The following is a 60,948-nucleotide window of genomic DNA, read 5'->3' as shown; positions in this document are numbered from 1 at the left end:
ACTTGGCATGTTTGTGAAGATAAAATTACTAATTGAGATGAAGCCCAAAATACGTATGGGATTAGCAACGACGACCTTTCCGCCCCGAAACCGTGCATTCAGATGACTTTCAGACGGCCATTACGGCCGAATCGTTTGTTGCAGGAGGTTCCGGATGGTGTCAAACGATTCGTAGCGTTGTGGTGCACACTTTTATAAAATTTATTAACTGATTATAATGAGAAAATATACCGGATATAGCAAAGGAGGCTGTAAATCGCGATAGTAGTGCAAAATTCATGAGCTAGATGGCGCTGCTTGAGTCTTCGGAGGGAGGTTTCCGGAAAGGAAAAATCTGCAGATGTTTGGATTTGGTCTTCTGCACGTTTGCCGAGCACATATAAATACTTGAAACTCCCGTAGCTAACTTTCTTGAGTCGAACAGTGAGGCAGTGTTGGCGAAGAATTCTTTACTTTAGTGGCCTGTATTTATCAAAGCAACTGTCACACGATGCAGCTTCTGAAGAGGGCTACTGTTCGTCCATTCAGTGCGGTTCACAACAGCAAATGTCAACAGTGAAACAACTTCACACACATCTTTTGTTTTCTTATGTATATATAATATACGCATTCATCTCCACTTTATTATGGTGTCAACAGAATCAGCAACAATGCTGATCTTACAAAGCTCGGGAAGCTCTGACAGCCAGGGCAGAAAAAATAATTTTTAAAAATGACAGATGGCCTAACGTCAGAAAAGCCGACAAACGACACTGGCCTAGCTATTTGACAGCCTGTAACACACACGCACGGCCTGCAACAATTATATAAAAAAGAAAAATGCACAGGGATTTTGAATTGCAAGGGGAAGCTGGAAGTATGTGTAGACATTGTTTATGAGTCTGCCAGCCATGAAAATATTGCAACTACTTTGATAGGCAAACAACTGCCGAGAAAAATGAGGCGTGGAATCCAACAACTTCAAAGCTGCATGAGGAGATGGCGAAGCTCGCGCAGCCAACAAATGCCAGTACGAAACAAAGCGAAAGGGCCAAAGAAACGTAGGCTACTTTTCTCACTTTGTCTGGGCCTAGCTTTGTGAATCATTTCATCAACCCATGCAACGTTTCTCTAATCAATGGCTAACAACAAACAATAACTCCTTCAAAACTGCTATGCAGAAAAAAAGAATGGTACAAAGTGTAAGTTTCGCAATGAACTTCAAGCAAATGCAATTTCACTTCTCCCTCATCCTTGGGGTTCTGGAGATATCTAGGCATTGGACACTAGTGAAAAAAAAATTTGGTCGAACAAGAAGTGCTACGCACATTTGGTTGTTTCATAATATAACAGGTTAATAAGGCTCCACCATATCTGAATCGCAGGCTTGTGCCAAAGGAGAAGAGTATTTGTGTGCTCTCTTATAATGCCTGAAGACGCTCGTAAGCTTTCAGAGCAGCACTGTCGAGACTTCATTCAATGCAGCACAGTTCGGACAGCAAAGATCTGCTTGGGGTTTCTCACAGTTCATGTCACCTTTGGCAGGGATGAAATGTGCCTAGTATTTTTTTTGTTTTGTTTTCGTACAGGAGTGGAAAAAACAGCAAAAAGTACTTCAAAATGTAAAACATTGGTCTGCACTCCCCCCCCCAACCAAGGCCTCCCTGAAACATAAAGCACTTTGTAAGACATCAAACTGTAGCCGCCTGTGGAGGAAATCAAATGAAAACAAAAAAAAAAAAAGCTGGCACACAATCACGCAACAAACAAGTTATAGTGCAAGGCAAAGGGAGCTGCACAATTTGGGCCACAAATGTTTGTCACATTGAAAACTGACAGCACCAAATCTGTCCACTCTTGAAACGCGGTGCAAGGCATGCATGTTTTCCAGGTTATAACAAGCCGGCCACAAACAATGGAGAGCACGTGGACAGCTTCTCAGCCGCCAACCTTCGCACACCCAATTGCACTAATTCGACGAGCAACCTTGTACCGCACCGCCGGGCACAGTTTGATAAGCACAAACTAAAAAATTGACTTCGTTTCCAGCCGCGACGACTTTCAAACCACCCCTGATATGTCCCGTCTTGTCTCTCCTCTTCACTTCTTTTTTCGCATCATGTACCATTGCGCTGTTCCGTTATTCCTTGAGCCAGTGCGTAATGCATCCACTGTTTTGGCTTCAAAAAAAAAGGCACATGCACCATTCCTTGTAGATGTAGAGCCTGCAAATGTTTTAAGGTGTTGCTGCTGCGACTCAAAGGTTTTCATGGATTTTTTTTTTTTGTGTGTGTGTCTATGAAAAGTACACAAGTAATATGAGAGTTAATGGTACGTGTTATCAACTTTGCTTGCCACGCAGCACAAGGAAAAGTAACCTTTCTCCTTCTCTCTCTAAGTCTCTTGTCATCAGCACAAGCCCGCTAAATATAACAAGGTTGCCCATTCGAGCCAACGGCAAATGTTGACCCAGCTTTGCAAGACCTCTGCCAAACAAATCCAAGCAATGTAGAACCACTGCACACACCGTCGCATGGGTCTCTCAAGAGTGAAAGCACTAACTTCGTTAATGGTGCCGAGATCTGCCAAATAAAGGTGACGACGGGGTTCGTGCAAATATTGCTCGCTCAACAGATCTGAGGAAACTACGACAGCAGCAGCGATGTACACATCGGCCATTTCTGCCCAAACATAACAAACATGCGTGGACATTGAACCTGCGATTTCTGGGACGCAAGAATGAAGAGTTCGAACCGACTTGAAAGTGCTTTCACGAAACTCTCAACTGGTCTTTCAGTAGAGCTGCACGGACTAGAACTGCCAACCATAGGTGAACAGCACCGCATCAGATTGCATTCAGTGGAGAGACTCTGCACCGGTTGAGAAACTTCGACCAAGCCGCCTCCTGTCCTCCTGAGATTTGCACACCTCGTTTTGCGTACCAGACAGACTTTCTAAGGCTAGCACAAGCACAAGGTGAAGAATAGAAGTGAAATACTGTGATGTGGATAGGAAATAAACATTTTTTTTTTACGTTTTTGTAGAATACCGCACATGAGCAGGTTGCATAAACAACCTTGGACCCTTAGTATGTATCTGCGTTGACACCAAGTCAAAGCCAGTGCTCGGCAGCTAGGCTGACTGAGATAACAAGCGATTCGCGCAGATAGAAAAATTTTGGCATGTAAAAGTTGGCACATTCAGAGCAAAGGCCGATAGCTAATAAAATGGGAGGCGGGCCTTCTCCTAATCAGCTTGCCAAACATTAATAAAGCTCAACTTCAGAATACAGAAAGGGAAGCATAATAAAACAGAAAAAAGCGAGCGTTTGATGTTATATGTGCCAGAAAGAGCCTGTCAGGTTCGTGAAAAAATTAGAAAAATGGAAACGCCATTTATGCAAGGAACATCTTATGCAATGTGTTCAACACCGGGGGAAGCTAACTAAATTAGTCCACCCATTCATCTGCCAGCTACCAGGTTTAACAGCAGCAAGGGTCAAGTGGCTACACTGCAACACACAATTTTGCTCTAACTTCCAAAGAACAACACGCTTAACCAACACAACGATGCACCATACACAGATGCACGGTAACCTGACACAAATAATACAAAACAGAGGAAGCAAAACCAGGCTACTCGGAAATACAAAGATGTTGCACCTCACCCTCTTTCTCAGCAATCACAAAGTGACCACTTGCCTTTGGATGCTCGGTCAAAAGATACGAAGTCCTCATTCAAGCAACCATATGCCACAAACTTGCAAAGCCAGCTGGGAAGAGAGAATAGCATCACATCTCCATGTTTACTAGCAGGCAAAAGGCCGTCGTAACTTGCCCTGCCCCGACAAATGCCCTGTGCTGCACGGTTACAGGCGAACTAAGAACCGAGAGGCCACGCCCGGCAGGAACCACCGTTGCTGAGACCAGCGACAAACCACTGCGCACGCTTCAACGTTAAAACCAGCTCCGCCCCCTAGTGTTGACGAGCAACAGTTATCCCCAACGAGAGGGACAGCGTGGCCACAAATCCCCACTGGCACGGCCAGGCCAAGTGCTGTCACGTAGACAGGGCTCTCACTTTCCGAAGACTTGCACACACACACCACAGTCCCGAGTTCGCTGTCCATTCACACACCACCGCACTGACGGCGAAGTCATGGCGCCATCAGTCGGCCTTGGTGCTGATGCGCTGGTACCCCCGAGAGCCCGACGACGATGACGACTCCAGCGGCTCCCACCCGTTGTCGTCGTCCCATCCGGACTCCCAGTCGTTGTGCGATGACGAACCGCCCTTGCCCGACGACTCCTCACCAAAGTCGATGAGCAGCTTCTCGTCGCCAGCCTTTTTCTTCGAGGAGAGTGACTTTGTTGGCGAGAGCTTCGCTGGTGGCGACTTTGCCGACGAGCTTTTGCTCGAGCCCTGTTTTGTCGATGACGAGCTCTTGGATGCGGACGCCTTCGCCTTGGATGACTTCTGAGGCGGTGACGACGTCACCGACTCCCACGCATCTCCGGCCTCCCATTCATTCCAGTTGTCGTTGTTCTCCTGGCTTGTGGGCTTTGCAGGGGAGCTGGGAGAAAGACATGAAGGCACAGAACGTAAGCACAGAGTTCTATGAGCCACTGACATCAGAGCCAACACCATCATGTCCTTGCAGCACAACCTGCTTGTGACTGTGCTTGCAGTAAAGCACACCAACTTTTATATGACACCCGAGAAAATAATTCTGAAGGCACCAACATAGCAGTTACAGAAATACCTGGGACAACAGTTCTCTGTTCTAGACAAGAGCACAACTACCTTCGTAACAAACACTTCTTCCGGCAAATATGGACCCTTTGCAAGAATGTCCAAAATAGCAGTGTGGCCCAATCCCGACAAACAAGTCAGGTGCTGAGCTGGAGACTTCTGGTGCAAGTATCGATGCAAGTTGCCAGCATCCACCTGCCTTCACTGACAGCAAGTGTTACCAAGGAGGCACTTTGCAGGGCTGCAATTTATCCCTCCCTCAGTGAGCCTTGAGACACAAGTCTGCACGTAACATCTTCCTTGAAGGTGGGCTCTGCTGCCATGATGGAGTGGTCTTTCACTGTGCAGGAAAGCTTACTTGACATAAGAGTTTTCTGTTGGACTAGTTGGTACATTAACATTCCATTCACGCATTTAGTGCAATGGCCAGGACAACAGAAAGGAAGATTAATACGAGCACTATCTTGCTATCTGTCGTCCAGTTCGTTTCGCTCAAGTAGATGAATGGAAGGTCTTCAGGATGTCAACCTGCCCCTGACACGTTGTAGCAGCAACATGGAGTGCTATAGTGCCTGTGTTTGTCTTCCTTTCTGTTGTCCTGTCCATTGCACTAGATAGACGAATGACTCCACAGTGCTGTTATGTAACTTTGCAAAAGGCCCATACTCTAGTCTCCACCAGTCTCTGTGGGGCTTAAAGTCAGGCACATTCACTGACACACAGCTAAGCGTGCATATACAAAGGTAAGCATACACGACACTTCCATGCAACAAAAGCACACTGGCCATGTGTTCAATAGCAGTTCAACAGTGACAATAAGTTGCTACCAGGCACTGAAGCACCTGTTCTGTACAGAAACCGGCCCAACCGTAACAAAAATTGTAATAAGGGAGCAATTACTCGTTTGCATCCACCCACAAATCTACTGAACCTTGGTGGTTTCCCTGAACATAACAAAAATTGTGGCCCCACAAGTGAGAGAGAGAGAGAAATCATTTCCAACATCAGGTGTGTTGAATGCGGTCGCAATGAAGACAAGTGATCAGCCACTGTTCTCCTGGTTGCGGGGAGAACAGGCCTTTCAAAAGTGCACACCCACTGTGCCATGGGGAGTGTCGCTAACTAAAAGGAATGGCCATTGTTGATGAGAAAGACAGGAGGGAACAAATGAAAACATGGTTCTCATGGAACGTGCAGCACATGTCATGCAGGGCTCTGCTGCCTACTTGTGAATCACTGCAAACACCAGCAGCCAGAGACACTTTCACCACCAAGGTTTCAAACTCCAATAGAGGCACGTTCTCGAGTTGCAAGTCACCACTATGTACCGCTCGTACCACGCAGGCAAATACACAACTTAAAGGTGCACTGAAGAGGAATCTGAACTCGTCTTTTTGCCGCGGGAACTCGATCTACACGTTCTTAGCATTCTTAGAAACCGCGACTTATTGCCTGGTGTGGCCGATTTCCCTAATTAAATCGAATTAACGTCCGGCTCCCGCCTTTATTTTTTGAATTCTCCCTCGTACGGTGGGCGGAGTCGACCAACGCGTGGAGTGCCTTTCAGCCAGCTCCGTGGAGGCTTTGCTTTCGCTTCATTTTGTTTTTTAGGTTTCCGTGAATAAATAGTTCATTTGCAGATAATATAACCGCAAAATAAGCCCGCAGAAATAAAAATACGTGCGGACTATTTGCTTCTACGGACTACTACGTATTACTCCGCCGATGGCAGAGCGGCAAGCCGCCACGGGACTGGGTGAAAGGCACTCCCCGCGTCGGTCGACCCGGCCCACCGTACGAGGCAGAATTAAAAAAAAAAAGGCGGGAGCCGGACGTTAATTCGATTTAATTAGGGAAATCGGCCACACAGGGCAATAAATCGAAGTTTCTAAGAATGCTCGGAACGTGTAGATTGAGTTCCCGCGGCAAAAAGACGAGTTCAGATTCCTCTTCAGTGCACCTTTAAAGCCAATGCAGTCAGCTCCGACATGCACGATTAGCCCATCCACCTAATTCCAAGACTGGCACACAACAACAAAACACAGAAAAAAAATGTATTTTTTCTTTTTAATCTATAACAAACGCACGTTGCATTCCCCATGCCAAGTGCACGAATGGCAGACAATGAAACTAGACTCTCATGATATGCAGCAAAAAAAAAAAAAAAGTGTTACTTCACTTTGGCAGGCAAGACATTAGTGCACGTTTTACATTACATTCAACTGTACGAAAAAAAAGAAAAGCATTCCTGGCTTAGCGTCATATTGATACTGCCTGTGAGGCATCGATGCCACAGCGGGAAGTTTCTGATGCTGACCAATCAAGATCACAACTCGGCAAGTGTTCGACAACACACATTTCAATGGCCTTTTGAAATATGTTCACTTCCCCTATGTACCGTATTTCCCGGTGTATAAGACGCGGCTTTTTTTTGAAAATCTTGCTGGTGCGTCCTATACAAGGGTGCGTCTTATATGCGAATTTTTCATCTTTTTTTTTGCGAGTTCATCGATTACTCCGGTTCATGCTCAAGCTTTTTTCACCTAAAAAATATCACTACCAATAACGCGGTTGTAACACGGTTAATACTTCAATACCGGGGACCGCCATGCGCGACATTCTAGGTGATCTTTATCATGAAACGGCGGGGATGACGACTTCCGCGACCACAAACGCGCGGCTGTTTCGGAGGCCCCAAGCAAAAGTAATGAGAAGCGCCAAAAGATGGTGACAATCGCGCTTCTCGCCATTGTCAAGACAAGCCGGCATTCTTTTTTAGTCATCCTTTGCAACTTTTTTTGCTCCGTGTACGTAGTGCATGTTTCAGCCGAGTTGCTTCCAGAAATGGGTGAACCTTTTGATAGCGCATCTCAAGATGAAGACTTCGAAGGTTTCAAGTAGAAATAAAATGCTGTTATGGACATATGGGGAGCTGTATCGTTTTTTCTTTCTTTTTTGCTAAAGCGTGGACGGGTATGGCGTGAGTGTTGCCTTTTTCGATCACTTAGCGTTGCTTAAGAATTGCTCACAGGTACGGTGCATTTCGTGATAGTCACGCAAGCGTGTTTAATTAAGACTCACTAGCCTAACTGGGTATACTGGGGTGCGTCTTATATACGAACTTTTTCAGTGACAGCTTGTATATATGGCAGGTGCGTCTTATACACCGGAAAATACGGTAGTCATTTCATTTTTTTTTTTTTTAGTCTGATATTACTGTCATGTCACCATGCCGCCTCTGTCTACAACCACCTCAGCTGCCAACAGACTGAACGTCGAGGCCACATCCAGAGTTGACCAGTTTAAAGTCGCCCCATCTGCTATCGGCCACAGAAGACCGCCCACATTTGAGATACGACCCAAGCTGAGATACGGCGGGCAAAAGTGTGCTAACACCCTGCCTTGGTGCCCTTGATTCTTAAGACAGGGCCTTCGAGAGCTTCGACGCAGACATCTGTGTTGTGGCAAGAAGTGCAGAGCTTATCTCGTCTACACAGTCACATCGACGTCCTGCTCATTAACCTTTGCTGTTTTCCACCAAAGGCCGGTTTGAAAGCGTTCTTCAGTCAGCTTTCCACACACCCAAGCCTTTTCAGGGCAAGCCACTTCAGAGGCCGTTCGGCCGGGGCAAAGTGCACCGAACAATGACGTCTGTGGGCCTTTTGTTTTAGAGCCTTTTCTCTTAGGCAACGAGATAAGAACAGCAAAGCAGTTCAAAGTGAAACAAACAGTCAGTGTACCAGGAGCCATCAGCCCACCACGCAAAGGAGGCTTGCTGAACTGACAAGTACAAAGCCCCATTGCTGGCACTTTTCCAAAACAAGGACGAAAAACGAGCTTACCAACTACCACCACACCGGCATAAAATGCTCAGTTCGATATAAGAAGTGCTGCTGCGCTCGTAACCTCCACCGACATGTTTCGTCAAAATAACTGTGTGCAGACATTAACCCTTTCAGGCGCTTTGTACACAATTGTGTAAGCGGCAAACTTGCAGCTTTTTCTGAGAAACTGGAGCACTGAACAGTGATTTCATTATTTCAGTGAAATTGAGCACCCTTCTTGTTGAAATAAGTAGCTTTTTTGTACCATGTAGCGAATGCAGTAAATAATATTTCACATAAGAGTGAGCTAGGTAGCACTTTGTGCGCCATTTTTATGCAGAGAGATTTTGCCACGAGTGAAAACATCGATTGTTTTTGTCCAATTTTGAGCGTAATGTGAATCTTCGCAACACAAAGCGATTCCACGATCCCCAGGGTGTCTACCTGACACACGAGAATATTTCGATTTCACTATTTCTAACAAATATGACACTTTGTACGGGATTCTCCACATCGTTGTAAAAACTTACCTGCTGGTATTTCACGTTCAAAAACTAACAAATTCCCTTTCTTGAGGCCTAAATATACTACTTAGGTGAAAAAATAATTGATTTCAGTCAAAACAAAAAATGGCGCCTGAAAGGGTTAAAAATCTAAATAGGCCCTTCATGGTGCAACTTGCCAGCACATAAGAGAGATCTATCTACATCTTGGCAGACCAATACTACTACTCAGCACCATGGAAAATGGATACGAGAAGTAGAACAAGAACCAGCAGAGTAGAGATTACGCCAGTCTCGGGATGGCCTTGCTACAGCGACTTGATCAATCCATGCAAGACCACACAAGTTAAACCAACTGCCATTTTGTAAAATGGCTCAACCGTGCACCTTCAGAGAGGGACCCATGGAACCTAAGGAACAATGCCACTTCACGGTAGAGAGCATTCCATCTTCTTCTCTCACACCTAAGCTGACAAGCAAAGCTACAGCTTTTGAAGCACGGGGCAGAATTAACGAAAGAAATGGTAAAACCAAAGGCATTTGATTGATGACTGTCGCTGCTCAGAATCAACACTAGAGGGAGATTGAGGACAAATTTAAGTTGGCCTGTGTCGATTGTGTACTGCGTTCCAATCACGAAGAGAAAAGACCAAGAAACGAAATACTGGTGTTGCCATCATCGGCCAATTTTGCAAGTAAACTGCGTGCGTCGACACCTGATTTTTGAGTGCGGATCCCAGAAGTAAGGCTACACTGCCATTCATTACAAAACGATGGAAACCAGTTCTTTTTGGTACAGAGACCACGGGTCTGATTTGAGTGGCAGGAAAATTTTGAAATTCCGTTTTTCCAGCCACAGAGTGTGCCAAAGAACCAAATTTATAGGAGTGGAGACACAAATTTGTGGTTGGCGCGTTATTTATTTTAAATGTTTCTTATTGCTCTAGGAAGCATGATACACACTCGAAGATTAATATGTTCACAGTGAATAATTTAATATCTCATTTTCAGGTGAACGATTTTCGGTTTCGGTTTCAGAACGCCGAGTTGGACAGTAACGTCACTTTCTAGGATGCTCAACTACTTTGCATGGTCATGTGGGCCCACAAAGTTGTGGGCCTCGCGTGGGTTCGCGTGAGGATGCGAAGCACTTTGCAAAATTCCAGTAAGTATGGCTAGTTCAGCAATGCGTTCACAAAAACTAGCCGAGCGAGTGGTGGCTCGCAGCAAATGAAGCTTGCTGGTGCGTCAACTGCGCTCACATGGCTCGTCACTCGTGCCTCATGGCTGCAGCTGTGCCCCGCTCATCGTACGTCACTGTATTTTGGTATCACGTCACTAAATCTTTGGTTACTCTACCAGTGTAGTGACGTCAGCGCTGATGGCACTAGCGATGGGTCTAGATTGTAAGAGTGAGCATTTAGGTAATCTTTTGAACCGAATTAAAATATTTTTTAAACATTTGCCGTGTCCAACACCCGGCTGTGAGTGCCCCTGCGTACAGAGGAATCCCATAGCAGGCTTTTTATAGCCTCAAAATTTGGTGTCTCCACCCCTTTAACTAGAAAAACAATCGGGCAGAGTTCTTCTCAGTGTCCATTTCACTACCAAAACAACATCGAGTTAAACAGAGTGAGCCACACAATATGGATACAAACAGGCAAGCACAAACAGTGAGAGGCAGGGGTGGTGGCAGTGTGAGTGGTGTTGAACATTCAAGCGGGGAAACGTGCAGAAAATGCACTGCACAGACAAGAATCGACTTAGAGGAGAGAGAGAGAGAGAACATGACGAGCAGCAGCGCACCTAGTGCCGCCGTTGCCGCCCGACCAGTTCCAGCCGTCCTCTTCGCGCTCGGGGCTGAACGGCCGGTCGTGCTGCTGCAGCAACGGGGTGTCGCTGCAGTCGGGATTCTGGTTCCTGCGGTGAGACGTGCACAGAGACACACACATGCAGACACACACAGACGGACAGAAACAGAGGATGTGCGCGCGGCAGCAGCAGCGAAAGCAGCGGCGGAAATGTGGTAGCAACATAGGGAACACGGCAAGTGAGCCAGCCCAGCATCGCAGTGAAACAGGCATCTCTGCCACTTCACAACAAACACCCGCTGGGGCGCCAACGCTTGGTTTCGGTGCATCACGTAACGCAGATTAACAGTGCTGCCTCCAGTTCACGGGAGGCCATCCCTACGGCCGGATGACACATCTTTTGCTGCGCAGTGCCGTTTATGGCTAGCCCCGTATAGAGAGCTGCCTCACAAACGAGACCGCGGGCACAGAAACAATCAGATGTACGATTGCTTTTGTCACAATTTCAACGAAACAGGCTAGTAAGACGCCCTTCTATTCGCTCTGCTGAAACCAAACTCATTTCAGTGCGTTTACAATGAAAAGATTCCAGGGCAGGCGTATGCTTCTATTCTTTGAACATTATTAATCCACATTGAGCATATTAATCCGAGTGTTTATTATTACGTTAACTACAGCAGTTAGTAAACACTGTTCGAGTCTGTGGTATGACATAAGGATGTACGTCGAGTCTGCCACCTTTTCAAAAAAAAAAAAAGCAGTGCTTTAAGTATACAACACTTAACTGAACAACAACAAGCACTACTGTGCTATAGATGAATCCTCTATGGCAGGGGTTCTCAAACTTTTTTGCTTGGAGGAACCCCAAAAGCCTTCAATAAGTTCAAGTTCTCGCGGAACACAAGAAGACAGCTCGCGGAACCCCTGTGTTCCGCGGAACCCAGTTTGAGAACCCCTGCTCTATGGGTTCACAGCTGACGAAAATGCTAGAGAGATGTCAAGAAAAATGTTGCAGTATCTGCACAAATGTCAAACAAGGGCCAAAAACCTCTGACAAATAGTGTTATACAAGCTTTCTTCACTATGCCAAGAAAATATATGTCTGAATCTTGCGACCACAGACATTCTCTAAGTTTCCCTTGTAAGTCCTAGCCTCCCTTAGCCTCTCTGATAGTTAACATTCTTCACTGCCTTAAAGCAAATTTTGTTAGACAGCAAAGCATAAGTACCAAAAAACTGAGGAACACTGCTTCTTCTGAAGCACACAAGAAATTAAGTAACACTCTGATAGTTTTGATGAGAGCCCGTACCTAATGCACTACAGTATGACCCCCGTCACAGGCACACCCTCAGATGCATGCTGGTTTTGGAGGCTGCCAGAAATCAGTCACATGTCCCAACTGTTACTTCCCCTCCACACTGCACTTTACTATGCAATTTCATGTAAAATGGTGCCTTCATTTACTTGTACAAACATTGCGATTCTGTCTTATGCAGTTCCTCAAAGAACCGGCAGTGAAAACCAGTACCCAGATGGTAATTAATAAAACTGAAAGCCTGGCAAGCTGTTTCAGATTCATTTTTGAAAGATCTACAGCATTTAAAGACAAGGGACGATGAATAAGAACACAATGGACCACGTGCTGCTCTCACAACTGGGTTACTGCATTAGAGAGAAAAGGAATCTGTACACATACATTCGTTACGTCACTAAGAGCAAAAAAAATATAAAATAAAGCAAATGCAAAGAACATAAAAATGCCAGTCACCGCTAACCTGCAAAAGGGGAATGCAAGAGCAAAATATTTTTCTTTTTTGCTGACCCATATGGTGGCTGTCATTTTTCTATTCTCAACATTTCTTCTGGTTTATTTGTGGCTATGGAACAGCAGTGTGTGCATTTACACCTCTTACATTATGAACATTATTTTACTTCATTACTTACGTATCCTTTACTAAGCCAAGGTTTGTGGCAACTACCCCAGCAAGCACAATCGAGGTATGATTATGTGAGGAGACACTGAACTGTGACTCATACCACATGTCTTTTGTCACAAAGGACCCAGCCAGCCACTCCATTATCTAAGCCACAATGGCACACAAAAACAATTATGCCTGCAGCGGACGCTGGATAGAAAACACAACAGAGGTGGCGGCAAGCGTGCGACTGCTGCTAGGAGTTCTCTCCCAGACACAAGAGTGGAAGATCGGACGGAAATTGCGACACATCAGTTCTAATGGAAAGGTGAAAGGCTGAATGCCTAAAGTCCCAAATTCTATTACACCGCCTTGGGTGGGAACAGCAGCCCAACTCCACTTTCTTCTCCATCTACGCGTTCATCCATGTTTCAACAGTAATGCAGCACTAAGCAGTGGTTAAAAATGCTAAGCCAAGCCACAAGAGGGCTCAAGGCCACGAGTGTTACAAACCAATTTCAATCTTGTCTAGGATGCTTACGGCGTGAATGACTGTGCAAGTACCCCTTTATAATTTGAGGAACACCAGTACACGTCACATGTCCGGAAAAAAAAAAGCCTTTCCCAACTTGTGTTCAAGCTTGCTACTTTTCAAACACCCTTGAGCAGATGTAGATGGAATATGTACTCCCAGGCCACTTACTGCCTCAACAGATGCCACATTTGCACAAAACAAACTATTGGAAGATGCCACAAGTTAAATCTTCCATAGTCATGGTTGTAAGTGCTTACGTCGGCTTTGTAAGATCCAGATTATCCTGGGGTTCGTCAATTGCCGCATGAAAACATCCATACCAATATAACTCGCCCAATAGCACACTCACAACATTTGACACATCATATGTTGGCACCTATCTGACCAAACAACACCCCAGTGCAAAAGTAACAATGAATTTTTCATGCGAAAACTGCCAAAGGAATTTCAAGGAGGGTTGCATCGGTAACATAAATTGCCGCAATAAAAACCTAGTCCCATGTTGCCAACTGTTGGTAACGTCAGTTACACAACTTGTTGAGGCAGAGTGCAAAAACAAGTTGCTGGGGTTAAAGGAAACTCCATGGATTTGCTCATTACAAATTTACAATGTCCACGCAGGCCCCATGAAATCTAAGTAGTGATATTCACTGCAGGTTTCCGTATCAACAAGCCATCCCAGGCAAAAACTTCCAGCTATGAATCTGCTTGTTTGTGCGGATATTTGTTGGTTTCGGTCGGTCCCATAATAGTTTTGTACTGAGCTAGCTGGTTTGAGCAGCAAAAGTTGCTGTTCTGTACTATGCCAACTGGTCTCAGTAGCAAAACTTGCCCTTTTTGTGCTGTTCCAACTGGTTTAAACAGGAACCAGTAGAGCCATTTTACAGGACCAACTTGTTCCAGTAGGAACCCTGCTGGTTTTTTACTGAGCCAACTGGCTCCAGCATTAAAACTCGCTGTTCTCTACAGTGCAAACTGGTTTCAGCAGCAACACTTGCTGTTTATGTACTGTGCCAACTGTTTACAGCAGCAAAACTTGCTCTTTTAGTACTGTGGTAACTGGTTTCCAATAGGAACCAGTAGAGCCATTTTATATGGCCAACTGGTCCCAACTGGGATCCACTGGTTCCACCTGAAAACGTTTTGCTGTTCAACTTAAGACAGCTGTTTCCACTGTTTGGATGGTAACAAGGTTCCTCAACTAATCGAACTTTTCAGCTAATTCTCTTGGATTGTGTCTTTTAAAAATTGCATACAGAGTGCCAAAATATAAGAAAACTGCTCATTAACCATTCCTCACTAACACTAGCAGTATGTTAGTTAGTTAGTTAGTAACATAACATCATCTAACCTTGTGTTTGGCGCATGATAGCCATAGTTGCTTATGCGCCATAAAACCCCATATAACTAACTAACTAACTAGCAGTATGGTACACCAACCCATGGTATTAGTTTGAATGTGAGTGTATGAGCTGCATGTAAGTTGTGTGCATTGTAATACTCTATTAAGGCGGAAGCCTTTAATGCCTCATCGTTGTAAGCAAGAGTTGTCGACAGAAATGTCCCGCTTTTCAATTGGTCGAAACGGTCGTTACGTCACACTGCGCGAATTTCAAACGGGGCCAATTGTACTTTAGCTAGTAACCATGCAACCATTTAAAGGGATTGTATAGTGATGCTCCAAGTAAGTGGGACGAAGTTTAGTTAATTGATTAATTACCCAATTAGCCTAATTAACCTTTCTAGTCAGGCCAGATAAATAAATAAAACCGAGTAGGAAACTAGTCGAGCTCGGGAATCGAACCCTGGTCTCAGGAGTGCGAGACGAGCATGCTAACCACTCCGCCATGCCAGCTCGATGGTTTGGAATGAACAAAGGCGCGTCTAGTAAATAGGGTGTCTTCGCTCACTCCCACCTTCCTCCCTTCCTGTTACGGCCCACCGAGATAGGAGAGACAGATACATTTCCTTTCCTCAAAAACCAATTTACCGACATGCAAGGGGTAGAACTGAATGGGCGATGGCGTTCTATGGACTCCCTGGCAGCGTTGCAAGACGCTGTCGTGTTCCACTCTTAGAGGCGAAGCTTAACATCTTAACCACACATCAGTGACACAAGAAGCAACACCGCGCTTAAGGCTTTCGCCTCCCTGCACTTTAGGTCAACAAAGCGCCCCCCTGAATATTTTGCTCTTGTCACCGGATGCAGAGTGAGGTTTGAAGCTTCACATGTGCTCTTACTATAGGCAGACCTGCAGGTCCTTAAGGGTGATTAATACTTTTGCAAAGGTCGAGTGTTTGCCTTCATTTTTTTTTTTTGACGCTTAGAAAATGTTACGTTGGCACTTCACTGTAATATTTCAGAAAGGTTAAAAAACAAGAGGTCAGTGTAGGAATGGTTTATTCAAACAGAAGTTATTTTAAAGGTGCACAGAAGAGGAATCTGAACTCTTATTTTTACCGCTGGAACTCGATCAACACATTCCGAGCGTACTTGGAAACTTCGAATTATTGCGCTGTGCAGCTGATTTCCCTAATTTAAATCGGATTAACGTCTGGCTCCCGCCTTTTTTTTTAATTCCCCGCAAATGGTGGGAGGAGTCGACCAACCTTTCACCCAGTCCCGTAGCAGCTTGCCGCTCTGCCATCAGCGGAGTGATGCGTAGCGATCGGTGAAAGCAGAGTCCACACGTATTTTTAGTTCCGTGGGCCTAATTTGCAGCTACGTAGTCTCTAACTAGACCTATTTATTCACGGAAACCTAAAACAAACAAAAGCAAAAGCAAAGTCGCCAAGCGACTGCCTGAAAGGCACTGGATGAGTTGGTCGACTCCTCCCACCGTATGCGGGGAATTAAAAAAAAAAAAAAAGGCGGGAGCCAGACGTTAATCCGATTTAAATTAGGGAAATCGGCTGCACAGGGCAATAAATCGCAGTTTCTAGGAATGCTGGGAACATGCAGATCGAGTTCCCGCGGCAAAAAGACGAGTTCAGATTCCTCTTCAGTGCACCTTTAATGCTTTGGTGCTACTAGGGCAACTACTGGTTCCCAGTTGAACATTTAGACTCGGGACATTGTCTCAGCAGCAGCGTAACAGTCGTCACACACTGTGTGCCACTCCATACGATAAACCTTGTCCCACATAAGCTGCAACCAGTGGTGCCTAAAGAAAAGGGATTTAGGGCACTGAGGCCGAGGTATTCTGCACTTGGAAGACAACATTAAGATGAACGACTTCGACTTTCTTTTTCTGAAAGTCACTTTGCGAAAACAAGTGCTGTAATGCACCTGTCTGTAGCGAAAGCCAATGATCTGCACTGTTTACACAGAAAGATGAAGTGTCACCCCGCGATATCGTGTACCTGTCCATCAGGAGCGTAAAACATGTGGTACACTGTCCATAAGGATTTCATTTTCCGAACGGACCTCAGTCATTCCTGCTTTTTCCTGTCTTCTGATAATTAATAGCCGTCAAAAATTATTCGACACTGGGTTGTCCCTGCTGACGACAACTCTGAATACAACAGAAAAAAAAAAAGGATGGTTTTCATACACGAGTGACCTTCTTCACTGAGGCTTCTCACTCATTCCTTTTTTTCGCACTTTTGTCTGCTTTTTCTCACTTTTTTTTATTTTCCTCCTTTCTCCTCTACTGATCCGTCTACTGGCCCTGAGAAACAAGGTTTTTTTTAGCGACCTGCACGGTAAAGAGTCCAAGACCCCTGGACCTAACTAATCAACGTTTACGGAGTACTGTTATAAAAAACAACTTGGCTCTCAAAAGCCGTAGCAAGAGGGCAAAATTATAGTTCGCTTTAACGAAATCATTTCAACGACACCATGACGCGACTTCATCATTTTCAGAGGTTCAGTCGTACAAACGCGCCTTTCTTTACGTCCTTTTTCACAGCTTTGGCCAGTGGTACGCCGTCGCGATGTCAGTGCACGTTAAGGAACCCGGGTAAATTGATACCTCGCATTCCACAACGATCTCTCTATCCCCCCCCCCCCCCTTTCCTTCCCCCCGTCTCAATTAACCTTTCTTTGGTCTTTCGCGGGGGTCTGGTGTTCAGCCGGAGCAAGTGAGTTACTACGCCATTCATTCCCCCCCCCCCCCCCTCTGTCGCTCTAACGCGCGCGCGCGCGCGCGCGCACGCACGCACGCACGCACACACACACACACACAAACACACACACAGACGCGCACGCGCGCACGAGTACCGTCACCCTCATTACTCGAGAGACAGTGACAACCGCCTATCCGTACCCCAGACCACAGCAAGCAGGCACACACGTCACTGTCATCCCCCTCCAGCAATACTGCGCCCGGTTTCAGACCGCCATATGCGTGCCAGCGAAAGAAAACGAAAAAAGAAAAACGGAGCAAAGGCAGCAGCGGCGGCAAACAGAACGACGCATGCCCTATGCGCGGCGACGACTCACTTGGCCTGCCGAGCCACCCGGCAACCCTTCTTCGCGGCAGCGCCTTTGTTGGGCTCCTGGAGCAGCAGCGAGTGCTGGCCGATGCCGGCGTTCTTGTACAGCCACTCCATGGCGCGACAACGCGGACCAGCTGTGCGCTCCGGTACAACCACCACCGCCGACTGACTGACTGCGTGCGTCCTCCCAGCGACAGGCCGCGCCGGGGGAATGCGCAGCCGCAGCGACGACGACGACAACAAGCGGAGCTGACGCGTATATCACAACAAGCGTGCGCGCACCCTGGACGCGCGCCTTTTATCGGCGCGACCGCAAGAGCGCGACAACGACCACCGATTAGAGTCGCCGCCGCGAGGCTCACGAGAGCGACGGATGGAGACGCGCAGAGGAGCAGACGAGCACCGCCCGAGGACCGACGCAGTTGTCGCGGGGATGAGGAGCGACGGAGGCCAGCGTGGATCGATGATGGGCGATTATCCCGACGTCCGCCGCGACTGCGGCGGCGGCTCCCGCAACGAGCATCCCACGCAGATCCGACTCTCTCTCCGACGCAGCACTAAAAATAGCCGTGCACGATCATATGCCGCACAAGGAGGGGACGTGATACGACGGCGACGCCGCGCACTGGTGTTTCACCAAGAGGGAGAGACAGGTGCTTTCGGGCACAGCTTGACACAGTCTGGTGCAAATAAAATGATATATCGCAGCACTCCGGCACAACACCGACTCGAGGTATCGGTACTCGCACCACGCGCACACCACCGCAAGAAGCCAGGTACACCACGAGCTCGCGCGCGCGCGCACCACCAACGTCGAAACCACCACGGTGGTCGAAAGGAGAACCGCGATGCTCGCAGGATCGACGAAAGCACGAGCGTCAAAACCAGCGCCACCCGGCCAACATGGCCGCGCCCTGCCGGCGAAAAAAAAAAGATCGCTCGTCGTCTGCAACCCGGCGGCCCTGCGCCGACGATCAGCGAGTCCAGCAGGAGACTGGGTTGCTCCTAGACTACGAGCCGCCGCTGCGCGGGTTGGGGCGAGCCGCTCGCGTTGCCGCCGTCGCAGACGCCGAGCTTTGTGTGCGTCAGCCGGAGCGCCGAAGGAAACCGAACAGTTGGGACAAAAGCACGGTGGCAGCAGAAGGGCGAGCACGCTTAGCAGAGAGGGGGTGCGTGGAAGAGAGGCAACGGCAAACGACGTCGCACGCACGCGGACCTCCTTCCTACCTTGGCCAACGCCCGCCTACGCCGCCGCGACTGAAGGGGGGAGAAGAACGTGCAGCGCCGGGCGGAGAAAAGCAAGAGACGCGGCGGCCAGCACACGCGGAGGGGCGGGAGAGAAGCTGAGAAACATAAGAGAGAAAAAAAAAAATGTACGACCGGGAAGGAACGAAAAGCAACAGCGTGCTCGAGAAATGCGCAAGAGAAACAAGAAGCGAGCGCCCGGCGGCAGACCGGCGGCGCAGTTCCGCGACCGGTCGCCAGAGGTCAAAGCGAAACAAGTGGAAAGACGCGGCCAGTCGGCGAAACGAACGCGAGAAGACGAAGAAAAGAAAAGCGAGTAGGCTATAAGCTAACCCCACCACCGCGAAAACCCGTTCGCGCGCTCATTCGCTCGCGTTCCGAAAATATAGCCGCATTTTCTCTCCCCTAATGCCGTTTTCTCTTTCACGTCTACCCCCTTCCTCGGCGGCGGGGTTATTGCGTGCTCCTTTTTCCTGACAGAATCGTGGCACGGGACGTGCTCGATCCATCCCCTGTCAGAGAAAGTACGGGGGAAAAAAAAGCGCAGCGCTACGCAGGCTTCACTAGCACCACAGCTAGTAACTAGAGAAAGAAAAAATTCAGTACAATAGACGTTCCCTTCCCCACCACAGGATAGCCTCTTTTGTTTTGTTCATTAAACAGAAGACGGCAGCGGCTCACAGCAGAGGACGTCGACTGGTTTTGTTCAAGTCGGCTGCGGAAGCGAACACCCCGTCGTCTACTAATGATCACACGACGTCGAGCAGACGACCAAAAAAAAGGCGGCGGCCATAATGCGCTCGTCCAATCCATCTCACTTTATGACAGCGGCCGCCTTAATTAACTAATGCGGCCCGCCAATTAAAAATACACGCCGCGCGAGGACCGTCGCCTCCACTTATTCGTTCCGTTTTCGACGCGGACACGTCAAGTGACGCTCAGGCGAGCGACCCGAGCTGTCGGAAGCGCCCGCCTCGCTGCCAACAACAGCCCCCGGGAGAACGAGGTGCCAAAAGGGGAGAAACGCAGCGGGCGACCCTTCGAAAGAGCAAACACGGATGACAGATACGGATCGGAGTCCTTCACCCGGCGGAGGCGCTGCTCTTCGAAATGCGAGCGGGCTGCTTCCTGCTTGCCGCGGACGGACAGGAATTCCTGCGGCGAGGCAAGGCGCGCAGCGATTGCGCAGTGGACGACCGATATCCAGGCCGAATCCGGATGACGTCAACAGGCATCCGCCTTTCCTTTTGTTCTCTTCCACGCCCCCGATGTAAACTTCGGCTTTTTTTTTTTGCATCGAAATACGGAACACAGCTCAAAAGGATGTCAACCACCAAATGACACTGATCCTTAAGTTCCCTCGCCTTCGTCTAGGCTACAAGCGCAACGCGGGCAGTGCAGTTCCCAAAATACACTGTGTCGGTCTTCTCCGCTGGATGTCTTATTAGCAAAAGAAAAAGAAAACGATGAGCTGTTCCACATAACCCCCTCCTCCTCAAAGAAGAGAATGTACGCTCGCTACAAGATGTCGACGGATTCGAGCTGGCCAAATAAAAAGAAAGAGTCGCCTTGTCCAACAAATGGAGCAGAGGCTCCAGCGCGGTCCGCTCAGTAGGAAAGAGAAACAAATAAACAAACAAAAACTGCAGCGGCAGCACACAGCGTGCGAGCACCAGGGAATCCACGATCCGCATTCTACCCCCCCCCCCCCCCCCCCTCGTCCTCCGCCGGCTTGCGAGCGCGGGCGCTGCCCGTCCTTCAGATCTGGTTACGCCCACGTCGCCTGATGACTTCACCGGTCCCCATCTCTCTCCCCCCTCACACACCGCAACAACAAAGGCAGAAAAGAAACCCGCGGCGCCGACACGCACGAACGGCCTCTTATAAGGAAACCGGCGCCGACTCTCCCCCCTCCTCCACACGATCCACAAGCCGCCGCTTGCTCCGATCGTGCGGCTCCGTACGACGTACTACGCAAATCCGAGACGGCGGGCGACAAATCAGTTACCGCGATTCGTCCTTCGCCGAATGTGCAAGCACGTCGGAACGGGAACACGCGCCGGACCACTCTCGCTGCTGTCGAAGGCGTACTCCATTAGGGTCGATTACATGCGGTCGCGAGCGCGTACAGTAGCAGAGCAGACCGCCCGCCAAAGCGTTTCAGGAGCAGACGACGCGCTTCCGCGGTGGACGCAGACGACCGCGAGTGTCGGGGATTCTCGGTCCCCGTCTGCTCCGATTATACGCGAACACACATCGAGAAACGGCAGAAGCGTATCGTACATGCAAACGCTCGCACCTGTTAAGCCGGTTTCGCACGTGGAGCGCGTTTAGGGGACGTGCGATAACCGGCAGCAGCGCGAATTTCGCATTCCGGTTCCGCACTGACTGCGCAACGGCCAAAGCACGTGGCGGACAAAATCGCTTCTCGTTCAAAGCAGGCGAATTCGAATCATTTTCTTCCGCCTCCCACACGCACTCACACGTGAATAAACAATTTATCCATCAGTCACTACATCATCATCATCATGTCACTACGATCATCAGTCATTACATTCACATTATGGTGAACTAGAATAATTCACATGGCCAGCGGAAATCGCCATGAACAAATATGGCCACATGGCCATATCGACGCCGAAGTCGCGTTCGCAGCGACATCATCGGGCACCCATGACTGTGGGCTCCGGTCCGTGCTTCAGGTGGTTTCAGCAAAACTAGGGCGCGAACGTGCAGGTTGAGCTATGATGACGACAGGCGCCATATTCGAAATAACTTGTCTTGGCTATATGGGGCACTGAATATTCGAAGCAACAGCATGAACGGTTCACGGACTTGCAGAAGGAATGGGACTGCACGTAGTTCAGTAATGAGCAAATCAGAGAGGACAATCTTTTTGCATATAATTTCAAATTTTCCAGTTATTTAACCGCTAAATTTAAGGATGTTTCTTGGATGTTAACGCCAAGAGTAAAACTAGGTAGAAAACAGAAAAAAAACTGTGCTTGTCACACATAATTATGGAGAAAAAATTTCTCAAACTGTGTTCCCTCTTATACTGCTCAAGACTGTATATGCTGCCTAGCAGCTGAAGCGACGGCCCCTGAGCCCATAAGATACAGCGGAGAACAGAACTTTCAGCCGCCAGTCAGCAAACGTCGTACCCTAGATTTTCTTCAAGACCTTGTCGATGCGTTTATAGCGCCCGGTGACGCTATAAAGCGCTGGCGCTGAGATCGGCGTTCCCGCGATAGAAGTAAATAAAGATGGACAGCGCGTGCTCGGAGCGCACGCCCGGCACGGGCTGTCCATCTTCGTATAGCGTCACCGGGCGCTGTGCGTTCTTTAGACCTGTTCCTGTCTCTAAACACGGGCGAGATGCTCGTGTGAAACAGACTGTACTGAAACAGCGACGTTACAATGAAACGTATCTGGGACTGTTGCGCATCGATATCAGGTCAGCAGCAGTCGCCTGCGTGAAAAAAAGACACGCACCTCAAGAGGATGGTTTCGACCACCTAGAATGCTTGCAGACATGCGCCTCATTCGAAGCAAGCCGACATTTATTTTCTTCTGAGCGGAAACGCCGGCCGTCAGAATTCAGGATACGAACCTCCGGCCTACGGGCGACCAAACGAAGTATTCTTTTTCCAGAGCCGACTGCGGGACGTAGCTTACAGAGGACCACAACCGATGAAACGATAGAGCCAAGAAAGAATTATTTTTTTTCCTTGCAAGTGAGCATTCCTATCGGACAAGCTGACCAAACAGCTGTTCACAAATAGAGCCTCGCGTGCGAAGACTGTCGGCACAAAATACACGGGACAGATAATCATCGGCAGGCTTATGGCGAACAAAACCGTTTAGAGAGAAAACGGTTAAGAGCGGAGTTTTCATTATACAAGAGTCGGCAATCGCGCACCACCGCCGACAAAGTTCTAAGCTTCCTTAAAGCTGCGGATTCTGTTTTAGCATAAACCGCAAACATGGGTAAAACAAGAGGTTCACACCATTTATAAAATATTCCTGGACTCTAAGCAAATATACTGTTCACGTTCTGGAAAGAAGTTTCGGTCGTTCCAAACAACTGGCCCAGTCTACCCTCTTTCTAAAGCAAGATGTCGCCGAATTCCAGTCCAGGCCACAGAATCTAGAAGTTGCGGCCTCCGCGGGGAAAATGTCTTCTGCGACCAGACTCCTCACATATAAAGTGCACTTCGCCCCAGGAATGGACCGTTCCTTTTATACGGGCACCTCCAGATAGCACTCTACCAGCCCCTAACGACAAAGATTATTTGTGGACACAAGGCAGTTCGCGACTACCGCTTCAGAGAAGCCGCCCATTCCGTCAATGGCCGGGCCCGGCACCATAAGCCGAAGGTGCTTCATCGCGCACATCGCGGAGTCGGGGGCGTCCGTGCGCCATTGTTGGGTACCATTATTCCTACAGCCCAGTGGTCTCGAGAAGACTATTTAGGCCGTGGTCTCTAACCCGCTAGAGCGCGGGGGTCGCTGCCGTCTGCTCCCAATGGTTTGCCGTAGACACATCAGTGTATGCATATGTGCATGCGGCCGTTGCGGGCGATGCAGACGACACGGCGCACACGGGAAGCAGACGTGACGCACGCACACACACACCGCCGTCTGCGGCAAACCGTCGTCTGCAGCCCGGAAGGACGTGCAGACGACGTCGCCATCTACGGCTAGGCCTAACACGGCGGCGACGGAAGACAAATTCTATTGTTACTCGCGTCGTTGCCGCCGCCTCGTAGTGACGCATACGCGGGGGCCCGAGGCTACGTCCACCGTATACGCTATTATTAACTCGGCGCACAAACAGAAAACAAAAGACGGACGGAGTCGAAGGGTCTTCTCCGACGGCCTCCGGACGGGCCCGCTGAAGCGACGGACGTACTACATACGCAGCGAAGGAAAGCTTCCACGGGGAAACCAAACCACCGCACGGTATACATATAGGGGAAAAGCGCGCCCGTACGTTATATTCGCCGCGAAATTCGGCCGGCGAAGACGGAGGAGGGGGTGAGGAACAAAATGAGAAAGAGCTAAAAGACAGATGCGCGGTATAACGGACGCCGGAGCCCGCGAATAGTAAGACGAATGGGGCCGCCACTATACATCTTTTCCCGGCAAAACGGAAGAAAGAAAAAAAAAAGCTCTCGCGCGCACACACATAAAAACCAGGCAAGCAAAACAGAACCGCAGAAAGACGGAAAAACGATCCGACGAGAAACCGAAACCAAAGGCGAAGAAGGACCCCCGCCGCACGACGCTTATGTACAGGCATGGATGCAGACGCGGCATACATTTTTCTTGATTTCGCGAAGCTCGGACTCTGCTTTCCTCACTGATCACGCGATGCAACATCAAAAGACAGAGAGGAAAAAAAAAAAAGAACAGCAGCGGGTGGAATAAGAGAACAAAGAAGTAAACTACATATCCCGCGCGACGTTTCCTCCACGACTGACCGCTTAGAAGCGGTTCTGCTCGCAGTTCGACGAAACACACGGGCATACATGTGCACGAAACGGCGAAACAAAGAGCCGTTGCGCAAATGGCCGTCGTCTAAACGCTACACGCAAACATTTCTCGCACCCTATAAGCCGTTCGCATTCGAGGCATAAGCCGTTCGCGAGCGCCACGAACACGATTAGCTTTGGCTCGAGCACAGGCGTTTCATCACGGCGGCTGTTATGACCCGGTCTTCGAACCAATAGTCTTTCACCACGCTTGTGACGCAATGCGGCGGTCTCCTGCATACAGTCGGCCTGTATTTTCTCGTTTGCTTTTTCCTGTTCAAACGGAGTCCAACAACGAAGTCAACAAGTGAAGCAGGAACAAAAGACGGCGCATTTGTTTTGACGCCTGCCTACTGTGCAAATAAAAACAAACGCGTGGCATGATGAAGCGCTCCCGCCTTTCACAACATGGCTGGGAAGCACGCCATACACTCCTGAACCCCCCCCACCCTCTCCCCCCCTTCCTACTACAAACACACAACGCTTATCTTGAGCTTTCCGACGGGACTAAACACCGACAACAGTGGACAATGTCCAATCTGTGTACCCGCATGTAAGTCGCACTAAAAGCCAGACGTTAAGTGTCCCCAATGTGATGCCATAATGCCTTCTGCCAAATACCATGTCGCGTTCCGAGAATAGGCCACTATGAATAGGCGGCTTCTAATCGCTCCGTGCACCCTGCCGGCGAGACAAAGCTAACTGATCACGTGGGTCGTGAAACTCCCCACCATAGAGTTTCTTACTATTACCTAGAGGGAAAGCTGGCAGCCCGTCTATGGGAGTTTGCATGGAGACCCCACGTGACCACCTCAGCCACCATGGGCGCTCAAAGCATCATGGGGCGGTGAGCTACTTGTTGCGGAACTGCAACTTTTGGCCAAAAAATAATAAAAAAATAAAGCTGTTTCATAGCTACAAACGTCCTAACATTCAATATCTTGTCTAATGATTGCAACAACCGAGCAGAAAAGCATTTAAGTGCAAAGTTTGCCTAAAATAAGAGATGACTAGCTTTCCTATTGGCCAAGTGATGAACACTAAAAAAACTAATATTTCGTAATTAACAGGCGCACTTTTAAAAGTAAATATTTTTTCAAAAAAAATTTTGTTGTTTAGATACTTTAAGAGGTTTTTTAATGGCATTTCGGAAGAGTAAAACCTTTTATTGGCATCGTGTGTCGTCGCGTTTTCACTACTATGGCTTTTGCACACTGAGTTCGCGCGAAAGTCGTCTGCGCACACACAAACTACGTTTTCGGAATGAAACGCCTTAGTACTGCCACTCTGTGTTCCCGAAAAACTAAGACTGTGCCGCAACAAGTAGCTCACCGCCCCATGATGCTTTGGGCGTCCATGTTGGCTGAAGTGCAGCGCCGCCAGCTTTCCCTCTAGGTAGTAGTAAGAAACTCTATGCTCCCCACAGAGCCCATGTGTCAAAATATGCCACTCTGCTCGGTTCAAAACTCTGTCGTTTGCCGATTGTCCCGCCACTGCGCGGCATTCAGACTAACTACTCGGGGCTGGTCGTGACATGTTAATCGCGGAGATCCCAGATGATCCCTCGGCTCATAGACGGCACCACCATCGCTATCCCCCCCCCCCCCCCCCCCTCTAATACATGGGCACAAGTCCTGTCCAGATTTTGACTGGGAGCTTCCTAACTATTAGTACGGTTAAAGAATCAGCGGCAAGCAGCTGCGTCGTGTCACGCGCCGTAAGCACGCACTGGAAACTATAACGAACGCATGGAGCGTGTGGTTGTCTGTGTATTCGCACGTGTTTGTGAACAGAAGGCCAACACGAATACGCCAATACAGTTCTCCAAACGTTACGCGCTGAGGAGCAGATGTAAAACCACATTCGCCTCGCCTATCTGCGCGTGCGGGCAGCTTGCGCATTCAATTGACCGCGGGCGTTCCGAGAATCTGTTCAAAAAGAAATTGAGGTGGCCACTATATACGAGCACTGCAGCTGCTCCAGTCTAACTCCTCGCCGCGCGTGCAGCGTTTATATTTTTTACCTACATTCTCTTGGTCAGGCTACCAATGGCTTATGCATATAGTATTTCAACGAGTCTCCTTCCCAACCGCAAATGTCTGTCACCCGAAGAACGCGCTGTGTAAATCACAGCGATATAGCCTCGCTTGCCGATGGCATTAGAAAGCAACGAAGAAACACACAAAACAGACCGCGTTCAGTGCTGTACGCACAATATATGCGCGAACCCGAAGTAGGCTTCACACTAGGACCCCACAATGGACACTCGGAGACTATTTATTTTTGCAGAGCCCCGCCGCGGAGGCTCAGGGGTTACGGCGCTCGGCTGTTGACCCGAAAGACGCGGGTTCGCTCCCGGCCGCGGCGGCCGAACTTCGATGAAGGCGAAATTCTAGAGGCTGTGCGATGTCAGTGCACGTTAAAGAACCCCAGGTGGTCGAAATGTCCGGGGCCCTGCACTACGGCGTCCCTCGTAGCCCGAGTTGCTTTGGGACGTTAGACCCCAATAAACCTAATCCAATAAACCTATTTTTGCAGCGCATTTTTAATTTTTTTTTCGTCCACGCAGTTGACTGAAACAACTGAATTTCGGATTTTCCCGTTTCGTGGTCTCAGACGGGACGATTTCTATGGGCAACCTCGCGTGACGCCACGAGCCGCACGTCCCGGTCGATATTCGCTCTGCGTTCACGAAGGCAAAAAAAAAATAGAAAAAAATTGCAGCTTGCTGCTGGTCATTTCAGATTAATATAACGAGCGAAACTGCCAATTGCAGTCTAGCGAGCCGACGCGCACGCGAAAAGTTTCGTGACAGTATCCGTGACGTCACACTTTGGTCGAAACCCAGTATCGGTTTCCTGGTTCTTGCGTTTTGATAACTGTGTTCCCCAATATAATGAATCACTTTATCGAAGCTAAAAGGCAGGGAGGCCCAATAAATATAATGTGATAGTGAACTCAAGATGTTCAGAAAATCCTCAGGAGTTGCCTTGCAAGCTTTCCCTTCGAGGGACACTAAAATGAAATACGCTTACTGCTCTACGTTTGCAAGCGACCTCAGTGGACCACTATTTAACGTTTCGGTTTGGTTTATGGGGGTTTAACGTCCCAAAGCGACTCAGACCATGAGAGACGCCATAGTGCAGGGCTCCGGAAATTTCGACCACCTTGGGCTCTTTAACGTGCACCGACATCGCGGGCCTCTAGAATTTCACCTCCACAGAAATTCGACCGCCGCGGCCGGGATCGAACCCGCGTCTTCCGGGTCACTCCGAGACCCAGCTACAAGGCTCGGCGACGACGACAACGTCCCCGCGACGCATTTTCCCCGGGGACGACTTTGCACCGCGCTCGGCGGCGTCTGCGGGGAGCACGAGGTTGCTTATGTTCCTAGGCGGTCAGGGCTTCGATACTATGAACCGCGCCATAGAAGCGCGTGACTGCTTTCGTTTAGCGACCGGGGATGAGACAACACGCTTTTCGAATGTAATACGTTTCCTCTGCGCGGTCGGGGCCGCGTGCTTAGCTGGAAAACGTTCGGTGACGCCCGGTATAAACTGTAGAGTTATGCTGCACTTTTGTGTCCCCCGGTCGGCGAGTCCAGTTTCGCACTCACCTAACTAAAGTGGGGATACAATTTAAGTCTGCAGTGAAACTCCACTCGTGCACATTCAGGACAACTTAACAGAATTCCTCCAGGACAAGAAAGTAGTTAGTCGTTAAAACCTTCCTTGCTGCCTCCAAACAACAAGCTAATCACGATAAACAGTATAAGCTGTAAAATTTTGATACTTCTGGCTTGTTTAATACAGTCATAGATTATAAAGCTGATTTCTCTCACTGTTGTGACTGGAGAGCGGAGCAATACAGAGCGCGGCCGACCGCGGCCCATTGTTACTAACTGGAGATTTTTTTACGTTGTATCCTACGATAGAAAGCAAATATCCTTCATTGAAAACGACGCTCTTATGCAAGTGAAGTGCTGAACGTGAAAGCAGGCTACGGCGCCATTCGCTTCCAAACGGTGATCACGGAGTCCTTCCCAATCTTGACGTCACGATGGTCACGATTTAAAATCGAGAGGTGGAGGGGAATTTTGAAACTCTGAAATTAATTTTCCTCGGCAAAGAGAAAAGCGCCGAACCAGACAGAAAAAGACACAGAATTGGTTTTAACTGAGAAGCACGTTAGATGGAGTTTGTCCACTTACCGCTTGGCTATCCAATTCCCTCGTACTGAATCTGTCTCCTGCACATTACGTTCCGACGAGCGTCCACCAATGACAATGATCGCTGACGATAATGGATTAGTGATCGTCTAATTAGTCTATAATGAGGCTCAGAACGAACACTTCCGCTGTTACCAGTTTGGTTTAGTTTATGGGGGTTTAGCGTCACAAAGCGACTCAGGCTATGAGATACGCCGTAGTGAGGGGCTCCGGAAACTTCCGACCATCTGGAGTTCTTTAATGTGAAATGGCAGGGTACAGTACACGGGCCTCTAGAATTACGCCTCCATCGAAAAGCGACCGCCGCGGCCGGGATCGATCCCGCGTTTTCGGGACAGCAGACGAGTGCCATAACCACTGAGCTACCGCGGCGGCTATTTCCACTGCTACCCCTTCTCTTTAATCAGCGTATCATCGTCGGATAGTCATGGATTTAATGTTTACAGAGAAATAACACCCGTCCAGGTGCATTTCTTCCATTCATCAGGAGCCCTTAAATACATTCTGCCTCAAAATGTTTCCGCGAAATTAGATTCCATTCCAGCGCCCTTCAACTGAAGGCCAAAGGCTTGCGAACCTGCTAACCATCACGCCGTGCGCCAAGCAAAGGAATGCGCAGCCACTTTCCGCACGGGTCACACTCTCTCCAGACGCCCGATGCATCCGGCGCGCTGCTCGTTCCAGGCAATTAACTAACAGGAACAGGCCGAACGCAGGGAGGGGGGGGGGGGGGGGGGGGGGGGCAAGGTAACATACGCATGGAGATCTCTGGTCTCACGCACACGCATAACTACACCCGGGTAACATACAAGTATACACGGCGGGAGGATCGGGCGGGGGACGGCGCCTCAGCACGCGACGCGCCGAGGGTCGACGGTTTGGTTATTGCCGTCGCCGCCGGCCATACCTTCCTCCACTTTGGGCGCCAAAGATCGGCGGCTGCGTGTTTTCAGCCCGGGCCCCCGTTTCTTCCGCGTCGGAAAATAAACAGCGAAGACACATTCCGCGTGTGCGCTCTCCTCGACACCGTATGTCCAATGGCACCGAAAAACCTTTTGCGCATGTGCTGTTGGCGGCATACGGTAACGCCTTGCGAAAACCTAACAGAGACGTTTAGCGCCGCGCGATCCGCTTCCACGCCGCCGCCAGCGCGCATACGCCGATTGGTTTCGACGCGGCAGGAGTGCGCACAGCTGGCCGGCCATCTGGCGCCATTAGGGCGGACTGCGCATGCGCGGTGGCTCCCCGAGGAATCTGACCACGGTAGCGGCCGTGGATCATGCTAAATCTCTCTGTTAGAGAGGTTATAGCATAGCGTTTATCGTCAGCGCTAACCGTGGCCGCCAGCCGACAATGCGTATGAGCGGTTGGAGCCCCGATTCCGTGAAGCGCATATGCGCTTGCACGCACGCGAAGCCTTCTTCGTATGCGCACATATCACCCCGATGGGCCTGGTGCGGGCGCACACATGCCGCCGTGCGAGCGTAGGTGTGCTCATGTACACAAAAGCTATCTTAATAGAGAGATATGGCATAGCGCGATCCACTTCCGCGGAGCACCACTGCGCACGCGCTGATTGGTAACGACGTAGCAGGTGTGCACGCAGCTGACGGGTACGTGGTGCCATCTGGCGCCTTCAGGGCAAACTGCGCACGCGCAGTGGCGCCTCGAGGAAGCGGATCACGCTATGCTATAACTCTCTAATGGAGACCTTTGGCATAGCGCGTACCGCTACCGTCATTGCGGTACAGTCATAGCGGCGCGGTATCGCTACCATACCGTGCCGTCACTGAACATGACCAGAACGTCTTGCAGGCGCCAGATGGCGCCAATGTGCTGCCGCGCCGGCACCAATCAGCGCGCGTGCACTGCCGGAGTGCAGTACACGCTACGCTAAGAGTGTCTAATGACTGCTAAAACTACTTCACATTTAACGCGGCTCTGCACGGTCGCCAAGATCGTCTTGCCATGGGTGCACTGAGCGCACCCGTCTCAAACATGTGCAGTCCAGGCGACGCGGCGGTTGTTCAGTGCGAGGGTATTGGACTGCAAGTTTTTCATGCAGGAACTGATTGCTGACCGAAACACATTGCAAGAATATGGTGGAAATTAAGACCCCACGCTCTTTGGCAGAATAAAACGTAATGTCACTGACTAAAAAAGGAGTAGGTAACCTGTAAACCTGACGCTGTATATATGGTAGTGATACCTAGTTGCAAACCTTATGTATGGTTTGCAACTATCCCCTAGCAAGTGCAATGTGTAAGGTGTCTTTAGAATCCATTATGCCAGTTTGCTTCTTGTGTTACTTCCGCGCTAATTATATACCTTCCTTCATCCGAGAAATTAATAAATTCACGTTCTACAGCGTCACTTTGGTACTACTAGTGCTCCCCACAAAGTAAAAACACTAAAAATATAATTCGCGAGCCATAAAAGCCAGCTAAAGTATAACTAAATTACTGGCGAACACAAAGTGAACAAGGAAGGGAAAACCTCAGGGTGCTTGCCAGTGTTTCAACAAGTCCACTTGTCGAAATGCAAAGAAGCACCCTGAGGTTTGCCCTTCCTTGTTCACTTTGCGATTACCAAGAAACAACTGCCCAACCTCTCTCTACCATAAATTACTGGAGGCACTTTCAGGCCATGGGATGTGGCAAAAGGAAAGGGATGATTCAAAAAGCACCCTCTGCTTACGCAGTTCATCGCTTTAAGCCATCTCAGCATCTGTCAATTTTTTAAAATCGAATTTTATCAGCCATAAATGCATCTTTTCTGAAATGTAAACATGCGCGACATGCGAGATAATTTAGCGTTTCGAAGTCAAGGTATAGTAAAAATGAGTTTTAAAGGAACACCGTGAGCAACTCTATGCAAATATTGTTGTCAGTAAGAATTGATTGCATCGCTCGTTTAACACGTTCACTGCGGCAGCGATTTTCGGGGGCCTAATTTCTGTACATCGTGGCCAACCAGTGGGCCACCCTTTGATTTTCTAGAGTGCAGTGTGACCTACCAGTGAGCTTCCGGAGAGATCAACTTACTGGAACCGACTACAGATGGCAGTAGCAGGCTGCCATGTGCGTTTTTCCCAGGCTCTTTGAAAAATCTGAGCAGTATGATTCGTTCAGAGCACCATTCAGGATTCATGCCGCACAGAATGAATGCACGACGTGACACACTGGTGACCCACAGTACAGTGAACATGTTTACAGGCCAGATACTGCGTCTGGTCTGCACATGCCTGTTAAAGGGACTATGCAATGAATTAACAGTCAGTTGTAAATGCTTAGAAATCATGCTAAGAAGCATTCACACCAAGCATGAGTCTTCGGAACTGAGCCAGTAATTGATTATGAATTTTTAAAAACCGCGTTTTTTAAAATTCACGGGCCGATTGGTGTCTTCGTCGTGACCGACTTCGAAACCAAAATCGGGAAAATAGACGTCACTAGTCCCGTGACGTCGGCAGGCCACCATACGCTGTCATTCACTGGTGCCACGGCAGCCACGGCGTCACGGGCACGCTTCTGGTAGCCGTAAAAATCATCTGCTCGAGCCACCGCGCGACCCCCTCGGGCAAGCGCGAGCCAGGGCATTGCCTTCGCGCATATGTTTTCAATTTACCTCTGCCGCCTCTTTCTGTCGGGAGTTCGGGAGCCACTCGCATTGCCTTTGTCGCAGTGACAAGCGAAGAAATCCGACGTCAGCGAATGACGTATTCATGGGCAGGGCCCAGTCCCAACGCTGTTTTCTTTATTTTTTCTTGGTGCTCCGCGTGTATGAGTTGAGGGGGGAGAGGAGGAGCGTGATTTTTAATCGTCTATATCTTCGTTGTTATTGATGCTAGCTCGAAAATTCTTGTGCTGGAGTGACGAGTGATGGAATGCCTATCTCGTCTGCTTTACGTAACCGCAATTAATTTACTGCATACTCCCTTTAAGAAGTGAACTGGAAAGAGAAGACTGGCCAGTGTGGGTGCTCACAGAACCCACTTTGAGAACCCGTTGTGTACAGCGCTATCACCTCCATGTGACAATATATCCTCATGCCTTACTATCAGCACCAAACAAGATAATCAAGTGAAAACTTCACACGAAAAACTTACTTAGTGGATACGTCTACCTGTGTACTGCAATAAAGCAGACAAACAAGTGCAAGAGATTTTTTTTAAAATCAGAGCGCCCGATGAAAATACAAGCAGAACAAACACAATGTGACAGGGTTGAACGTCTGTGCTGAAACTGCAAAAATTACACAGCAAATAAGTTGGCAACAAATACTAATGCTGCTTCTACATGTAAAAATGCTTGTATCAATATATGTGCACACTCATTGCTGCCTGTAGCATCACGGAGGCTCCAGTGACACGCACACTGCTGGCACTGCGGCTACCCAATGCCCCCTTCAATACTGCTGTGCCCATCCCAGTGGTGTACCACTGCGGGCTGCAAGCCCACACTCCACCAGCGATGCGTCTACAATACATTTCATGAAGGGTTCTGTGCCCTAAAGAATGCTACGAAGCACGCCAGCCTTGGTATATGTAAATCGCTGAAGCTTCAAACGCTCTCTTTCTTCTATGATGTCATGTATGCAGGTTGAAATTTAAGTAGAATGTAACACACGCCAAGAAATTTACTTTCACGCTATGTCACGTAATGTTCTGAACTCAGCGAGAGCGTGCTGTGCAACTTTTTGTGCTTAGCGTGGCATTTGCAAACGGCATCTCTGCTAGAATCAAGGCTGATCAGCCTCGCCTCCCATTCCCAGCTTCCACCGTGCTTTCCCTCGCCCACTCCCTGCCAGGAGAGCCGAGTGTGCCGGTGCTACAAGTTCCCCTCCCTGTTTCTACCAGTACCTGTGTGGGACGAGGTTATGCGTTGCCAGTAGCCGAAGCTGCCCCATAAACAACAGCTTCTTGCTGCAAGGCCAAAACTGACCCAAAAACAAACTGATGACCACTACGGCTTGCTTGCAGAAACGAATGAAGGTGCTTGGCGTTTGATGCAACATGTGATTTGATTTCGTGGCTTCTGAGAAAAGCATTCATGCAATAATTGCTTCACGACTACCCGAAAACCATTGCATGCAACAGTTTTGTAGAAAAAAAAAACACCCAGGATCTTCGCCTTTCCTTAGAGAAAAGAAATCACAGCGACAACTGCAGCGCACACCCTCCCTTTTGCAATTCATTATTTCGCTTTCTTGCCACTGACTGGCCCCATCATTTACAACAGAGCCTTTGAACGACACTGCTTATATGGCTGTCAGTCATGATGTCACATGTCGCATCTGTCAGTAACCGGAGGGCAAGATAATGAATTGGGGAAAAGAAATGCTATAAAATACACCTCCTGGGTGACTGGCTGCCAAAACAGAATCTACTAAGTGCTAGCTTGAAGGGGTAAAAAAAAAAAAATGTACAGCCTCTTTCAAAAGTTTCAGCTCAGAGGGTTCGTACATGAGCCACACCGTGCATCTAGTAATGTATCCTCAGTGGCCCAAATCTCCCGAAGGTCAGTAGATTTTGGTCTTTGCGACTTCATTTTCTTGAAAGACGTAAACATGTTAAACAGACCATAAAATCTCTAAAACATGAAGCAAGCTTTTGCTGTCAAAAAAGGACAAGTTCTCGCTCAACTCACTGTTCGGTAAATGGTGGCTGAAGTTGCTTATTCGCAATTAAAACCAGCATAATTAACTTTTTTCCTTTTCAAACCATAATAGGGTCAAGCTACCATTAATGTTGATACTCTCTTGTTTCCCATACATAATCTCTTCGTAAATAGCAAAGGCAGCAAAAACAAATAGAGCTTTGTCAGTCAAGCCAATGCAGTTGGAAAAAGAAGGGGGTCAGTCCGTGAATTTTGCTTGCAGATGTACAGCCTTTGTCAAAAGTTTGGAGCCCAGGGGGTTTGCTTCTGAGTCTCACTGTGTGGTTCGTGATGCTCTCCAGCGCTCCAGATTTTCTCTGGGTAAGAAGATTTCTGGTTCTGCCTCCTTCAATGGGTAGGGCTTCCCAGAATACTTCAGGAGTCGCATTGCAAGGCTAAGAAGTAAACCCCCTGGGCTCTAAACTTTTGACAAAGACTGTACATTTCTTGTTGCCCTTGTGACTGTACTGCTCTCTTCATGCTCCAATGTATTTTTTAGACGTTGCTGATGTTTAGAATTGCATCTCTCGTTTGTACCTGCTTCTTTTAATACCACTTGTATCACTTGGTTTGATACTTGCATGTCATTTCTGGTTTGCTTCACGTTCAACAAATCTTTCCTTTAATTCCTTGATGCCAGCTTTTCCGCAGTCACATGCTGTCTGACTTGTAGGCAGTGGGGGGAGGCAGTCAGACTGCTTTTTCAGTTGTTTACCTCGCTTTCACCACTGCAGACTGGTAATCAAGCACTCCCAAAAAAGAAAGGGGGAGGCAACACAAAACAATGAAAAGCAGCCGCAGTTCCCCCCAACCGTGCACAACTCAGCGGGGAAATGCAGACTCTGCAAATGATCGCAAGGAACGTAGAGGGGGGCCAATACGAACCTGTCCCGTGACGACGGAGAAGAGGTGGCAAAGAGGAGCGAGGATTTCTCGTTGGGGGCGCCCTCGGCAGTCTCCAGCGTGGTGGCCTTCTGGGCGAACAGTGTCGAAAGGTCCTGCACTCCGCGCCGGCTCACATCCACCACCTGTTACACAACCCCACGCAGGCCAGGAGGGGAAACAAAAAAAGCAAAGAGGCAGCAAAGGAGCTTGCAGTTAGCAACAGGAGAAGGCACTGTAGGTGACCCTCTTTCCCAATGCGAGCTCAATTTCGTGCCACGTGACTGCAAGCTAATCGGCACAGGTGCTACATAGGGACAGAATGCAGCCAATGTTCAGATATAAACCAGAGTAATGAATGCTGTGAGCTCCGCAAGGCTTATTAAGGTGTATGTGAACGTATGACTTACGACAGCATGGTTTTAAGCAAACCATACTTCTGCAGGTACTGTACAAATGTGTCAGCAAAGCCCTTCACATTATCACCAATGCTAACTTTTGCCACTAGTTTAGCAGTGTTTACACTCAGATAACAAAATACTAAATATGCGCCAGCCTTGCAAACAGTTCGGCTTCCAGCGCATTTAGACAGATGTAAAAGGTGGCGCAAAGATTTCATGCAGCTGCAAGAGTGAACTGTTCACAACATTTTTTTCCCCCAACGATCATTTGTGAGAGGAATAACTGGAGTCAGGCGTTAGTTTCACAGTCACAGAGAGACATTATATTTAGCTTGATAGAGTTCCCCACGGCATGTCAAGCATGTTTGAAGAAGCCACACGTTTACCGGCTTTTGGAACACGTAAAAGATGAGGAGGTAGCTTTAGGTGTCAGCCACCTCAGAGCTATCCCAAAACGTGAAGATGCAGTGTCCACATCAGCGGACACTGCACCTGGTACATGAGGAATTTGATAGTTTGATAAACGCGCTTTCTTCTTGCAGAACAAAGGCACTGCAGTAGTCTGTTACTGTGGGCTTACCTATACCATGCGCAGGCTCTACCCATATCCCCGCTTTAAACGCTCTAAAAGGCATATTTTGCACAATGCTAATATCTGTTCTGGCTACGATGCTGCCAAAAATGAAGTTACGAAACATTAAAATTATGCTCTTTGTGAAATGCGAACAGCAGAGAATGGAACACACACGCACGAACACCACACTGACAGCAAACAGGCGTTGACATATAACTCTGCCAGTCTGGCAATGTTTGTGAGAAACTAAAGGTATTTAAAGGGACACTGAGGAGAGCTCTATTAATATTTTTTTTATAGCAAAATCCGATAGTTCGGGATTTCATGGCTTTGTTGCCACTTGGCCGGCAGCGAAAGATGCATTTATTTCTGAGAAATTTGGATTCGAAGTTGAAAAAGTTTTTCCCGCCGCTCAGATTCAAACTTGGGATTCTCCTATGACGACACAGGACTAAGTGACGTGAAACATGACGTAACGCAGACTCCGTGATTTCTAGCAGCCATCAGCGCGCACCAGCAGCAGCCGAAAAGAAAGCTACTGCCGGCCGCACGTTGAAGGCATCTATCGGCTATTGAGGCCGTCGCTACCGTCGCTTCGTTTACGTTTGCCCCGGCGTTTTTCCAGCGTTAGGATGGATCCCGTTCTCAAAGTCGTCAACGAAGTTCTCGCAAACAGACACCTTTCGCATACCGTGTACCTTGATACCGTTAGCGGAATACCGGGAGCCCGCCTAGCCAGTGAGTAGGCGCTGATTGGTCCCTATGCTGCAGGCCCTCGCGTAGCTGCCGGGTACGTGGCGCCATCTGGCGACGACAAGGAGATTTGCGCATGCATTTGCTGCGCCTCAGTGATTCGTGGTTTCTCGTGTCCTAGTGTTGCTAGAACTGTTGGTTCTAGCAACACTGTTTTGTCCTATGACGTCATGAAGCTTGTACTTGCGAGTTTGGCCTGTGGCGGCGATACCTGTATTTTGGTTCTTGCTCTTTTCTACGTTACAAGACCTTTGTTGTCAGTATGAATGGCATTTTTGTAATCAGGAGCTGGTATTCTGTCGATGCAAGTCAACTTCAATTTCTCCTCAGTGTCCCTTTAAGTTGAAATTCTGCTTCCTCCGGCCAACAAAACATCACAGTTCCTTTTAAACATAAGTCCTCTGAACAATGAAGTCAACACCGACCCACAGACGTCCTAGACTCTGCACAGTACACACGTGTCATTCGTTCTCCTTACTTTCCCTACCCTTTTATCCCGTCCCTCACAGTAGGGATAAGATTTGGAAACACTCCAGAGAAACCCACAGAGACACCAAGTGTGCTTTCCCTTTCCTCAAAACTTCCCTCTTTATCTATCAAGAGCAAAAAATTCTGATTCCATTTCTTGGTGTGTATCTAATGAATGCCTACTCTACTACAACTCCTAGTTTTGAACAATTTTAAATAAAAAATATACATAGATCCCATCAAAAGTCGCACAGGAACTATCAAATAAGAGAGTTCTACGAATTGCGTGTGTATGAATTAAAAGGGCACCGAGAGGTAGATAGATTGAATTTACACGCTTTCTCTCTTAAAGGTGCACTGAAGAGAAATCTGAACTCGTCTTATTGCTGCGGGAACTCAATCTACAAGTTCCGAGCATTCTTAGAAACTTCGATTTATTGCCCTGTGTGGCTGATTTTCCTAATTAAATCGAATTAACGTCCAACACCCGCCTTTTTTTTTAATTCTCCCTCGTACGGTGGGCGGAGTCGACCAACGCGTGGAGTGTCTTTCAGCCAGTCCCGCGGCGGCTTGCCGCTCTGCCATCGGCGGAGTAATAAATACGTAGTAGTCCGTAGAAGCAAATAGTCCGCGCATATTTTTATTTCTGCGGGCTTATTTTGCGGCTATATTATCTTCGAATGGAACTATTTGTTCACGGAAACCTAAGAAACAAAATAAAGCGAAAGCAAAGCCTCCACGGAACTGGCTGCAAGGCACTCCACGCGTTGGTCGACTCCGCCCACCGTACGAGGGAGAATTCGAAAAAAAAAAAGGCGGGAGTCGGACGTTAATTCGATTTAATTAGGAAAATCAGCCACACAGGGCAATAAATCGAAGTTTCTAAGAATGCTCAGAACGTGTAGATCGAGTTCCCGTGGCAAAAAGATGAGTTCAGATTCCTCTTCAGTGCACCTTTAACGTCAGTGTGCGGCCCACGAGCGTTTGGCCTTAGGACTGCATGCAGGAAAAGCCCGCAACACAATTTGCAAAACAGCACAACAACGCAGAACAGCCCACACAAGTGCAGATTGACGTGGCAAGTGCACAAATACGGATGAGACTATGGTGCCGCTTTCAAATGAAGATCTCCAAACAGCGAATGCCTCGCAACAAGCAAACCCACCTTGGTGCTGATGGTGGTGACCTGGGTCTGCAGTTCCCCAATGAGCGTGCCGTCTTTCACCTGATGTGTGTGCACACGGGCATGCACCAATTCACACACCGCATGCAGACACCACCCGTTGCATGGTGGGGAAAAGGGTGTCCAGGGGGAGGGGCAGGAACCAAACATAAAAATGAAAAGAAAGGGGGGAAAAAAAGACCATGGGTCGGAAACCAAAATTAAAATTAAGAAAACTGTGGTGTCAGGCTGATGCATCAAGTCACCGAGCAGGAGCTCAGAAATAAAACGTAAGAGCAGCCCATAAGAGACTGCCTTGCACATCGTTTCAGTTTCTTCAAGTGTGCTGCTCTCATGCATTCGCAGTCCAACTGCGAAGACCGGAAGCTGTTGCTTTTTGCAGCTTCCACCCCGCCGACAAAAGGCTGTGAGACTGAGTACAAGAACCGAGGCAGTGGGTAACTACAAGTGCAGCACGCTGCCTTCGCCCATGAGCTTTCAGTTGCCTGAAATTCACATCCGATATCAACACCCGCTTTGCAGCCACCCAACTATAGTCGTATACAAGTCGAGAAAAAAGCGGCTTTTGCCCGTCAAGGGACCCCCTTCCGGCCAATGGCGTCGGCAGATTCTCATGAACCTCCTAGCTTAACAATGCAGGGAGTCACTGATGAAACGGGATAGTCCCTTCCCTGCATTACCACGTCACTCTCTGCACTGTCACGCTACTCACGCTGGCAGGCGCATGAGAATCTGCAAACACCATTGGCTGGGAAGGGGTCCTTTGATGAAAAAAAGAAAAGCCGGTTTTTCCTCGACTTTTATGTGACTATAGCAATAGCATTTTATCCTGCCATTTGCATGCAACCACAACCTGACAGTGCCCCCTGGTGCAGCTCAGAACAAAGAGGCCGACGACTGCACCTGTTCGAAGGGGAATCGATAATGTGTTGAAATAATGCGGAGTTCAAACTACAGAGGGTGGCAGTGTAATTGCTCCAGGCAAGCAAAGAGAGGCCTACGAGGAATCTCAGCGAGCGAAGCCTAGGGATACAACAGAATGAAAAGCAATCACAACTTCGTAGCAATCATTATCTTCATGGCCACAGCTACTACATCAATCTGCGAAGTGACATATATCCAATGTTCCCGAGGGCAGAAACATACTACCCATTCTGGACTTGCTCAGTTTCAACTCATATCTGTAGACGGGGGGAATCAGTGCACCTGACTCTAGGACTCAAAGCACACATGTGTCATGTGCGGGATGCCCAGTAATCAAAACAACACAAGTAACAGAATATGTGCACTGGACATGCCAATAAAAATACACTGGCCAAAGAGAAAAAGATAATGCGGCTACAACAATGGCAGTGGTGGCACTAGAAGGGATAATGGAAATCAAAGACGGATGTTCCTTGCACTGACCTTTTCGCTGACAGCCCCCGATATCTCGGCAGCCTTCTGAGCAGCTATGCTGCCAATCTTCACAGCCTGCAATTGAAAAAACGCATCACCGTCGCAGTCAGCCCAGTGTTAGTGACCTGGCCAAAGGCACGTCTTGGAACCAAATTATACTACAAAAAATAAGGGTGAACAGCAGCAACAGCCTTACAGTTCAACAATGATTCCTGTTTGATGCTTTATTTGCGAGATGGCTGCATAGGCATGCTAGTACATGTGATGATGCTGTTTTGCAGCTGCTTCTCATAGAACCGGAAATATTGCTGTTTTCTGTGAACAATTTCTGAAACAAGTAACAGGTCACCCTTTCCGCAGACACCAAGCACACTGCTGCTAACAAAATTGGACAATGCACTCATTCCCACCACTCAATATGTTTCAGGCATTACGTAGACTCCATCTTTCTTCTGACTTCTTGCTTTCAGTACAGCAAGCAGTTGTTACTACAAGGAATATTCTGCAGTACGAAAACAATTAACGTAAATAAATGCCACGAAATATGCAAATTTACGAAGAAGATTAGCCCACTCACACATGCGCCAAGCATGCAAGCCCCACCCGAACCACCTAGTAAGGCTCAAAATGGGTTGGGTAACACTCACGTTTTCAGATGCCTTCGATGCCACCTTTGTTGCCCCCGCTGCAAATGTGGCAAACCCCTGAAAGAAAAAGGAAGTGTCAAATCCCAACTAAGCAGGTTTTGCTAAACCTCCTCTCATAAGAAGTTTCTTAAGCAAAAAAAAAAAAAAGCGGAGTGACAGAAGAAAAGAAAATCTTTTTCAGGATTGAAACACTACAAGAAAATAACTGCCCAGCTCTCAGCCTAATCTTGGTCATTTGTGCAAATCCTATGTCATGTTTCCGAACACACAGAGGCTCGCCATACCTATCAGCGCTAAAAAGCTGCCAAAACTCAAAAGCTCTTACATATAGCTCGACTAAGCCAAAGCGGAGCCCAGAAAAACAGTAAAACACAACTAGTCTTTAGGAACAAGTACTTCACCTGACAACCGCATGCTTGCTCTTCATTAGGTGCTGATGTGTATGTGTCCAGACAATAAACACCAACATGCTACTCTGCAGTGCAAGTGACATATGCGCAATCACACTATTAAAGCTCTCCCCACTTTTTGCGTCTCAATGCATCTCATGTTGTGCTTGCAATGACATGTTGCGATTTTGCAGCATGCATATCCTTGCCCAATATCCTAGCTCCTCATACCTTCCTTTCCTTTTCCTTTTCTTAATTACACCCCTTTTTCTCTCCCCCACGCAGAGTTGCCAATCGAAACGACCTTCCGGGTAACGTCCCCATCTTACCACTTCCTCCCTCCCTCTCCTGCTGCATTTCAACTGTGCATTGCTGCTCGAGAGCAACACTTTTCTACTCTGCTTGCACCAGCACACGATCATCATCATCAGCCTGACTACGCCCACTGCAGGGCAAAGGCCTCTCCCATGCCTCTGCAATTAACCCTGTCCTTTGCCAGTTGCGGCCACCGTATCCCCGCAAACTTCTTAATCTCATCCGCGCACCTAACTTTCTGCCGCCCCCTGCTAAGTTTGCCTTCTCTTGAAATCCACTGTTACCCTTAAGGCCTAGCGGTTATCTTGTCTTTGCATTACATGCCCTGCCCAAGGCCATTTCTTCCTCTTGATTTCAACTAGGATGTCATTAACCCGCGTTTGTTCCTTCACCCACTCCGGCCGCTTCCAACCTCCTAACGTTACACCTATCATTTTTATTTCTATAGCTCGCTGCATTGTCCTTAACTTAAGCTGAACCCTCTTTGTTAGCCTCCAAGTTTCTGCCCCATAGGTGAGTACCGGTACCAGCACATGATACTCAATAGCGAAGGCACTCACCGAGCTAAAGGAAGACCAGGCCCCGTCAAAAAACTCCTGCGACTGGCTCCGTGGTGGCCCCGAGACCGTGTTGCCGAACCCACTGTAGCGCCCACCCTGGCTGGGTGGCACATCGCTGCACACAAGGGGTTGAACACTAAGTTGTCACTTCCTTCCAACATTTCCAATGAAACTCCACTATGCTACATTTCACAGTCATCAACATGCAATAACACAGAGCAATCAAGTCCCGCTGTTCTCAACTGACTCAACTCCTCAGTATTGCATTTCTGTGGAGAAGCTGAGCAGCCTGGCTTCTCACAACTAGCTTATCGTTTGCTCCGTGCACAAAGCCAGCTTCTCAGCTGTAGAGTTTGCAAACGAATTATCAAATTCATCTTGCATGCCACAGTGTCAGAAATATAACGTCAAGTGTCATGTAAGCCACGATTCATGGGCCCACGTAATGACCAGGCACCTGTGACACACACCACAGCCAACTTTTTAATCGTTCAAAAATTTCTAATGCTCTGCATTCCATTAATCACTCATGATTCAAAAGGCTGCCTCCAAGCCAAGAACTATCTTTTCCTGCCATGCTTCAGCACTAAATTCTCTTGCATTCTGTGATGTCCAGATAATCAAACTCTTCAGTACTAAATATTAATCTGTCAGAGAGTTGAAAAGCATGTCCACACAGATGCTTGATATTTACGCTGCTTTTCAACTTCATCAAGTTACAGTCCAGCTAAAATTAACGAAAACCTGTTGATCCAGAGTGACTTCCGATCAACTGACTATATAATGCATCCTTGAGTACCGAGAGATTTGCTGAAGGCAAGCAAGCAAAGGGGTTGAATGTACAAGCACAGATGTATAACAAAATAGCAAGAAGGGTGAGTTCGCAGGTATCTACGATAAAACGGCAGTGCATGAAGGCACATACACAAGAAGTGGAGTAGAGCACAGAAACCACCAGCGCAGGGTGTCATCCACCCACCTTATGCCTGTCATTTTGGGCCTTTTTTCGTTTTCTTTTACATCCTGAAGGTCTAGGTTCTCACTAAGTTTGTGAAGAAAGGGTTAAAAGAAGAGAAGAGGATTCAACCAACACAAACTAAGAGTAGAGGCACTCCTTATAATTGAGAGTCTCAGTCGCTAGAGTGCTGAAAGATAAAGAGTGGACCATATCGCCCGCCCAGCACACCTTAAGTCCGGTGATCAATACTGGTTTTGGAAACACAGATTACGAAAGAAGTCAGGAACCAAATGCATCTCCCAGCGTACTTGGCAGCAGAACAGGCACCCAAGAAAAAAAAAGAAAAGAAAGACACTGGAAGTATCTTTCCACAGTTTCCAACTTTCCAACTGCAAACTCCCTGCTTCCAGTGTGCCTGCCGTGTCAAACAAAGCACCTGCTATTATCTAGTGCTTGCAAGCTGCTTCCACATTTCATGAAAAATCCACACAGTCCCTTGTTTCTCTTTCAAACATAAGATGCACTGCCGTTCTCTGGTCCATGCGGACGATCTCGTCCGCCTGCTCACTACTGGCGATGCTGCGATGGGGGCTGCTGACTTGTCCCCCACCCTGCAGTGCTGTGCAAACTAAGCCCACCTTTTCCACATCTTAAAGGTGCACTGAAGAGGAATCTGAACTCGCCTTTTTGCCGCGGGAACTCAATCTGCACGTTCCGAGCATTCTTAGAAACTGCGACTTATTGCCCTGTGTGGCTGATTTCTCTAATTAAATCGAATTAACGTCCATCTCCCGCCTTTATTTTTGAATTCTCCCTCGTACGGTGGGCGGAGTCGACCAACGGTTGGAGTGCCTTTCAGCCAGCTCCGTGAAGGCTTTGCTTTCGCTTTTTTAGGTTTCCGTGAATAAATAGTTTCATTCGCAGATATTATAGCCGCTAAATAAGCCCGCAGAAATAAAAATACGCGCGGACTATTTGCTTCTGCGGACTACTACGTATTACTCCGCCGATGGTAGAGCGGCAAGCCGCCACGGGACTGGGTGAAAGGCACTCCGCGCGTTGGTCGACTCCACCCACCGTACGAGGAAGAATTAAAAAAAAAAAAGGCGGGAGCGGGGCGTTAATTCGACTTAATTAGGGAAATCGGCCGCACAGGGCAATAAATCGCAGTTTCTAAGAATGCTCGGAGAGCGTAGACTGAGTTCCCGCGGCAAAAAGACGAGTTCAGATTCCTCTTCAGTGCACGTTTAAATCACCGACATTGCATTTCCTCTCCAGCAACTGTGTATGTACATTACATTATGTGAAAAAGAGAGAGAAAATGAGACATCCAAACCATCATTAACATGCAACTTTAGAAAACACAATGTGGGCTGCACTCACTCTGGCCGCATGGCATTCTGTGCCTGCACCCGGGAGAAGAAGTCGTCCCTGTGCGATGCCACCTGCTCCGAGCTGAAGTTGTAGCTGCGCAAGAGACAAAAAATTCAGGGGGGCACTTTGACGACCTTGAGTGCGGTGAGGCAAAAGCCTTAAGCGTGGTGTTACTGCTTGCGTCACCGATGTGTGGTTAAGATGTTAAGCTTCGCCTCTCAGAGCTGAACGCGACAGCGTCTTGCAACGCTGCCAGGGAGTCCACAGAACGCCATCACCCATTCGGCTGTACGCCTTGCTCGTCGGTAAGCTGGTTTTTGAGGAATGGAAACGTGTCTGCCTCGCATATCTCGGTGGACACCTGTACCTCGCCGTAACGGGAAGGGAGGAAGACGGGGGGTGAACGAAGACGCCGCATTAGCTAGATGCGTCTTTGTTCACTCCAAACCATCGAGCTGGCACGGCGGAGTGGTTAGCGTGCTCGTCTCGCACTCCGGAGACCCTGGTTCAATTCCCCAGCTCCACCAATTTCCTACTCAGTGTTATTTATTTATCTGGTCTGACTAGAAAGGTTAATTAGCCTAACTGGTTAATTAAGCAATTAACTAAGGTCCCACTTACTTGGAGCATCCCTATACGATCCCTTTAATTGGTTGCATGGTTACCAGCCAAAGTACAAGTGGCCCCGTTTGAGAAATTCGTGCACTGTGACGTCACAACCATTTTGACCAATTGAAACAAGGTAAGCATAGCTACGGCGGCCACCTGAGCTCTCGCTTTGGCTGTCGGAGTGTTGCTTTCGCAACAAAAGAGCAAAGGAGTAAAACAAAAGAGCAAAGGAGTCGAACAAAAGAGCAAAGGAGTCGAACAAAAGAGCAAAGGAGTCGAGGGCAGCACACAAAAGCAGCCATAAAACACGGTGCCACACCGAGTGACCAGACATATACTACCCTCAATTAATCCCCTGAAGGTTTACACTTCCGATGATTCCTGCGCACTGCTCTGGAAACTTGCGAAAGCTACGAGGCACTTTCTTCCTCCGTAAAGGAGCTTTTCTCTATCAAGCTATTCGTACATTTTCACTCTCAAACCAGTAAAACTCTCATAAAGCTAATAACGCCATTCATGACATCACAGCCTCTACTAAAGATCATTTTTATCTCATTTATCATTACGAAATGAATGTTTGGAGTAAAACAGGAAAACAGCCCAACAAAAGCTGAGAAAAACTGCTCCAGATAACGGCCAAACTGACAAAAAATGCGATGTGGCAAACACTTCAGGGCGTCAACAGATACAGTGAAAACCACTTACAACATTACTCATTATTACAATATATCGGATATAGCAATGATCTGTTGTGGCACAGTCAGCTTTACCTTATGCTCTATGGTAAAATAAACGCTTACAACAATGCTGTGATAGCACATTATCATTTGTAACAATTAAACCTTAAGTCTGAGCTGTCGGCAGAACTGTCATTACAGGATGCCATGTGCACGTCTCTGTCCTGATACGCCGGGCCCGCGCCAATCCATCGTAAAATGCAGGCCATCGCATAAACGGGGGACGCATAATTGGGTTCCACTGTATGCCAAATTTCAGCATTAAATCTCATACACTTTTTTTTTGTACAAATTTTTTCTCCTCTACATCATGTGAAAAGCCTGCAGACTCAACGAAATGTTGCAGAATACTGGTTCAACGTTCAGTGCATTTCTGAATGCATGCTATGCGTGATGACAATATTGGGCCAATTACTTGTGCCGATTGGGCCAATGTTGTGATCACATGTAGTGGAGAAAAATGCCGATTTTTCCAGCATTTCCCCGATATGCAGTGCCACAGCTGTTCACGAAACAATTTCTTTAGATTACTTCCCAGTGGATTTCAGTACTCAAACTTTGGGACAGCATAGAAAACTAGGCATACAAGCGGATACAGTGATTTAAAAGAAAAGAACGATTTCCTGGCCGTTTTTCGTGTTTTGAAAGCCGCGTTTTCCGTTTAACTCTTTCCCTACCATGGGGAAAATGACCATTTTCTGAAGGTTTCAGTAAATTTTTTTTCTGTAAAAACTATTGCATTCAATATTGATTGCAATACCCAAAAACAGAGGTGAATAAAGGTGCTTTCTATCAATATATGTTTAAACAAGAAATTCCATGTTGCAACAAAAAACTTTATTTGCTAAAAATGAGATTTTAGAAAAAAATTCAACAAAATTTGCAAAAACACGCTTGCATTTAAAAAGAAAAAAATGTTAAAAATTTTCTGAAATATGCAAAATGTTTGTTACTCTATTGGCCACTCTCTGCAAAAAAAATCATTTCTATCTTGAATAGTATTGTTGCTACAAAACAATAACTGGAAACCCTTAGTTGTGCATCGAGTGCGGCCGCCTGTGTTTCAGGCTGGTTTCCATCATCACTGATGTGAAAACTGAATGATCTTCAGCACCTTGCAACATTTTCAGGCTCGTTGTTGCACAGGACGTTGATTAAATCACTCGCAGACGAAACGGAGTCCTGAGATTTGCTATGTCTTAGAGCGCGTGCCACGCATGCAGAGGCTGCCAAGCGACTTTGATAGTACCACATCTTCGGAGTGCGTTCAAAAAATGCCGTTTTGTAGGGGCAAAAAAATCTATACCACAAACAAAACTTCTGTTCTCCGGCTACAAGCCAGATGCGCATCGTGCCTGTCAGCAACGCGGAAGGCTCCGAAGTCGAGCGGCGAAGGTGTCATCTGCGGGCAACATGGCGGGCAATGAGCGCAGGTCCGCGTCTTCATTTCTTCGCAGCGCGTTAGAAAGTGCCCCCTCACGGGACAAAAGAAAACTACATCGGAAACAAAACTTTAGCTCCTGGCCTACAAACTACAACTACAGCGCGGTCATTAGCAACGCAGAAGGGTCTGAAATCAGGGCATGAAATGATCATTAGCGGGCTAACGATGCTCAATGGGCGCGGTAGGGAAAGAGTTAAACACCTCTGTCATTGCGAGAAAGAACCGATTTGTAGACATAAGAGAAGTACTCCTTCCCACTGGTCCTGAGGTGCTTCACCTTTGATAGCCGCCGCTCCAATCCTCCGGCCGGCTGCCCGAGTCGTCAAAGCGGGACGTGGCGTAGCTCTGCTGCTGCTTTAGGTCGGGTCCCGAGCTGCTCTTGGGGAAGGTGCGCGTCACGTGGTGCCGGCCAGACGAGGTTTCGGCTGACCACGTCTTGCCCTGGGCCTCTGTTGCAATCTGCACACACCAGGGGTCAAATATTTGTTACATTCCAGAGTGTCCTTACATTTTTCTTATTTCTGGATCAACGCATGTCTCTACACGTTTTGCTCAAATCTTATTTCAAATTCTCGAGTTCGCAAGTAAAGTTTTGCTGTAAAACATGAAATGCTTTCATAACTCATTACAGCTGAACGCTTATATACTGAACTCGAAGGGGGTCGCAAAATAGATCGATATATTGAAAATTTGATATGTAAAAATGGCAATAGATAACCTTACCTATAACCCAGAAGAAATAAATACACTGCACTCCCACTGGTGATGCACTTTGTGGTGGCATGCCACTCGCTGCAGTGCTGGCAGCAAATTACTTACTAAACGTTGCTAGGGCTAACCTGCTTCCCACTGGACGGTCTTTTGGAACTAGCCACTGCCTCTCAAAAGGTGTGTATTCCTGCTACTAGCACATTATAAATGAAATACCCTAAGAACCCACGTATAATACGAGGTTTTTTTCCCATAATTAGCGTCCTAAATTTCCGCCTCATACTATATCTGCGGATCCGAACAAAACTTTTCGAAGTTGCTCGAAGTTTTGGTTTTGTTTTTGCGGCGTGGCTGTGGCTTGGCTTCGTTACTCTCGACAAACGACGTCATGACGTCGTTTCTTTGTTGATCCGTTGGGTGCGCCGGGGAGTCGCAGTGTGCCGTGTGCCTGTTGACAACGCACGTGCTCGCATGTAAGGCACGCTTCGTGAAGTGGATATCGTTTTGGGGAGCACGATGTCAGGGTCTCGAAAACAGTACTCGGCTGCTTTCAAATGAAAAGTGATTTTAGCTGCGGAGAACATCGGCAACGGTGCGGCCGGGAGGCAGTTTGGTGTCGTCGAAGGAAGCATTCGGGAATGGCCACGACCGCCACGACAGAAAGAAGCCCTTTTCGCGTGCAGCGGAACGTGACGAAGCTTTCGTGGCCGCTTGATGGTTGTGTAAACAAACCGTTCAAGGAAGCAGTCAAGCGGTGCTACGCAGGGTGGATGCGCTCAGGTGAGCCTGCAGTGACACCAACCGGGTGGCTGAAGCGGGCTTAAGAAGCGCGGCATCTTGAACGCCTCGATGGCATGGAAGATGAGTACATTTGGGATGATTCGTCGGACAAAGAAATGTCCGAAGAAAGCGCTACTGAAGAAGAAAGTGATTGAAGTGGAGTGCGGGATGCGATTTGAATAAACGTCTTTTATGAGCTTGTGTCACTCGTATTATACGGGGGTAAAACTTTTTTTTCCCATTTCGCGTCTCTAAAACTTCACTTCGTATTATATTCGGGTTCGTATTATAAGCGGGTTTTTACGGCAATCTCATTAAAATTAACGTGCATTTGATTTCTATAACACCTTCGGCACCGCAGCGAGCGAAGCATGCCAGGCAAAGGCAGCCACTAAGCTTTACTTTGGTTGGCTTTACTGCACGACAGCAATGTGGCGTGAAAATTGAGTACGAGAGACTAGAGATGTAAAATTTCAAGAAATTTTGAACGGCGTGAAAAAAACCATTTTTTTCGGGTTTTTTTCCTGAAAAATTGGAAATTTTGCAAAACGTATCAAAAACAGATTTATTTGCAACAGCACGACAATCAATAATAATTCTCCGAAGTTCAGTCGAATATGCAGTTATAGATGTCATATTGTGAAACGAACTTCTTGTTCTATTGCACCAAGAAGATAAATAATGATTTGCACTTCAGGCGAATATGGAGATATAAATATCGTATTTGTGGAACGAACTTCTTGTTCTATTGCACCGAGAAAGGGAACATGAAAACTGATCTACAAGTCACTCCATATCGGACTCAGGGTCAGTGTCACTGGATGCGGCACTACGCGCAGCAGCATGGCCTGAAGTTGTGTCCACAGCTAGGTTCGACTGCACATACACAAGCTTTCGAACGCGTTCCCCTGAAAGCCTGTTGCGAATCCTTGTTGGCACGTTTCCAAAACGTGACCAGTTTCGTTCGCAGCTGGCGGTTGATTGTGGTATCTGCAGCAGTCGGCAAGCCAGACGAGTTAGCGGCTGGTTAGTGCAAAGGCCTTGCCACCAGGTAGATGGGGCCACGTGCATCGCTGAGTCCCAGACCCCTGTCCTGGACCAAATTCCTGCGGATGTCCTCTACTCTGCTACGTTGGAAATCAAGAAGCTAGGCTCGTATTTGGCTAAAACCGCTCACGCGCACAGCAGCCTATGTTATTTATGCCGTGTGTGCCGCGCTGTAGAATTTTCAGCCATTTTGTTCTACTTCAGCCGTGAGTTCAAGTATTAGTGTGTTTTTAAGTCAAGCCTGGATCTTATATGTGACCTGGCCTTCAAACCGCGTTCTCGCAGCACGAACATTTTAAAAGCCCTACCTGGCACCGGCGATGACGACTGCTCTGCAATAGTTCAACTATGCACACTGTAATTGTTTTCAAAGCAAAATCAAAAGCTTAAACTAAAAGCAAGCAATTAAAAACCTTGAAATTGCATTGTGAAATTTTCGATGTTTCTTTCCATTTTTCCTCGTCTGAAAAAAAACGAAAAAAACCGGTTTTTTTCCAAAATTGCAGTGTTTTTTTCAGGCCTTCACATCTCTACGAGAGACAGGGGCTCTCCAACTTTTTTTGCCTCGAGGAACTCCAGCAGCCACCAATATGTGCCAAGAAACCCCTCTGCCCGTCTGTGCAACTCAACAATGCAAATCGGGGCAGCCTTGTTGAGGGGCTCATGAGTGCACCGCTCGTGACGTTTCCCAGTTTCTGACCCCCACCTTGTCCCTGTAGAGTGCGGCTGCCTTGGAGTCGTAGCGCTGGGCCAGGGGTGCGCAGGGGTCCCAGTCGGGCTGGGCCTCCAGGAAGCGGCGCGCCTTGTCGTTGCCCCCGATGCGCATCTTCTCCAGCTCCAGGTCCTTCCACTTGTCCATCGTGATCGAGCGCACAAAGCTGCAGGGCACAGTGAGGAGGAGGAGGGACCGTCACTCACGAGAAGAGAAAAGTGGTGCGGCAGTCACACTAGCACAGACTGCATACAGTAGACTCCCTTCAAGACGAACTTGAAGGGACCGGAAAATCTGTTCCGTCTTAACAAAAGTTACCCTAAAAAGAATATGAGCATGCTAGGTGCGCTAATATATGTCTTCATGGAAACAATGAATAAAGTACGACTTTCAGAGAGAGGATAATTGCAAATGGAGCACTTACTGTACTATGCATGAAGTGAGCTCAAGGCTGAAGCCATGAAACAAACCCACTTTATCCAGCTTGAAAATGGCATTGGTCTAGTTTCCTTAACCCCATCGTCTCTTTTATCTCACTCTATCCCAGAGCGGCTGCTATTTGTGAGCGTGAGTGAGTGTTTGTGCACTTTTGAGTTTTGCTTTCCATGCTGCTCCGAGTTCTTACAAGATGCCCAGCAAGAGTAGCTGTGCATCTCTCTTATCTCGCTCCCTCAGCTGCACAGCTGTTGCAATGCCACAAGCAGGCACACCATGTGTCTTTCCGTATGCCACAGGCAATGTGTGTGCGATGCCAAACCATCTCTACGCTGCAATAACAAGTGTCGTGACACTGCGTCTGTTGAAAATGCAGCCCTGGAGTTTTTAAGTATCAAGTCAGTGAGCAGATGCGCTTTCAGCATACACGCCTTTTAGACTGTGAGGGCCCATGCACGTGCGAAGCCGAGATCTGCGCAAGCATAGGTGGTGTCCTGCTTTTTCCGCACCGACAAGAGAGCCTTTTTTTTTTTATTTGGTACCTGCATCGCCTTTCAGCATTACAGCAGGGGGGCACTTTCACATTAAAAAAAAAACAAGAAATCATGCACTTAACGCGTGAAAAAAGGCATCATTTGGTAGAACATAAACAATATGTGGCGGCAAAGCATTCCGTTCGCGAACTGTTCGCAGAAAAAATGAATAACGAAGTACGTCACCTTTAAAAGGAAATTCATGAAGCTTTAAATTGTGGTCCCTTCGCTTCGAGACATAGAAAGGCGGCTTCAAATATTTTGATCCATCTATGCCAGTCTTGGAATAGAAAATGTTGTGAAAAAATTTTAATCTCAGATTTCTTCTTCGAGTTTTCAAGTTCTGGCCACTGAAGATTCCTTTTGCTTTCCGAGATACTGAGTGTCCTGGAATAGTTTCCAAGTACAAAGCGGACTGCCCTATTTTGAATTTTTTCCAATTTGTCAATAAGTTCTTGTGTGTGCGGGTCCCAGCACACTGATGCATATTCGAGTACTGTGCGGACACGAGTAAAATATAGCTGTTCTTTGAGATGCTGTGGAAGGTGGCTGAAATTTCTTCTTAACAAACCTAATATACCAGCAGCTTTCTTTACGACGTAATTAACATGCTTTGACCACCTGAGGTCAGCAGTAAGATAAACGCCTAAGTATTTAAAATTCTGTTCTTTCTTCAAGGCCGCATGGTTTATAGTGTAGATATAAGCAGGGTAGGAGCGCTTCCCTCGAGAACATGCTTTTGCAAGACGGCTTCCCTGCAGCTTTGCATGAAGGTGCACAGAAGCCATGTTGTGGAGGTGCTCTTTCTTGCGCAAAGGCATTTTATATATATTTTTTTTTGGTTCCTTACTCCCCCATTGACGCCCCATGAGTGCTGTTACATGGGTGCGCCGTGGTTCATGATCGCTGAAAAAGTTGAGCTTAACCGGGGATGCTCAAAACAATTGATCTCAAGCATTTTTTTTTTTACATTGCATCCTATGGGCAGCCAACCAAATAATCTCACTTGTTCATCTTATTCAAGATTTCGTCTTAACCGAGTTATCTAAATGGGAGTCTACTGTATTTCAATTCTCTGATGGCTGCACCGGCCACTACAGAACATTATGCCTTCCTTAACAGCTCTCAAGTTACAGAAACTTCTTCAACCACCTCACTGATTTCTACCAAAAGCATGTGGGCCCCTCTTGGCTCAACCAATGACGTCAACAAAGGGTGTCATACGAGTCTTGTGCCACGTTTGGCCCTCCAGGGTTAAACAGTTGAACCTCGTTATAATGAAATTGAAGGGGCCTGGTGATTACTTTGTTACAGCCACATCTTCGTTATAGCCCGTGATGACCGAACTTCCAAGGGGAATTGTAATTCCTATGTTATATCCATTATTTCGTTACTGTTACAAACAGTTCTAATGAGATTCAACTGTACACACATGCAAAGTGTACTGCTAATCAATCAGAGTAGCATGCCACCAAGACCAGATGCACTGACAACTAGGGGTGTGCGAATATTCGAAATTTTCTAATATAATTCGAATATTATATTTTTAGTATTCGTATTCAATTCGAAATCCAAGTATTCGTGTTGTCTCGAATATTCGACCCGACGCGAATATTTGTATCTAGCCTAATATAAATTGTGAGCACCGGCGTTCAATTCGGTCCGCAAGCCCTATCGACAGAGACATAACAACAAGGCGGCGCCCAGAGCAATGCGCGAAAATTCTTTCTTCCTCCAAGGGCCATGCCGTAGCTGACTGCACTGGTGAGCTCCTTTGTGGGTAAAACTGTGAAGCTGGTATAGGCAGAGCTGTGCACGAAGTACCTCGCAATACGTGCCAGGTCAGTGCCAAGTGAGAGGGTATTTTCTGTGGCTGGAGAAGTCGTTTCAGCTAGAAGGGAACTACTTCTGCCTGATCATGTGGAACAGCTGGTTTTCCTTCACTACAACCTTTTATGTGCGTCCCAGCAACACGTGTTTGCGCTGATGGCAAGCTAGCCTTAATCAATGCTGTGTACCAGCCATCTTCTCTGATATTTCCACTCTTCTAAGAATAATGTTCGAGTCTGATAATTTTTGTGCAGCCACACACACCTTTTGTGTTCATTTAATCATCGATAGTTTAACTGTGATGTTCTTTGGCGCTCAAATAATGTTTTGTAGTGGTTAAATGCGTCTGTCCTTGATTATTGGATATTCGACTCGATATTCGGAACCAAGTATTCGTATTCGATTCGTATTCGAAAAATTTGATATTCGCACACCCCTACTGACAACCCTACCAATCAAGGCCAATGTGGGCCAATATACATCTGACAGAGCCTTTTGCACACTACCATTAGAGTAACATCATCCAAAGCGGTTAAATCAGCAGAAGCCTGCAATCCATCATGTGTGCATACAAGCTGCCATCAGTTTGAGATGCACTTTAGAGCGTGCATTCCAGTTGGGCACCTACATCTAATAGCTAGGTGACTCCCAGACCCTTCAGCAGAAAGGGGGTCACACAACAGGCACTCACCTCAAATGAACGCCAAGACCCCGGTGCTTTCCTGAGCACTCTAGGCAGATCCAGATGCCATAGGTGACGCTCACCCACTGTGGGTTGTGTGCTCCGCACTCGAAGCATTTCTGCACACAAGCAGTAGCGTTAAGTTACCGGATAGATGAATCCCCCAACTGTGGCGCACTTCCTCTCACTAACACAAAAAAATGAGCCTCAAGACTCTACAGAGAAAGTTCTCACCACACTGGCCCACTGCATTAGAGCACAGAATTAGAGATCATGTAAGTGTACCCTAGGAAGCATATGGCAGCCTTTCGTTTTGGTAGAACAATCAAATGTGAATGAATGTTTAGAAGAAACTTTAGCTGCGAAAAAGCACAGAAATGATTTGTATATTATGACAGGTTTTAACAGCCAAAGCCAAGGTTTGTGCTGGGGCAACGTGCCAACATGGAAAAGCTGAAATGAAAGACACGGGCACTCACGTTGTTTGAATCCCGGGGCTTCAGGTCTTGTAAGACCCTTCTCGTTCGTGGACTAGCCATGGTGGTACACCTCTGTAGGGACTAGCTGCCTGCAGGAAAAACAGGTGCAATGATGATTGAAAGAGTGCGGTATATTACCAGCAGTCTCACGACAAAGGTGACAATGACAAGAAAAGAAAGAATGACGCAAAAGTCTCAGATTCCAAGCAAAATATCTGCAAGGTAGGGAACCAACTTCTCTACGATATTGCCTTACGCTTCTTGATTTGGAGAATGTTTGAAATGATTGCTATTTTCAAAACCGCCGCTACATTAGCATGCTTACTACAACTTCTGCAGCGACTGTTATCATAATCCAACATGGCACAGTCAAATAAACTACGTCTGAATATAATCGACATTTCTTACTGTTGAATTCACTGCGTAGTCAAGTAGTAATGTAAATTTTCTTTGTGCAATAACCTCCCCATTTGGCAGCATTTACAAACGAAAAAAAAAAAAATTCAGGGGGCACTTTGGCTCTCTAAAGTGCTGCAAGGCAAAAGCGTTTCCCCAGCCACTGTTTGTTTTTATTTACTTTTTTTATTTTTCATATTTTGTTTATTTATTTTTTTGCCCCTTTTCTTAATTATATTGTTTTTTATTTCTATTTTCACATCTTATTTTTATATTGTTTTTATTTTTGTTTATTTTCTTATTTTTATTTATTTTCCTTTTCTTGACTTTACTCCTTTTATTTTATTTATGAAGCCCATGCATTCACTAGATGCTAGAAGGCGGACGAATCTACTGAAGCGTCTGTCGACACTCCTGCTGACGCGTCTGCTAACGACAGTATGAGGCATTAAAGGCTTTCGCCTTAAAAAGATATTCCAATGACAGCCGGCACACTTCACAAGCGGGCAACGTTCCAGCTCAGGTTGCAAAGAGTGTGTGGGAACGGCTTGCCCGAAAGCTGGCAGAGTGCACGCTACACCCATAAAAACGTCCGTTTAAGAACAAAGAAAGCAAAGCGAGACATCGAACACAGCCGGTAGTGAGACGTCAGCGTCACGACAGCAGCGGCCGCAACGTCACTAACGATCAGCGGCATCTGTTTTCAGGCGCCCGGCATTTTCCCCCTCCGCTCCGAGATTAGAACAGCGGAGCTTGCAAGGCACGCCGTTTTACGGCAGAGACTGATAAAGCATCAGTCTCAAAACCACACTGGCTTTTATCTTCGATATTTCCTTCTTCGCTGGCGCTGCCTTAGTTTCGGAAGCGTTTTGACTCACGGGCGAACTTCGAGAAGGCCGGCGAACGCACTACAATCGGCCAGGAAAGGGTGCACGGGACATTTGCTGAGTTATCAATCTTGACGCATGCCACGCGAACGTAAGCGCGGTATCTGCGACTCTATTTTTCTGGTCTTATCCTTCCTCATGCGCGATTCGAGGCAACCTGCAGCGCTATCAACTAGCAAGCTCTTCGAGTCATCGCAAACTTGGAGCAGAAGGGCAGCGGCAGATTACGGAAGCTGTGGTTCGACCACAGAAGCATGCAGAAGTGTGATCCGAAACCGAGTCATTAGTCACGTAGTGGTGATAACTGACTGAACAAACGAATTATCAACAGACACTGCCCACAGCGGCGGCGAAACGCTCGCGCACTTTACGACGCTGCGATATTACACGCTGCAGCGATTTCGCTTTCCGACAAGGGCGTTTACTGCTTAGCACGGCAGTTTCAACTTCATGACCGCCACGTAAAACCCGATTCTGCATTCGGCAAAAGCAATAAAAGCGCGACGGTTTTGCCTACGACAGACGGCAGCATGGACGGAGTCGGGGACTGTCACAGTTTAGTTTCGAAACCGGCAGCGGCTTCAGGCATATCAGTCAAACCTCTGGATCTCCGAAACAAGGAACTGCGACAGATAAACAGAAACGGTGAGCGCTGCCTCCAGATTTCAGTATAACGGCCAGTGGCGCTGGGCATCTCGCCAAGGAGATCGGTATTCAAAGCGAGAACGAACGACAGATCGGGTCAGCTCATTTGCTTTCCTTTTTTCTTTCATTTTTCTCTCTCTCTCCTTCCACCGGCGGTCTTACAAAGCGCGTGCGAGAAACAACCGGAAGTGGCATTTTCTTTCTCCGGTCCGTCTCTAGCTCACGGGCGTTTTTAATGAGGGGGGAAGCGTCGCGCCGTGCTGCTCCCGTTCGCGGAAAAAAAAAAGCCCTACCGCAATGAGCATTCTTCTCACGAAGGTGCAGACTCACGCTAATAACGGATCACCACACCTCACGCTGACACGAACGCTACAGGCTACCAGGCAGACAAAACAACGCCAACTGCTCGTTTCTCAGCGATTCTGAGGCCAGGTTGAGCAACCCTTCAGGGGTTGGCAGCGGTGCATACACCTGTCAGCTGCCCTCAGCTGACGACACATCGTCGAAGAGCAGAAGCCTGCGGGGAACCAATACGACCCTGCTCCGAAAGCCGGCGAAGCGCGGTCGGAGGAGACGCCACGGCAGTGACGCAACGAATAAGACCTGCTCAAAACGATTGAATGACCACGGCAGAGCTAGCGGCAGGCAGGCCTGACGTAGCTCTCTCGGCGACACGGTGCCGAGTGCGATTTGACGTTGGCGTCCAGACGAACGGTACACGGGCCAACGCGAAACGATCGGTCGCTATGAAAAGGTTTGGATAATCGAAGGCCGACACAAGGTATTGGATAGCACAGTCGTTAAATTACGAGCGAAAGAGAATATAGCAGAAATTTCAACTTACAACACGGCCGCAGTGCCAGCACGGACAAGTCGGGAGTGACGGTTACGGCCGCCGGCATTCATGCCAGTTTCGTATAAAAAGTTTACGAGCAGTTTAGGAAAACAAAAATTACTTTTAAAAATAAAAATTTTGCAAGCATTATGTTTATTACTGAATATTGTTTGTTGTTTAAGAGCTATTATACAGTAAATTATAATATTTGAGGCGATTAGTTACGGTTTCGGTTTTTATCATCAGCGTTGCGTGAGTGCCCGTCCAGTGAAATCAGAAAAAAAGGAAAGCCAGAAATGAGCTGTTTTTTACGTACGCTGTATTTTTACCGCTCTATAAGGTAACATCGCAAATATAAAGTAAAAGGCCCCGTTAATGCTAATTATGATCACTTCTTTCAAATATATGTCAGCGCGTGCGCTCACTAAAGATTACAGAATGGCAATGTTTATGTTTTGATGACACGGTTTCCAATAGTTAAGAGTATCTTATCTTATGCAGACAAACGTGAAACCAAACTGACCTTTATTTGCGGGCGAAACTGTGTACTTAGACGACAAAATTCGGACTGCGCGCATATCGCAATTTGTTTTTTCTTCTAGACACCAAGCTGACGGTCACTTTTGCTCTATACGACTGGTTATCAGGAAATGAAAGGTGCGGTAACTGCTTTACTTCTCGGTGGACACCTCAACCGCTTAACTTAATGCGAGCGTTCCCATAAGTTTTCAGTTGATCAGAAAGAAGAAAAGCTCTAGGCTTGGACATGTCATGCAGTTTTTTTTTTTTTTTTTATTCGTGAAGTCTGCCTTGAGGCATAAGTTGAGAAAAGGGGGAGTGGAATGTAGGTTACAAAAAGTTAAAAGAAGGAGTGTAGACCAGTTTCGGCGAGGAACTCGCATAGGCTGCTGGTGAAGTGATTGTCCATAGTCCACTTCACATAGTCCCCGTCGCGGTTCCACCACAGGCCGACCTCCCTGAGGAGCCGTTTTCTAATAGGGGCCGTCGCTGGGCAAGTCCACAACAGGTGCCGCACATCACAAATGTCCGGTGCAGCGCCGCAGTGAGGGCACCTGTCAGTTGCTGGCAGATATTTATCACCCCACCGATAACGGACAGATGGGGTCAGGGCCGCCCCTGCCCGAATCCGGCGCACTGATACCTCCTCCTGCCGAGTTAGACTACGGGGGAGAGGGTGCGAACACGGAGGAATTAGAGCGCGTGTTCGCTGGCGCAGAGCTTGTGAATCGGAGACATGGGACAGGAACGGATCTGGGGGAAGAGGGGAAGGTGGCGGGTCGTCTGATGTGTCAATGTGAGTCATAGCATCTGCTTGAATGTTATGTGGATCGTGAGCATGACCGCGAATCCAGTGTATGCGTACAGGACGGGTATTTTGCGCAGAGTAGGTGAATTGATTGTGTAATCTGGAATGTGCGTCGAACAGCCTTAAGCTGTTTAAGGGCGGCGAGGGAGTCTGTATAAATATGAACTGCATTGAATGTGGGAACGAGCGGAAGGGAAGCAATGGCATTGTAAATGGCTTGAAGTTCCATTGCCAGGGGGGTACATGTATCTGCGGTGTACGTCGCACGAGAGTTGAGATGCGGATGGGAGGGACTATATACAGCGGTAACTCCCCGCTCTGCAGTATGTGACGCATCGGTGTACAATATGCACCCTTCAGGCAGATGCGCGGCTGATACCGACGGGGAAACAGTGGGGCGATTGTCTGTGAGCTGACAATACGACCACGGAGGGAGCGTCTTTAAACGATGAAGTTGTAGAGACTGTTTGCGAGCTCTGTTTGCCACCCGCTGGTCGATGAGTTCACTGAGAGTATTAATTTGGGCGAACTCCTGAAGCACGGGTATGGGTGTCAAACGAGGCAAAAATGTTATTGCGCGCATAGCCTCACGATTGATAGCTTCAAGGGAGTCCCACTGTCTGCGGGTGAGACGTTGAAATTGTGCCTGATATATTATCCGTGGCTGAAGGATAGAGCGCACAAGCTGGCGGGCCGTATGAGCACGTGCGCCACCAGATCGCATAGCTATGCGACGAATCAGACCTATAGTAGCGTGAGCTGATTTACGTGTGGCTGTCAGCCAAGGGGTGCCAGTCCCAGAGGTATGAAGGAGGAGGCCAAGAATACGAACAGTTTCTACCTGAGGAGTCGGAGAACTATCTACTGTAAAGTTTAAAGGGACTGCTTTCCGTAAGCCGGCTTTGTTTCCAATGCGAATGAAACATGACTTAGTAGGCGAGAGGGTTAGACCCAGAGGTGGGAGGCGAGATGTCAAGACATCTAGCGCATGTTGGAGGGCCGACTGATGGATAGACGCATCTGGGTGACAGCACCACAAGGTTATGTCATCGGCGTACGCAAGCACACGGATAGAAGGGATGGTTTCTAGGGCTCTAACAAGAGGAATAAAAGCCACATTGAATAATGTGGGGGCGAGAACGGAGCCCTGGGGCACTCCTCTATTGGAAGTGAAGTTACCAAAGGGCTTTCCATGGACCCGTACACTGAAGGTTCGATTTGTTAAAAAGGCGTGAATGGATAGGAGAAACCGGTGAGGGAGACCAAGAGTTTGAAGGGAGGCAAGAATGGCAGAGTGAAGGATGTTATCATATGCCTTTGTTATGTCTGTCGCGATCACCGTTCGAACGAGGTGACTCTGCGGAGAGTGGCGAAGCACGTCAGTAGCCAAAGTAGCAAGACCATCCTCCGTTCCAATTTGGGGACGGAAACCTATTTGGGAATCTGGGTAACAATCGTGTGATTCTAGCCACCACGACAAACGTGCGGCGAGAATGCTTTCGTAAAGCTTGCAGATGGTAGGCGTGAGAGAAATTGGACGAAGGGCCGAAAGAGATACTGGAGGCTGACCTGACTTGGGTATTGGGACGACAATAGAATGCTTCCACTGTCCAGGAGGTGGCCCGTATTCACCTGACTTGACTTGGTGGTTAGGGCCCGGTAACCCTCGTTGGGATGTTGAATCAGATTCTTGGGGTAGTGATCACTGCCCTATTTTTATCTCCCTCACTCCTTCGCGTCTACGGAAAGTACGCCGCCTGACTTGGGTATTGGGACGACAATAGAATGCTTTCGTAAAGCTTGCAGATGGTAGGCGTGAGAGAAATTGGACGAAGGGCCGAAAGAGATACTGGAGGCTGACCTGACTTGGGTATTGGGACGACAATAGAATGCTTCCACTCTCCAGGAGGTCATGCAGTTACCATTTTTAATACACGAAGTACAAAATATACTGTAAATAATAATAAAAAAGATAAATTAATAACCTACCACACCAGCGCGACTTTCATAGATAACTCGAGGATCTTCATGATAAGCACACAGACAGCGCTGTTTTGGTGCACTAAAGAATTAATTAACATTCCCATTTACCATCAACATACACACATCAGCAAATTTGATTAGCAGCACTTTTGTGCACTAGAAAGTTTGGTTTGGTTTATGGGGTTTAACGTCCCAAAGCGACTAAGGCTATGAGAGACGCCGTAGTGGAGGGCTCCGGAAATTTCGACCACCTGGGGTTCTTTAACGTGCACTGACATCGCACAGTACACGGGCCTCTAGAATTTCTCCTCCAAAGAAATTCTAGCCGCCGCGGCCGGGATCGAACCCGCGTCTTTTGGGTCAGCAGCACTAGAAAGTGGAATAAGTCTGCTGTCTTGATCACAGTACTCTGAGACATCTGCCTCGACAGCAGGCACTATTCTAATTTTTCTCAAGTATTCCACACACAAAAAAATGATATATGAACGTTTTTTCGCTGCCAAGGCCACTGAACGAGGCATAAATCTTTTGGAAATGCAAGACAAG

The 60,948-nt window shown here is 47.7% G+C and overlaps 1 protein-coding gene across 4 annotated transcripts; it reads right to left on the bottom strand.

Annotated features, from left to right (window-relative positions):
* Positions 1-577: 577 nt before the first annotated feature.
* On the bottom strand, positions 578-57,151 carry ArfGAP1 (ADP-ribosylation factor GTPase-activating protein 1). Of its 4 annotated transcripts, XM_089552286.1 has the most exons (14): positions 57,102-57,151; positions 54,330-54,418; positions 53,860-53,969; positions 50,365-50,536; positions 47,398-47,579; positions 44,340-44,423; positions 42,978-43,040; positions 41,999-42,113; positions 40,735-40,791; positions 40,097-40,162; positions 38,672-38,731; positions 35,314-35,456; positions 10,865-10,978; positions 578-4,552 (listed from the first exon to the last, which is right to left on the bottom strand). In XM_089552286.1, the coding sequence occupies exons 2-14, from the start codon at positions 54,387-54,389 to the stop codon at positions 4,147-4,149; spliced, it is 1,632 nt and encodes a 543-aa protein (XP_089408412.1). In that variant the 5' UTR covers positions 54,390-54,418; positions 57,102-57,151; the 3' UTR covers positions 578-4,146. The 4 variants fall into 4 exon arrangements, with proteins under 4 accessions (XP_089408412.1, XP_089408416.1, XP_089408413.1 ...); XM_089552290.1 differs by lacking the exon at positions 10,865-10,978; XM_089552287.1 differs by lacking the exon at positions 38,672-38,731.
* Positions 57,152-60,948: the final 3,797 nt, after the last annotated feature.

This window comes from Amblyomma mixtum, chromosome 7 (assembly GCF_055824585.1).
Source record: "Amblyomma mixtum isolate Tamu chromosome 7, ASM5582458v1, whole genome shotgun sequence".
Taxonomy (NCBI): domain Eukaryota; kingdom Metazoa; phylum Arthropoda; class Arachnida; order Ixodida; family Ixodidae; genus Amblyomma; species Amblyomma mixtum.
Note: the sequence above shows the minus strand (reverse complement) of the source record. Positions and strands in the feature narration are given on the sequence as shown.

Coding starts and splice junctions, on each gene's coding strand:
- ArfGAP1 (XM_089552286.1), bottom strand. CDS start 54,389: ATGGCTAGTCCACGAACGAGAAGGGTCTTACAAGACCTGAAGCCCCGG. Junction 50,537..53,859: donor GGTCTTGGCGTTCATTTGAG/GTGAGTGCCTGT, acceptor TGTGCCCTGCAG/CTTTGTGCGCTCGATCACGA. Junction 44,424..47,397: donor TGGAGCGGCGGCTATCAAAG/GTGAAGCACCTC, acceptor TCTCTTGCGCAG/CTACAACTTCAGCTCGGAGC.